General features: G+C 36.4%; 2 long non-coding RNA genes across 2 annotated transcripts; both read right to left on the reverse strand.

The window, feature by feature from the left end:
* Window positions 1–13,859: 13,859 nt before the first annotated feature.
* On the reverse strand, window positions 13,860–14,407 carry LOC144345859 (uncharacterized). The gene is made up of 2 exons (XR_013419408.1): window positions 14,333–14,407; window positions 13,860–14,227 (listed from the first exon to the last, which is right to left on the reverse strand). It is a non-coding gene; the product is annotated as an uncharacterized LOC144345859 (long non-coding RNA).
* A 7,905-nt stretch (window positions 14,408–22,312) lies between these two features.
* On the reverse strand, window positions 22,313–34,985 carry LOC144345855 (uncharacterized). Its single transcript, XR_014927459.1, has 6 exons — window positions 34,858–34,985; window positions 34,109–34,190; window positions 33,855–33,947; window positions 33,704–33,745; window positions 32,066–32,139; window positions 22,313–23,072 (listed from the first exon to the last, which is right to left on the reverse strand). It is a non-coding gene; the product is annotated as an uncharacterized LOC144345855 (long non-coding RNA).
* Window positions 34,986–72,089: the final 37,104 nt, after the last annotated feature.

Below are 72,089 nucleotides of genomic sequence, written 5' to 3' on the forward strand. Positions count from 1 at the left end.
TGTCCTATCACAACATGTTGGCTCTACAATTTGTTTCTTTGCACATGACCTTTGCCCCTTTTTCTGATTGCTCGCTACAGCACAATTTTCTCTTTTTCTTATTAATTTGCTTTTCCATATCCCTACTTTACAACTTTTATGGTTTACTTCAATAGACATTTCAGCCTTGTCATTGTTGCTCTCACTATTTGGTTGGTAGGATGGGTCGCAAACACTGCCGTCAATATCTTCTGATGTGTCTCTATCATCACTTCTTGAATCCAACTGTGTAGATGACCTTCAGAACATTTTTTATTTAAATCACTTGAGGTTTTGACCTGTCTTCAGCACTACCGTTAAAGTTCTATTACAAGCCGCGGCTTCTACTACAATTATGCAAATTAGGCAGTTGAGTGAGAATTGCAAGTTTGTGGTGCAGCTTCTATTACACTTTTGGGAAATCTCAAATCGGCGTGGTCATATTATCAGCGGTAAAAGTTTCGAGTAAGACCGTTGATGCACTACCATCAAACAGAATGGCAATAAAAGAGAAAAAACACTCATTCACCCACTCGAACACAGACGTGCATGTTTATTATAACAGAATATCTCTTTTTGGAGGATGTGTGTGGCTCTGACAAGGACCGTTTGTTACCGGTATTCAGTCTGTTGTCACTGTCATCGAATATATTGGCAATTTCTTCAGCAATAGCTTCAATGACGTAGTCATCGTTGTCGTCGTCGGACTGGAGGTCATCACAAAGAAGGTCATCTTCCGTGCCATCAAGATTGTTTGTTATTCCAGGCCTCAGAAATGATCGCTGAATAGTGGTTTCAGACAATTTTTCCCAAGCCTTTGATACCCACTGAACCACCATTTCTCTTGATGGGCACTTTCTTTTGTCAGCTGGGGTAAATTCAATTTCCCCTCCTTTCATCTATTGGTCCCATAAATCGTGCATGCTTTCTTTCATTGGCTTATTTATGCCGATATCAAGAGGCTGTAGAATGGACGCAAGACGTCCGGGAATTACAACCACATCGATGTTCCGCTCCCCGAGTGCAGGCTTCACATTGTCCATAAGGTGAACTGTGCACGAGTCCCAAACTAATAACCTTCTGCTATGGTCTTCCCGGTGAGGAAACGTTCGTCTGATATAATCCAAACATCCTACATGTAAACACAATAAAAATAACGAAACTATCAAAAGAAAGCGTTACACATGCGCATTGAACCTTGACGTATGATCAACATTATCAACAATAATGAATATTCATATACTGGTTTCATAGCACCCCTTTTATATGCATTATTTATTTTTCGTGCGTTTATAGAAATTTAACATTGAAACCGTCTTGAATGAAACATTTTCCTGACAGGCCCCAAAGCAGGGGCGGCAAACGACACCATAAATCGAATCATGGAGGTAAAATGATAAAATAGTATTTACCTTGTAAGTCGATAAAGCCTTTCTGATGTACCCTGACTTGAACTGCATTAGTCATTATTCGATATTGATCAGCTTGTAGAACTGGTCTCCCTCTCTCTCTTTTGTCTTGGCATTTTTATAGATGCTTCCACATAGTCATCCTTAAGAGTAATAATTCTTCCAGCATGACCATTATTAATAAAGCTGCCATTGTCATCTACAAGCCAATCTTCGACATGGTTTAATTTTCTTGTGTCAATGACAAATACACTTGTGCATTACCTGATGTTTGGACGAAACTTTCTGAGGTGCTCACTGATGATTCAACATGGTGATTCAACATGGTGATTCAACACTGATGATTCAACTCATAGGTGGTACCAAACTCTTCTTCTGACCAGGGTGTTGTTGTGCTGAATACTGATAATTTGGGCAGCTAAATTAACTGATATACAAATGTATGGTGGTGGTCGAAATTGTTATTATTATTATTATTATTGCCAAGTCAATCACATAAAGCATACCGGTAATATCTTCAGCAAAATTAAACCTGAGTGAGTGCAATCTTTCACTAAATAATTTTGTAGGACAAGCTAAATCACCATTTAACTTTGGATAATATTTATATGTAATTTAAATCTGCAGATTGTTTCATCGTATCAAAGTTTTTGAATGGAATAAGAAATTGAAGACTTGATTTATTGAGAGTTCTTATGCCCAACATTCAAGCTCACTTTGATGTTAATGGTGGATTGCACGAAGTAGGTCGATATGGTATCTCTAGAAATTAGGCAGAATTGGGAAAAGTTATGGAGTGATAAAATATCCATGGAAATGAAAGATAACGTTTTTACTATAAAGTTCCTTCTAAACATTTCTAGGTTAATGTTTTTGCACTAGTTTTGTGGGCTCCCGGGGTATTGTTTGTAAACACATGCTGATTGATAGGATATGTGAGCAAGATCAGAGCAAATTTCCACCAATTGGTATACAAACAGATAATTTATGTGACAGTCTCCACAAATTGAAACGCTGCTCTGTTGCATGCAGTCAAACCATGGATATAAGTGTTCAGAATTTATAACTCTTCATTATAAACCAATATGTGCACATGCTGCACTTTTTCTCATTATCAGTTATGTGCAGGAAGATGTTACTGATGACACACTGTAAGGGATGATCATGAAATAATGGTTAGTGAAGACTCCAACAACAAAAATCCAATAGCCGGTAGAAAAAAAGATGTCATTGATAGGCTGGAAATACTCAGTCGGAATATTCAGTCTTTATCATCTGTTCCAGATGAGGTGATAGGTGATAACTATATTAACATCACTTGAAGAAGTAGTGTCCAATATTCATGCAGCAGGTATCAGCTAACCATGTACTGAATTTCCAGTTAAGCAGACAAATCGAACAAGGAAAATCGATTCTTTGCACCCCGAAAGAAGGTGAGAAAGGATGAAACACAAAAATTGCTGATGTAGATCAGTCTGAATGTGCACCAGAACAACAATGTGATAACACAGGAAATAATTCTCCTACTGAGCATGCCTATGCAACTTTAATTGACACTAAAAGAATGTTACAGGAATTGCTTACCTTGTGAATTCATTTTCTAGACAAAAACACAAAAGAAGAATATCAACAAATGAAGAAAAACAGTGATTTTCATGGGATTGTCATTTCAAAGGCTGCTTTTAATCATATTGAAACTGTGAAATTTCCAAATATTTTACGAGATATGCCTGTTCTGAATTTAATTCAGTGAATTGGTTAATGCTGTTAAACTGCTCACTGCACAGGTTATAAACAATAGTAATGATGACATTGTATAAACAGTTTTGTGTACAAGAAGTTTAATCATTTGTTGCAACATAATTTTGGGGATAGGAAAATCAGATTTCACTCTGCTATACATCATGTTTAGCTCCCGTGTGCGAAGCACAACAGGGCTTATAGGTTACCGGTGTCTGTTCCACTGATAACTCAAGAGCTACTGTTTTAAATCGAATGAAATTTAGTACATAGCTAATATAATGAGTTGGTTTTCCTAATATTTTGTACTGAAACAAATCTAATGCCCGATGATGAAAGACAAGTGGCGTTCGTCAATTAGAAGGTATTGTTCGATGACCAGTGGCACATACATGTTCATTCATTTGCTTGTATTGCCTTTTTCATACAATTACCCAGAATAACGTGCTGAATTTAACAACGTCTTACATAGTGGTATTTAGGTAATGGTCATTATTTAAGCTATTAAGAAGATCTACATTATATCGGTATACCTTTGACACTAGTAAAAACAGCAATGCGTCTGAACTACTGTGTGATTACACCATTATTTTTTGAGAGGCAAAACCTTTCTTTGAAGTCCAAGTGATATTATATTATCTTTGGTCACTCAGAATATTTTGATATAAATCAAAATAAGTGTTCATACAACTGTAGCTTGAAAACATCTCATGTTTTTCCTATTTTTAGTAATTGCGTATTGTTGATCAAAATCCCAAAAAATAATAAATTGAAATAATAGGTTACTTTATTAGTTATCAATAATTCATATGAATGCTGAAGCATGGACCTAGTCTCTAATAGGTTCATTGAAAAAATAGGTTTCCAGTAATCAGATTATGCAAACATTTCCTCCTGTTTAGATCTTATTTGTGCTAATGTTAGTATACATTTGCTATTAGTTATTGATTTTTTGTATTATTTCTAACAGTGTTAATTTCACATTGATCACTGTTTTATTGATCACACATTTATTCAGTAAACTCCTTGACAGAATGAAATTTAGTTGAATGGTACAGTCAAAAAGTAAATGTCAAAACATGGAAACATAGGGTTCACTTGTACTTGCAAGTACTGGTGGTGATTTACTAAGTTGATGATGATCAAGGATTTTTTCCTGACTTACGGTATACAAGTTCATGAAACTTATAACATTGTTTTAGGGATTCAAGCTTCAAAAGCTGGAAGCCCTGTCGATTTTCTAGGGGTTCCAGCTTATTGGCAGCCATGTTGGTTTTTTTGAATTAAAAAAATACCAAAATCGTAATTTCAATAAGTACATGTAATAATGCAATCTAACTGACATTTGGTGTGTAGGAAACTTCTTAGCTGAACTTTACATGCATACCTCTGTGTCTGAATGGTTATTACTGCACATGTTCTGTTTACAACTGGAATACCTCAAACACTGCCATCAGCTTTAATCTATAGTTATATTCTTTAAAAATTGCTCCTGCACTTTTTACAGTAGCATTAGTTTATTTGTGATGTGCTACATAGGTGTATGACCTGGAACAATACCGCATTTCAACTGTTCTGAACTTCAAAATAATAGTGTGTAGATATCCAGATGATCGAATATACAGGAAAATATAGCTGCTGTATTTTTAGATTTATTACAGAAGGTATGGTGAACAGCAGTTTAAAATGGATGTTAGATTGTCTTACATGGCTGTACTTTCCTATCACAAGATAATGCACTAGCAAACAATGCATCCTTTTTCTGTTTGTACAACACATGTCAGGAATTCAGGCAGCTGCAATAAGTGATATATAGACACTGCATGTGAATGTGATGGATTGTACAACACACGTCATGAATTTGTAATTTACATTACGCAAAACATCCAATACAGACGGGCAGTCACCATAATGCTGGTACTTCCCACAAATCAGTATCATTGCTTACACCAGTTCCAAAGACAAAATTACAAAAATGTTTGAAAGCAACATACTTCATAACAGTCCTGTAATCAGTCAGCATTCCACATTCATTGACGTCTGACAAGTTATTCTCAATGTATCTTTGTAACTGCTAACGATTTGGCAATTTGATTAAGTAGTTACCAGTAGTAATTAATATGCACAGATTACAGTTCTAAGTTTGTCATGCCTGTAGTGATCCAGACTCCCTATAAACCAGTTTCATTTTGAAATTTAATTTTAAGTACCACAGGTATATACAAGTAGAATGTTGTTTCTAAAAGTCAGCAAACTGTCGAAACTTAATCATGAATGTGACTTCTAACATGCAGAAAGCTTCAGATATCAAATCTGACCTAAACTATATCACTTCCGGTTTATGAACTTGGATATCACCACTGACTTGTATATATCACAACTGACTTGCAGATTTCATGACTAATAGAGATATGTAAATGTATGGAAAAACGGGCATTGCGAACGTCGCAATGGCAGAAAGAAAAGAAAGATGTAAAGGCGTTATCTGATCAAAGTGACGATGCACCACACAATCAAGAACCCTGTAATTATATTAGATCTTTTTCTAGTATATCATACAAGAAAATACCATACAGGCTTCCTGAGGAACTAAAAAAGGAAACATGATTTGCAGCTGAGTGGTCAGAAGTCTTTGCCTCGTGATCTGATACCTGTTATTCCTTGCACAGGCGAGTTTTGTCATTGCTCACATGGCTTTGAATGGAATGATGATGACCCAGTATCTAAACAATCTTGAAACATGTACTCGATGTTATTCAAGATGTTTTTATAAAAGGTATGTTAGGTATAGTCTGTTTACAATCAAGTTGTCAAGTACTTCAACCCCAATTTGAAATTATTCATTTAATTGCCACTGCTACTACTGTATTTACATTTCCCTAAGACATACAAGGTGATGATTTGTCTTGTTTTAATGTGAGGGAATGCATGTTGTCATAATCAATTGTTCTATTGTTCTTTTATCAGTATATTACAGGCCCAGCAAAGGATCATGCAACTGCAAGTTATTTTATGATGGTTTGGAAGATTTGTTGTGTAATTTAAACAATAAAGATCTGATTCATAACAGTTTTCTGCAAAACTATCTCTGTCTAATGACAGAGTAGAAACCCACTTGCTTCTTTTCATAGGTATGATATAAATCTCATTCATATTCACTGTTTACATCTGACCATTATCAGTTCTAATGGTAATTTAGCAGTCAGAGAAACGATAATAAATTTTATCTACACTAATTTAACAGAAATTGTCAGATAATTATGTTGATTACTGGCTATTATATTTAGTAGGAGTGCCTCCCCCTGCAGTTCCACTATGAAATGGTGTCAACAATTCGTCATGGTGTTGATGAACAATTAATTACCTGTTAGCCTAAAAAGAAAGAACATTTTAAGTGAATAATTTAATATTTCTCTTTCTTGTATTTCCAGGTCTTATACAGCTAAACATAATGCTCTTTTCAGGTCAACACTATTACGGCTTGCATGGAATGCCTATTCAACCCTGCTGGATATTAACTGGGACGATGCATTTAGTTGTAAAAAATGTGGTGATAACCCATTGGTGGTCATATGTGATGGGACATCTGTTGGCCTCAACAAAAAACTACTTCATGCATTTTCTAATGATCAATCAAATGATTCTGATTAACCACTACTATATGGTATCAAGCACAGTATCAGAACAGAGTGTATATACCCAATCCTAAAGCAAGGCAGTTGTTGGCAGTTTGCTGGTTCAAATAAAGAAACAATATTAACACAAGAACATTTCAAGACACTGATAAAACTTCTCAAGAATTATACACATTTGAACTCGTTGATACAGATGTTGCTACATGTCAGTGAACAGTGTACAGTTTTTCTGGCTCCACTGAAGTATGGAAAATTTCTATTAGACCTGTCCAGAAACGCCCCGCCCCCCTTATGTGCCTTGATTCAGTTTCCAGTCATCTAATGTGAGACATATTGTTATCCATGGACTGTGCATACTTAATACAGTCAACTCTTCAAAACTGAAAGTTATGCAACAAGATGCTCCCTTCATCTTTAATTTAATAACGACTACTGCTGAGCATGGACTGGTACCTAAGTATACACAAGTCCTTCTCAGAGTCGTCCTTGTCAGAGTAAAATCATCATATACAGATATTTCCACAACCAATAATTAATTATCCAGCACCAGCTCAAGACACTTTGGCATTTTTTCCAAAGTTACCAGCACTATGTGGTTGAGTTTAATATTGGTAAAATGTTTTTGTTTGTTTTTTTAGTCGAAACACTTTAGAGGCAGCAGTGAACATTTGTTTAAAGTATTGTCATCAAATTATTTGTTGAAAAATGACCGTTCTGTGGAATGTTTTACAACAGTGGGATTTAATTTTCGCTGGGGCATTTTTCCACTTTACCATTGTGCCATGATAAATCAGTGGAAATAATGCCTGAAAACTGTTTTCAGCGAAAATAGATTCTAGTGAAAATAAAGTACATGTATACTGTAATCATTATAAAATCAATTTTTAATAGGATGCCTCATTAAACTTTTCAAATACATGTACAGGCAACTGTGAACTAATAACTTAATGTTATTCAACTTTAATGAACTGAAAATATTTTTTTTCTTTCAGTAAAGGTAGATATCAACAGAATATTTCCAATAAGCAGGACAGAACCACTACTTGCACAAAGATCTCCACCAAGCACCCAACCTTATCACCGGGGATCTTCACCGTATGCTGCCAGCACAGAATATGCTATGGATTTCAGGTGATGGAACAATGAGAGTCTCCAGAGGTTCCATTCAATATAATGAAGACACGATTCTCTTGTGCAGCAGATGTCATAATTTATGATAACTGCTGTAAATTACATCAGTATTGTTTAAATAGGTATGTAAGCCAAGTGACCCACGTTCAATTATTATTGGCCCCTCCCCATTTTGAGCTGTATTGTCTTTTATAAAAAATTGTTATTTCCTCCTTTCAAAAAAGTATTTTTCTAAGGTCTGAAAACGGTCGATTTTAAAAGATCGAGTTTTTAGCAGCTTAGGGAGTCCCAAATCAATAATTCCAAATACAGGACAATGTGAGCTGTTGTACTTGACTCCCTAGGCCAATATTTGTATGTTACCCACTGTTGCACTATGGAATTTATAGTCTGTCGACTAAAGATAACTTGGTCATTTTTCAGGCAAAACCAATACATGTTATCATGGATTGCTCATATTTGGTGCAATTTTTAGATTCAGAAAGGGCTTTCAGCTAAATGTTTTTGTGGATATACACTAACAGTATTCACAGATTGTTCCCTTGCGCATTTTTATTAAGTACATCATTGCTGTTTTTACTATAATGAAATTTGGTCTTACTGTTTTCTTTAAAAATACAATGTTCCTCATAGATCCGGCTTCATTGGAAGAACCACACTGGGTAAGTGTAGTTGGTCATGAGAACATTTCCTAATTATATAGCACTGATGTTTATTTTCTTTGCACCTGTTCCTGACTCCCTTGTTGGGGGATGGGGTACTTTTGTTATTTTTTTATAACAACTTGGAATGAATTCATCACAGAAATATTGCTATGGTAACACCACGTGGTTTAGCATTTGTATATTTAATTTGCAGGTGCAGTTCTGGGTACAATATGGAATTATATAAGAACAATCCTTTCATCAGTCAACTTAATTCACAGGCTTGTGAACAAGGAAATGCAGATGTGTTGTTAGAAGTCAAGTGGCACATATGCTTCCAGATAACTTTATTTTTCATGTTTCCTTGTTTCTTGCTGTTGGCAACATGAAAGTATTTAGTATTTAGTTAGGGAGTAAAACCCCACCACTGTAACAAATAGATTGTTTGTACATTTACTTAGCATTTGAATTTTCATAAGGATTCAAATTGCCCAGTCATTCTCATACAAAACAACTAAACTCATCATATGTATTATTTAAAGTAGATGCATTCTAAACTTGGTGTATAGCCTTAGTTTGTTGTTGTCAGTGAAATGACAATTTAATTCAAACTTAGTCTTTATACCCGTTTCATGCACACTTGTAGTAAAACGGCTAAATACTAATCCCAAGCTGTGAATTACTCAACATAACAATAGACCGTTAAAGTCTCGGACATCATCTGTTGTCTAGACTAATTTTACACGTAGTTATAGTCACCGCCTGGAATATACAGGAAATTGTCCAGTAATGGGTGGACAAGATGGCCGACTCACGCCCTTGGCCAATGCTCCCAGTCAAATAAAAATCACATGATTTGCCATAGAGGAATGCATAATTCTGAATTTGTATTTTTAATTTTTTTCACTTGTGTGCTTCATAATAGACATTTGACGTTTCAAGCATTCGATATGTTATAGGTGTTCCCATTTATTAAATTCAGATTATGTTACTTCGTGTGAAACATTCAACTTTTCGAATGCGAATCACTATACTGCTTTCGGTGTTAAGGTCAGATCAACATATGGTATCGCTGTAATAATCAGTCGTTTTCCCTCTAATTCAAAAGAGGGGTTTCATCACGACGTCTGTTCGTGAGTTGTGTATTGTTCTTCGACAGTCTTGACTTGTCATGTATTGCGTCAGACAAACGTAATTTGCTTATCAATCGCCTTCGACAACAATGATATTCACAAGGTTAGTCTGTCTGGACAGACTAATTTTCAGACCAAACTTTATTTATAACTACACCCGCGTACCAGCCCGAGTACAAACGTTAACTAGTCCACATGAGCTCATTTCAGCTACATGAATGTCACTTGAGTGTGTGCTGTAAGATAAAACACTCACACGATTTTAACAATGCCGAATATGCATTTGAGCATTTGTAAAAACATGTTCAAGCAGCCATTTTATAGCTCAGTAGAGATAATATAACCCTAATCCGACAAGCAGTGGAAGAAATTTGACCAGCTTACCTAGAGAGTATCTAATCCGTATATTTTAACTTTTATCTTAAAAAGTTACTGCCATGGCAGTAGACTACATCGTTCTCTAATTTAGAAGACCATGTTTAAATGTGTGACAATTCTGTGGCAATGACTAGTCAAAATGTATCAATTATTAAGAAAATTCCTGTCACACGCAACGTAATATTACCGTAATTGGTATAGTACAGGTGTGATGGTTCAAATGGCAACAGTAACAGAAAGACTTCCCTGGCGGCGATGATAAAATACGAACACGGAGCCAACAGATGAGGTTTCAACTGGTACTGGTATTATTATACTCTGCAAACATCAGGTACAATAACGCGGTAAAACTCCACTACTCCAATAACTAGATACTTAAACTCCAATACAATTCAACGAGATCTCCGATCTGAACTCAGTGCTGAACAACTCCCCTATATATACCCACACTGTCTATAAATAGACCATTACATCAGCATACATAATGAGCCTGGCACTTACTACAAATTTCTAGAATGTTCCTTTACCTTCCATTGCCTCCTACAATGTTCTATTACCTATTCAACCAGTTTCTAAAAAAAATCGAGAATATTCCACCCAGACACAGTACGGTTCTAGAACATTCTCAGTAACACGGAAGTGGTATTAAGTCGTATGCGACAATGCCATTGTTTATGTTGCACCAAATAGAAACTTTATTCCCTGGCTTACTTATTTTAACGTCACCCATGATGCAAGCTAAAAGAAAAGGGGCTGTAAACAATATAGAAAATAAAATCACTTCTGTAAATATTACGCAACTGGTGTAACAAATTTAGCCGAGTAGCGGCTCGCTAATAAAGAGGTCAGGCAGGTCCTCAAACTGAATTATTGAATACACGCAGAGTAGACCACGTCACTCTAGATGGCACTGTGAATATACCCGACTTGAATTTGGATTCTCACAAGTTGCCTCGTTGCCAGAAATTAATTGTTTATTTTACTTTACACAGTTTAGATCAGTTAACTAAACACAAACAATTAGCGCGCATGCTGACTACTAGTATCTGTGTACAATGAACGTTTGACCAAATGTCTTTGGTTTGAAATTTTCTTATTGTTTACTGTAGCGAACACGCCATCGCCCTCAGCGTGCGTGGATATATAACTGTAGCTGTGGAATCGTTGCCGACCGCATTATTTACGCGACTGATTCTGGCCGGCCCATAGGGCTATGGGGCCTTGTGCGACTGAATACCGGTTAAAATCCACATGCCAAATTTGGTCGTCGCGAAAATCACATTTTAAGACCTTCGAAAGTACTCACTATGTTTATTTACTTCCAAACAATGACCAGAACCTATTTGCGCTGTGAAATGATGACGGTGGTCATAAAAAAATTGACTTTATTTACCGTACACCGAGTCGCAGAAAAATAACAAGACGAAAGACGCCATTTTGGACTACAGAGTTACGCGAGACCTATAGCAAATTACGCGAGACCTATAATTTTGTACCACGTGACCGAAATCAGTAGATAAATTGCGTTTATGCAACTAGTTTCTATTATTAAACAAAAATCATACAATTATAAATACTGTATGTGATTGCTTTGTTGGAACAATTAGAATAACGGGAAGAGTGAGTTTTATTCTTCCACCACTGTATCACATGACCGCCAAACGAGATTACATTTATTCTGCGCGAGGGAGTGTGGGATGTCAATGGCTGTCGTTTTCTCGTAATTTGCTTGGTTTCCGCGGTAAATTGCTTATTATTGCTTATTTATAAACACAAATTGCAAACAAAAGTTTGTATGTTATTCATCCAGCTATGAATTCACAATAAAGGTATGTCACACCATCGTAATCGAAAGCAAAAGCGATTTAATTTACGTATGCCAGATTTCTGTTTTTAAACAGTGATAGATCCCGTAGCTCTATGTTCGACGTACAACAACAAAATTAAAAAAAAGACGTCCAAATGAAATTGTTAGGGCGAAATTCGATTGTAGGTCGCACCAAAGAGCTACGGAACCGCAGCTAATATAACTGGTCATCGCCATGGCATTGTAGTTTAACGATACGAGGATGGCAAATATATATGATACGTAACAGATTACGTATTAGCACCATTATTAGTTCTGTCGTTACGGAGTGCCCGTGTAGCTCTGATCAATATTTTATGGAAGCAGGCCTGACTGTACCGCTATACACATTGACGCTTCTGGCGATCAGTGTTAGCTTGTAAATAAACTACGAGGGTTTCTGTGGAACGTTGTGAATTACACTCAGTCACAACGTTTTTTCCTCAAATAATTCACCAAATGAAACGTCCTTGCGAGAGAGTTTGACTTTTATCATGCTGTGAAAATCCCCCCCCCCTTGCCATCATGTTTGGTACAATGTAACAGCAGGGTTGCGTGAATCCACATCTACCGTTGGTTGACCGTCGACATGCCTTTGATGGTTCACACAACGTTTCAAAACTGTTTTCTATTTGCAGCAACGCTCCTCAATATAAATAAGCCTTTTGTTTTGTGCTACTGCGAACTCTCAATCGTCAGTTTTTTTGCCATTGCGAACTCTCAATCGTCAGTTTTTCTGCCATTGCGAACTCGCAGCGACGTTCACAATGCCCGTTTTTTTCGTACATTTACATACCTCCTCATAATGTGTGCGACTATTAGAGTGCAGATCATGGATAAATGTGCATAGTTGGTATGTAAATTAGTCATCTGATCTGGATATCACTATCACAGCTGACCTGGATATAAAGTGACTTCATATACAGATACCACAGCTGACCTAGATATCACAAGTGGATTACATTTTAGTTATCACTATGAATGTAATTTATGGGTGATAAACTCAAAAGAAAAATGTACACAATACTAAAAAACTGGTTTGCAAATGCTAAAAAATGTACATTTGTTTGATTGCTAACATTTCAGTCTCAATAGTTGCTCTTGGCAACATCAATCTATTGATACACGTATTAGCTGTGGGTAGGAACGATGTCATATCAGATACAGGAATACATTGTAGTGAATGTTTAACTGCAAATCCCAGTACCTGTTCTTCGTCCAGTGACAAACTTTAATATATCACCAAGACTAATTTTGTCTCTGTTGTTACCTGAAAATTTAAATTGTATAAGAATGATTTGTATATGTAGTATATGTAGCGCTGCAAAAGATAAACTGACATTGCCTATCAGATATTGGATTTGTTAAATTTCTGGAAAGAGGGTTATCATTTATAGACATTTATAAACATTTAATGATTACAACTCAGAACTCGCCTGACATCTCCCGGAGATATTTCATAAATACTTAAGTGATTTGAGAAAGATGTGTATTACTATTAGACCAACTGAACATTGGTTCTAACAGTCAATAGACTTGATGATGATGATCGAGGTAGCTCTTTACAAATCTAAAACAAATGAAATTATTAAAGAATCGTTCATTATGCTTTTGTTTATTAATATGAATTATATAGTGCAACATAAATTCTATTGATCACTAGAATGAATGAATTATTTGGACAATATGCCATTATATTACAGTTGTGTTATCACACCCTGGGGGGTCCAGACTCATGTGGCTTTAGGTCTCAAAATCATGGTCAAAAATCAGCTTACTGAGTAATGCGGTACATATTAACATTTAATAATGTTTGCAAATAACTGATATGCACCTAACATGCTCAGGCCTCTCCTAAGCTGACGAAGACACGGCGCTGTACTGTCATCGATAAATAACTCTTTCAGAAAATCGTTTTCAATAAATTTTGGAAGGTTCAGTAAGTTGTGGCACTGGAACAGCATTTCGCCTTGGGAAGCAATCATTCCACACATATACCAATTCCGTTGTATCAAAATCTGCCCATGGCATGTTAAATTTGCTATTCTTACCAATATAATGCTTGCCATTTGGTAATTGTAATTTGGATTGCGAATCGAATGATTAATACAGGAATATATACTAGCTATATAGACAAAACTAATATGTGAATATTTATCAAAATACGGTTACACATACCTAAAATCACTCTAACAGTAAAATAGTCATAGCTCAGTAAAAATATTTGTTCTTATTTTCTCATTGAATTAATGCAAAAAAACTCCCTTCGTGGTCCACCATAATCTCTTGCTTTCTTCAATGAAAAAAAAACAATGTCTACTCTTAATGAAGATAAGCAATCATGCACAACATTAATAACATATTTGAATCAAGCGAAAAATGTACAATATAGAATCACCTTCACCAGATTTAGGATATCTGCACGTGCGCTAAAAATCATCGTCCGCCTGTACGGTGTTGTTTTGTTCGGACATTTCTCCCTCTACAACACAGTGCGGCGGTAACTCCGTTATGTCACGTTGTTGCGCGATAGAACGTTTACCGACCAATAGAAAGCTTTGTTACAATGACTGCCAAAAAGCGCTTGGAGCTTTGCATTTCTGATGTCTTCATCTTCGGTTGTTGCATATGTTACAGTGACATGAGCTTTGTGGTAAAACACCTACTCTTCTATAATAATAGATAGAGGGCGTTTCTGAGCAAGTACTGGTTTCACATCGCTCCTGTAATTACTCTATTTTCTCACAACTGTCTCGTCTATTTCACTACCACAATGAGATGCATTGATTGCAAAACTACCAGGAAAGTTAATCTATGCCAAGGAGACAATTATGCCGAAAATGCGAAGAAAAGCGGTTTCAAACGCCAGCACCTAATACGCCAACAACGACAACAGCGCAAACAATAGTGGACAACATGGCGAGTATGCAAATCTTGTCACCTTCCCGGCAAAGTCAAACACAGCCATCACAGCTACTGAGTGCTGTATATGCAATACAGAAAGATAACCATGACATGAAGACGAATCAGCAAGATATGGACACTTCTATGAAGTTTATTAATAACCAATTTGAAGAAAAGAGAAAAAGAATGGAGAAACTTGAATTGAGTAACAAACCTGGCGCGAGAGAACATCCAATTACGTGACAGAGTTGGTGTATTAGAAAAGGAGCTTCGCGATCAAGATCAATACACCCGTCGAATTAACCTAGAAATCAATGGAATTCCAGAAAGTGAGAATGGTGAGGATACGGAGAAAATTGCGTTATCTGTATTTCGCAAAATAGATCCGACCATAAACACCAGCCGACATTGATGTCACACACCGCATTGGTAAAAAAAAACACCTCAACCAACCAACCTACGCGTCCGAGATCAATTAATGTTCGCTTTGCAGCCAGGAAAAAACGGAATGTCATTTATGAAAATCGTCGCAAACTACGAGACATTACAACAAAAGATATCGGATACCGTCGTTCAAACTACATATTTGTGAATGGAAACTTAACACCATCGTCACGTCAACTGATATCAAGAGTCAACCGCGCAAGAAAGGAATCACACTATCAGTATCTCTGGACTTATAATGGGCGCATATATGTAAAAAGAAAGGATAACACTGCAATGTCCATCATAACCCACACTGAGCGGGATGTTGAAAAAAAATCACTAATTGAACATCATGAGAAATAACTCCAGGAACGTGAACTGTAATAATGGGTATGTCACAATGCTATGTTCTAATGTTTATTTCATTCCAATTTCTATATTGTAATTGCATACTGTATGGTAATTCGTTATTACTACTACATTTATTATCAATTCAATTATCAAGCTGTAAACATCAATGATAATGGATTCAAATAGTGAGGAATTTGACACACATTTTGACAGCTGCAACACTTATTCCTACAATGCATTTCTTGAACTCACTGGAAACATTCCGAAAGGTGCGTTTTCCATCACTCATGTCAATATAAGATCGCTAACTAAAATTATTTTATGATACAATTCCCTTCAAATTTAAAGTCATTGCACTTTCTGAAATATGGCAAGTCAAAAATAAAGATATGTTCAATCTATATAATTACTCATTAGAAACAAAAGGCAGAAAAAATCAAAGGGGTGGTGGAGTAGGGGCCTATATCCACACCTCTTTAAATTACAGTTTGATTGATGTCGATGTACAACACGCTGAAACATTGTGGGTAAATGTTAATGTTGGTAGGAATAAGTCGCTGGTAATTGTCATAATCTACAGAAAACCAAACACAAATGTTGTTGAATTTTTAGACAGTTTAGAGCATACAGTATTACATAATTTACCAATTAATTCCGAATGTGTCTTAGTTGGTGACTTGAATATAAATTTATTTAAATCTGTCACACATTATCATGCTACAACTTTAAACAAATTATTAATGTACCCACACGCATAACAACTAACTCTCATAGTGTAATTGACCATTTATTCACAAATATTCATTCAAACTTTGTCAGTACAGGGACAATAGAGGTGGAAATATCCGATCACCTACCAATATTTGGAATTTTCCAAGACTTAGAAACGTATTTTCCGGAAACTGGTAAAATATCATTTCGTGACTACTCCAAACTTGATATAATCAAATTTAAAAATGAACTTGAAAGACATAACTGGTCCGATGTGTATAATAGTAACGATGTTGATAATGTATATGACGCATTCTCTGGCACTTTTTTGAATATTTGTAACAAACATGCCCCTCTCATTACCAAAAAAATTGGTTCCCACACTATCGCCCAAAATCCCTGGTTAACTATAGAGTTAAAAAAGGCAATAAATAAAAAACGACGTAATTATAATGCGGACAGCGTGGCTAAATATAAACGCTATAGAAATTATGTGACAAATGCTTTAAGAGATGCGAAACGTAATTTCTATTCACAACAGTTTGTTGAATATAATGAAAAAACGGATAAAACCTGGAAAATAATAAATGAAATATTAGGAAGAGGACATTCAAAAACAAAATTAACGGACCACATTGATGTCCATTACCCCGGTAGCAACGTTACGACTACACTGAATGACCAAGATGCAATTGTGAACGGGTTCAATAACTTTTTTACCAGAGTTGGGGTGAACCTTGCAAACAAAATCTCACCACGTACATTCGACACTTATAATGCACATGTGACAAATTCATTTTTCTTGTGTGGTACCACAGCTCATGAAGTGTCAGATATATTGAGAGGGTTAGATAAAAAGAAGGCAGTTGGTTATGATCAAATAAGTGCTAAGCTACTCATACATGCAGCGGAGTATATTTCTGAGCCCCTCTCTCACATTATAAATCTTTCATTCTCTTCTGGTTCGTTTCCAAATGCTCTTAAATAGCAAAGCTACCCCTATCTTTAAAAAGGAAACTCCTTTCGACCCTGGTAATTATAGACCTGTCTCAGTACTGCCCCAATTAAGTAAATTATTCGAGAAAATAATTAACTGTTTATTTGAATAAATTCAATATATTTTATTCCAAACAATACGGTTTGAGAAAAAAAAATAGTATAAAACTCTCTGTTATAGACCTAACACAAAAGATATTAGATGAAATTGATAAAGGGAATGTAGTTCTTGGAGTTTTCTTAGATCTTAGAAAGGCATTCGACACTGTTAATCACTCAATTTTACTCAGAAAAGTATCTGTATATGGTATTCGAGTCCTACCTTTGGACTTGATCGAGAGTTATTAACAAAAAAGGGAACAACATGTGTGAATGGTGTAACATCAGACTCGCTTCCAATAATATGCGGTGTTCCGCAAGGTACTTGGTCCTACTTTGTTTCTTCTTTATGTTAATGATATAGCATTATCATCCACGTACTTTGACATCAGTCTGTTTGCAGACGACACCAGTCTATTTCATGCATTTCAATCTGGAAACAGTATTAATCTACACTATGTTAATGAAAAGTTAAATCAAATAGTTGACTGGTGCGACTGCAATAAACTGACAATAAATACTAACAAAACTGAATATATACTATTCAGAGGTAAAAATACAAATGTAGCGACTTTTGGGAGTTTGACAATTAGAAACCAAAGCATTAGTGAGGTAAAGTGTACTAAATATGTTGGTGTGCTGCTGGACCACAAGTTAAATTGGAAAAAACATTGATCATGTGATGAGCAAAATAAGTGTCAAAGCAGGTATCATATATAAATTAAGAAAAATTGTTCCAAGGTGAACTCTATTATTATTATTGTATAACTCTATTTCACTCATATTTCATATACGTTAGAAACCTTGGGAAATGCCTATAAAACTCATTTACATTCAATACTAATTATTCACATTGTACGTACTATTTCTGGTTCACCTACTTTTTCACATACTCTCCAACAGCTGTAATATACTTGATGTATACAAACAACACCAGTTCCAATTAGCCCTTTTCGTTTTTGATAGTGTTCATGGACATTTTCCTAATTCTATATCCCAACTCTTTCACTATGTACCCAAAACTTATCATACTAGGTTTCAAACCAAAGGAAATTTAATAATTCCAAAGTACCGTATTAATGTAGGTCAACGTTCTATTAAAAATACTGGCCCAAGCTATGGAACCAGCTACCACAGAATATAAGACATTACCTCAAGGAAATTATTTAAGTTAAAAATGAAAGAAAAAATAATTGAATAATAATTATCATTATTATTATCATTGTTATTATTATTATTGTTATTTTTATTTATTATTATAAATCACCCTCAAAGATAGTGTAATTCATTTGTTTTTTGAGGAATCGGACTAGATTAGCCAATGGCTATTTCTGGTTCCTATTTTGTAAACTACAAGTGTACATTATTGGGTAAAATAAAATTGTTGATTATTCAATCAATCATTCAAATGTGTTGACAACAATTTTGCCTCGCTCGATGGCCGCAAGGTCTATAAAGCATAATAACATAATGATTTACTATTTCCAGTGCGACTAAAACGAATCAGACTCGGCACTAAGTATAGTTAGAATAGCTTTGGTATGAATGGCATAATGTATGGATATTGTCGCTGTATTGCTTCGACACCCAAGCCAACACAGCTTCCTCTGTGCGCAGCGACATTTATTCTCGGGCCAGGCATTTTCACTGCCTGGCAACCATCATGGTGAAAAAAAAGCCAAAAACTCTCAGAAAACGGTACTTTGGGATAGTTGTTGACACTTCCTTGAACAGTGTAACAAGATTACTTACTCTACATATGCAACATAATTGATAATCATCTAAGCCAATCACAACAACCCGAAGTTCCTAGACCCTCAGAAAGTGGTGCAATTGAGCACTTCCGATTTGTGTTCTAAGATGGCGGGCAGGTCATGTGACCTACATAGCTGGTTTTGGGGTATGCACCACAAATTCCAAATCAGTCGCAGCATTATTTTTCAAGTTAGTGATTTAAAAAACGGCGGAAAAATAATAATAAACATGGCAATTACAATTGGGTTTTGCCCGGTAGGGCTAGAAACCCTTATAATAAACATAGCAATTACAATAGGGTTTTGCCCGAAAGGACTCGAAACCCTAATAAACTTTCACAAATTATCTACAATACAAAAGTTTATTTATATTGTCTCCTTTAGAAACACAGTGGTAACATTACTAGAAAAACAGGAGGATTTCTGCAAGAACCACAGAAGAACAGATATTGTATTAATTTTGCAAGATCAAAAGCGCTTGAAAGTCCATTCCATTGAACTGTAATTGTTTTCGGATGTGTTTGCTACACAGTTTAACAAGGTGGAGTAGAAATCGCGAAAATGATGAACCTAAGCAGCATATTGAAATAGATTGCCCTTTCCACCATTACTGGTGGTTCTAGTCATCACATATATGTATAATGGTAATATTCCATTAGCATTAGACAATTCAGATGACCTATTAATAATTGCAGATTTTTACAACATACAAGATGTCTTACCTATTTATCTTCACACACTCGACCACTCACTCACAGCAATGTCTTAAGGGACCTTCCTATAGCAGATAAACACAAGTTTGGCGAGCTTAAGGAACAGTGTTTACTGTTTCTTGATAGAATGGTGTCTATTATCCTTTACAATGATTCGAACATTGTCCAGTTCTGTGAATTGCCAAAACATCTTGTCATAGAAATAATTGAGCGGGATACGTTGGCAATTCATGAAGACATCATACTCTATCTGCTTGACAAATGGGTGCAACATGCTTCAATAGTACACGAGGAAGACAATTTGGACATTCCATTTGCGTGGGAAGAGTTTGTTCCTCACATAAGATTTACTGAATGTTCACTTAAAACATTCACTAGAACATTAGTGAGTGAGCCAGCAAATCATGGATGCTAGCCTTACGAGTTTAATACAGCAATTCATTGTTTGTAAGACGCCAGTACCACGAACAGTGCATTTTAATACACGTCCACGAAGCATAATTTCAGAAAACGCCATATGTGTACAAAGATTTCAAAATATTTGCCATGAACTGAATTGGAGTGGCAATAAGTTTGAAGGCGATAGGATCTCTTTCATGGTGAATACGCCGACCGGGTCATCCGCACGATTGCATGGAGCGCAGTTATTTGGGGACCCAAAAACCATGCCATAACTGTCCGTGTTTCAGTATTAGATAGGCATAACATCACACTTGTTTCGTCCGAAACACATAGAAAAGGAACAGAGTTTGTAGTGAACTTCAAATATCTCGTAAGAGTGCAAAACAATTCAGTATACACAGTTATTGTTCAAACAACTGCCGATTTGAAGACATGTTATGGTGATGATGGAATAGAAAACAAGATCCAGTATACAAAAGATCGGACGAAACTGGCTGTACGATTTCTCGATTTGAAAATGGGTGAAGGAATGTCAAACGGCACCACATCGTCAAGAGGGCAGATTTCAGGTTTATTTTTCCTATGATGCAGTTGAATTTTACGGCAGGAATTACGACGTATATTACAATACATGAAATAAACTGTGCAGCCATGTATAGTGTTACAAAATGACTTTCATAATAAATTATTATCAATCGTTTTTGTTTCTAACCAGTATTTAACCAATTTATTTTACGTGAACAAAGCTGGACATCGAGTTTGATATGTTAAGTTATGATATTGTATGTGTTGTTACGTGTTCGACATTAAAAGTTATGTTTAATGAAATCTAATTGTTTGATAAACGGAATGCTAATTATTATTCAAGTCTAAAAACAAAGGCAAATCTTCCCAAAAAGCATTGCATCACTAAACTTACTACAATTCCGCGTTGAGCAAATCATTCATCTGCTGTTACTAAATGTTTCATAACAGGGATTAAGGACTGCAATAGAACCAATGCCTCTTCCGCATTCGATGGGATTGAATTCAATCTCAAACTCTCACAGACTTCCTCGGCGATCTTCTTAAAATCGTTATCAACATCATTATAATAGTCGCACTTTGATTTACAAAATTTAAAAATATCTTCACGGATATTTACTGCCGACAGTCGTCTTTTTCTGTGAAAGGTTATTATATGAACGTACATGTACAGGTATTCAAACTAAATAAATCGAATGCCTGATACTTTATGATACTTGTATATATTATTTATGTAAATAGTGGATACAGGGTCACCAGATCATTAAAGTCAATAATAGTCTTAATGTTCATTTGATATACACAGAGAAATATTCGCATCCCCAGTTCAAATGTCCTAGAGTTTTACATTTGTATTAGAATACGTGTTGATTTACTACTCTGTGAGACAACGCCTGCACGACAGCTGGTTCCGGGAATTCTTGTTTGAACTATATCTATCTCTTGCCTTTGTTTTTGTGCAGCTGCAGTACAAGTCTACTCGACAGAATAGCATAAATATGCATGTGGTACTATATTTTACATAATGCTTTGATATAATTCATTACAATGGAACTCACATTTATCTTGACTATTTATCTTGTACAATAGTTTCATTGTATCATAATGGTACAACTTAATTCTCGTCGTTGATTTATATATACTCATATAACAGTAATGTGTTAAACACATAGACAACTCACCTAACAATTTTGGAAAATTGTATAAAATATCGGCTATTCCTGATATTATATCGCCATTTCGTTATATGCATTTTGTTGCCAAATTATGTGAAAACCTGTCAGAGAGTTGGAAATGCTGCAAATAATGAGGCTAGTGCATAGTTACTCAATGACTGAATATCAATTCCAGTTATACCATATGTGTGCCTCTGAAACAAATCAATGGGAAAGTTTTGTGATAGCTTACACGTACGTTAAGGCAATAGACCAATAACAATGCATATACATAGATTGTATATGAAATAAACATAGTAAACACTGGAAATAAAATCATCAGTTTCAAATTTAAAACACAACAAATTACCCCCTCATCTCTAGTGAAGAACATGGATGCATTGCACCAAATTGGTGTTTAAGGGCATTGAAATAACATGGACTACTTTGGTAATTCTCGGCAGGTATCAGTGGTGAATCATTTTGAGCATCGACTGGTGAAATGCTAATGATATTATAACCAGAAGCTTGAAATTCCTGCTCTTCAGCATCAAGTAAGATCTTTTCTGTTCTTTTTAAGTCATGTTGAGGACACAGCTTTTGCAGGATGAATTCAGATGCAGTGAGTTTATGCATCTTGCCAGAGTCTGATGTGATGTTTATGTATGCTTTAATACTTGGTAAGAGATGGCTTGTTTTTGTTCGTTGAGAGCAGTATGGACACTTGATAGTTGACATCTCTGAAGCATAATCTATCAGTTACTTTTTACAGTGACAGTAATATTTTGCTGTACACTCAGCAGATATGATTGTTCCTCTGATGGTATTCATTTGCATGCCAGGTGTATTATCAATACTCGCATCTGTTAGTGGAGTGGTTTCTGTTACAGTGGTATCCGGTGTGGAAGCCAGTTGAGTGGTACTTTGAAATTCACGTACACTTACATTGTTGAACTTGTAGGTGGAATTAAGTTTGATGTTGTCAAACTGTTCTCCCCATATAGCTATGAGCATCGATGATGTACTGTCTGCATTTGCATGATCAATCCTGATTGTTTTGGTCCACCATTTCCATGATTAATCACCTTTGCAACTGTGTTTACCTGTAATACCAAGGAAACAGTTCGCTCATGTGCCTAATAATGTATCCATTAGTACAAAATTTAATAACACTTTAAAATACTGATTGTATGCAATTATTAAAACAAACCAATATCAGGTATGCACCAAATGCATTAAAAAAGTTTCATTAAGAAAACACATTGAGATAGAACCAAAACAGTTCAAATTTGCCTGATTATTATGCAAATTAGATCACCTTTGCCATAGATTTAAAGCTAATCAATATGACCCAGTTCCACAGTTGCATTGAAATATGTAGTTGTTTGTAAGATATCACAAACTATGTCTTTAAAATCATCATGCTCTACATCTGCAGAATAAATCAAGAAAACTCCACAAATTGACTCCATTTATGAACAATTAAGGTACACGCCCAGCGATCAGCCGCCCCAGGCAACATCAACACGCATCGTTGACTTTCATTAGCTTTAACAACAAAATTAAATATCTGATCGAAATGAAATTTCTACCACAAGTCCGTGAGCCACAACTAAATCGATGTATGGAAAAAAAATATAAACCAACGCAAATAATTTCGTAAATATACTATATTATGTTGGAAATTAGGTGGAAATGGGTGAAAATAAACTCTCCGATCTTTTTACCCCATGTACTTCCGTAGATCAGCCGAACCCTGGCACCAACACAGACACTAGAACATGGTCCATCGATGTTTGGAAGTGAATCAGCAAAAATATTTCTTAAATAACTCTAAAAACACCATAAATGGTCAACATTTGGGCGAAAATTGCCATTTTCACGCATCAGGAGAAACGCCGCAAGTCAAGAACGAGTTAATCGATCGAAAATCGGAAACCAAACATCGCTAGGCCAGACTCTGTGCTACCGCCATAGGAACACATTATCGTCCGGGTACCTATAGTTTAGTGAATAAATCAGGCTGAAGTTTGAACATGTCACCGAGATAAAGCACTCCGAGAGACTCCGAAGATGACGTATAGGTAATGAACATTCATGAAAGGCCAAGTTAATCTCAATGCGGAAGTACCGCACAAGGGACCGCCGCGTTTGATTTTACCACAGGGACTGTGATTTTACGTTGTCGCGACTGTTCTTTTGGTTCTATAAATGACAGAATAGTCACCTTTATGAGTATATAGTATTGGTTAGTTCAAGCTGGTTTGTAAATTTCAGCACTGAACTCGCACGCTAGTTGGAATGAACTGACCCGGTTTATAATGCATTTTACAATACCAGTATGGCAGTATTCAACTGTTACAAATTAGAAAATTTTGCAAATGTAACATTTAAATTGTTTCTGCAGCTCGTTGACAAATTATTTAAAGCGTTGACATTGTGAGAAACATGAAATAAAAGTTTGTTTTATGAACGTTTTTACAATATAAACATGGGCTGGAAACCTTGGTTGAGCTTGGATACCAGTTCATAGATTTGGCAAAAATAAATCCAGCTCAACATGCAAGTTACTGAACTGAACACCAGTCACAACAGGGCATCACTGTGCATGAAAACAAATATACTATATTTTAACATTTATTTTGATTTGTTCTTATTTTGCATTATGAAGAATATCCAACTATCAGTTCTTGGTGTACAGCGTCTACTTACAATATACCAAAATCGTATTTGATGGCACATTGGGAAAATTCTTTCATATTATTTATATTGGGTGTATGGGATCTATGTAGATAGATTTTTTTATTTCGAAATTTACCCACAACAAAATTTGTCAGCCACTTGCGGGATATTATATAGGCCACATCACATCAGATAGTATTATCGTAGTAGTTGTTTCAACTATGCTATACAATTGCCATGATATTCACAGGGTAACTACTGTAGTGTGAAAATAGCATTAACCATATTTGCTCTATAGGACATTGCAAATAGAGAAAGCACATCTGGACCAAATCATACAACTATTTGTTTGTATGCTGCAATATTATTTACATAAACACTTCTAGCAAAGCAAATATATATGCTCTACCAGAAGTGAGTGGGCTTGCGTACCTTGTATTTCTTGACCATTCAGGAATTTTGTGCTTAAAATGTGCTTCGAGTAGAGCAAACTGTATTATTTATTTATTTATCATTGTTAAATTTTGTATTACGATAGTTCTCTTTCTGGAGGATGTGGTGGCCCTGAAAAGGGCCGCTTTGTTTGTGTGGGAAATTCCACATATTGGATTAGATATCTGGGCTTCAGTGGACTGGACTGGACTTTACTCATCTGTGAAAAAAATAAGAAAAAATTATAAGTCATTAACATTTAATTTTGTTTTGCTTGAAATCTCAGGCTAACAAGAAAACAATATTGGTCACAAGCTCAAGAATTTACTTGCCAGTTCCAAATATCTACTTGCCATGATGTTTTGCATATTACAAATGAGGACAAAAACAATACTACCATATTTGCTCTATTGGTTAGTAAGCATAATACAAAACGCAATGTTTTGAGTTACGCATACATTTTTTCAGTTAGTAATCAATAAACTGGATGTTTTGATATACATGTCTTGACCTGACATTTGTAAGATATGTTACCTGTCACTTTACTGTTTCGTTTATCTCGACATTTGTCACTGAAAGGAGGCTGTCTCTTGTGTATTTGTTTTTTGGAATTGTTTTTTTCTTTTTCCTTTTTAGCCTCTAAAAACTCAATTGGCTCTCTTATTGGTTGGGAAGGATGTCTTGGTTTAGCTAGCTCAGGAAGAAGACAGTTGAAGTAAAACCAATGTAATTTTGGATACATGTTTTCTTCCCAGTATTTGTTGTCTTTTTTTATGGTTTCAATGTATGCCCCCTTAGGAGTCCACACAATAAAATCACACCTCTGAAATCCTGTTATATGCAGCTGTCCCTGTACTTGCTTATAGTATTTGTGTTTTCTGTCCAGTTGAATTGTGCCATCTGTTTGTTTTTTAAGCATGAAACTTTTAATATTTCCAACAGCCTCTTCAGGTGTGAATGCCCTTTGTTCAGCTGTTTTGGGACATTTCACTTCAAGTAGGTACTCTTCATTTGTAGTTAGATCAGTGGCAACCCTGTCAGGTGATGCTGCTAACCAGCCATGCTGTGTATCAATATAGAGCCCAGAATATCTTGCTGTGACAGTGTTTAGCTTGATTTTAAGATAGTAATGAAGCAACTGCAATGAAATCCTGATTCCCCATTGTGTAGCTTCAGTTCCACTAAATGTAGAATAGAGAAGTCGAAGAATCATAGGCGAGCAAGGTTTAGATTTTCTTCTTCTTATTATTTCTCCAAAATTGGAAGCAGTAAGCCGATCTTTTCTCATTTCCCTGTACACATCATTATCATGTTGGCCTATAGTTTCTTGTTCAATTCTATTTTGTTGTTTTTTGGTCACATCCAGTCTTGTCACAAACTGTTGACAAAGTTCGTTAAGATCATGCTCACTAATATCAGGACTTGATGCATCTGGACCATAATTTTAGTCTAGTTTCGCAGCAGGGACAGCATATTTCCTTTTCTTCGCTTTTGTTTAGCTTCATCACTGGTTGCCCTCTTTTTAGCACCAATATAAGCAGTTTCTTTTTGTTGACAATACTGAGCTAAGACATCAGATGGAGACTCTTGAAATATACTATGCCAACTATCCATCAACCAGTTTGTTCCACACTGAAGTCTCAATCCACCACCATAACACCGGAAACCATATGATCCAGAATTGGAGCGATTAATAACTTCAATTTGATTGACATATAATTTTCAGCTCTGTTGCTCGTTGCCACACCTGACTTAGCATTATAGGAGTGCTTATGTGACCGTTTACTCCACCCACTATCAACAATGACAGTAATATAAGGCCTATAAGGCACTCATTCGTTGAAATGACCTTTAACTTCAGCTATTGCTTTTTCTTCCTGCCCTGCTTGCACCATCTCCTCTTTCAGCTTGTCATACCATTTCTCCCCTACAAAACCTTCAATTTCAATAAAAGAACTTTTATTGAGGCCAGGTATGCCAGTCACAGCCAGAAATTCATTGAGACGTGATGAACCACTACCAGTGCTCATGGTTCCCAAAACTGCAGCTATGTTGACAGCATAACGTTTCTTGCCTTTTGGTCCCTTCAATTTAGGCTGAGTGTTTAATTTAAACTCCATTTCACACGCTGAGCATTTGAACAAAATTATGCATCCCAATCCCATACGACTATATTCATATTGTAGGCTCATTGCATCTTGACACTGTGCACTGTGTGCAGTCAATTTAACAACATCTTGACAAAATGTTTTGACAAACACTATTCTATTTCCCTTCAGGTTCAGTCTGGGTCTTTTTATCAGGCGTTTCTTTTTTGTCACAAAAGTGTTCTTTTTTTGTGATGGCATATTATTACGCGAAAAAGACTGATATGATGTTGAGGGTAAACTAGAGAGGGTACTTGCATCTTCTGCATTGAGGGGTGGAGATTGAGATACATCATTATGGAGCAATTCTGCAGCTAAAACTGGAGTGAGATCAGTTTGTTTTACCTTGGTTTGCTTATCGCTATCCACATCCACCAGGATACTGGCAATTTTGTTACCTTTCCAAATACCATGTTCATCTTTAGCACTGCTTGCAGTTATAAATTTGGAAGTACCATTTACATGATCACTTCTTAGAGGAACGCTTGGCTGGTTGATATCACGTTCACGAAGTTCTTGGTGTTTAGAAGGCATTCCCAACACGTCTAAATGCAATGCAGTTTCCTGTCTCCTTTTTTATTGACAGCAATCACTTTCAATCCCTGACGTCCGCGACGTGATTTTTTGGAAGTACGATATCCATATTTTGCCCCCATTTCAAAAAAAAAGCTAACGAAGCAATCAATTTTAACAAAATCGAAATAGGCCAAAAACACAAGATACACAGAGAGACACCTTGATCGAATGATACTACAGGTTGAGGAAACATAGAATGTTAAAATGTAAAATTCAAACTTACCCGCCAAATTTGTTGCATTCTAGCATTACACTGCGTCACTTTCGCCACCGATGATAATTAAATGTGGATAATTTATGGTAAAACATGAGTAATCACGAGTAAAACACTGGAATTACACGCAAACAGCGCAACTCGGCAGCTTCCCGTGACGCACAGACACATTGAATATGTTAATGAGCTAGGTCAAACCCGAGGTATGCTAATGAAATTGTGGTTCGTTCGGATTCGTAAACGCATGGCTGGACGTGTACCTTAACGGATGGCCCAAACGCACTGTACAGATATAGGTTAAATATAGGCAAGTCTTTGGCGAAATTTGAAAAAGCAACTAATATTCTTCTACCTGGTATTTTTTTATAGATTTTATTTTTCATTCTGTATGTCTGTTTTTTCTAGTTTAAAAAATATGGAGCCTTCGTCCCTTGTCTATTTCTTACACTAGTTACCAGCCGATACCCCCCCCCCGCTCGTAGGGTTGATCATAGTTCCTGGGCTCCCTGTGAATGAATAGGAAATAAAGTAGGTGCAAAGAGACTATATGAAATGTAATTGTACTTCATGAAATGTCTTTAATGATATCAACCCCCATCAGACTGATAGAATCCATAAAAGTAATGAATTTATCGCATGACCAGAGTGAATTTACCATGTGCAAAGCCAGCATTGTTGATTTGCATAAGGAGTAAAATCCTTGTATCACCAATGATAGGGCTGTAAATGAGTCCACATCAAACCAGAAACGTAGAATGTACAGAATACCAGTTCATCCCTCATTATTTATGTTGACCATGTTAAAAAAACCTCAAACCATTGGGCCAGACTTTTATTATCCTTTGTTTCGCGAACCCGCCGAATGAACAGGAGCCGAAAATGAAATAAACAAAAATTCTCGCGCCCGCCGACTTGTAAGCGCAAAAAAATGCAAAACAAATATAATTTTTATTTTCATTTTTTTACCGCCCGCCGCATAACAAATCCAAGTTGCATTTTCGTGGGAGTAACATGATCAAAGTACCAAAGTTTCGCGCAGATGAAGGTTATACATGGAATAAAATTTTATTTCATTTCTTCTCTCTGTTCAATGATCTCACTTACAATTCTTTGAGAATCACACAAATCTAATGGAAAAAAAGAATTTTATTTTTTTCCTCCCTCAACAAAATTGCTTCATAAAAACTCGCGAAGCAAGGAATGAAAAACCAATGTGGTGTTTCCAGTATTAGGGTGAAAAATAGTGGGTAAATAGGCAGGGATTTTATCATTTTAGATTTATTTTTTCCCAACATGTTCAGTCTATATCATTATATTAATATATACTTTTGTTCATTTGAGGAAACTCGGTCTTAATAACAAATGACAACACATGTCCTTGTTTAAGGTTGAGGCGAGTGGCAAGAACTGTTGATCGGTGGCACTATTTCAAGAATGGCAGCTGGTGACAGCAAAACTTTCACTGATGTACATGCGTATGTAGACGTTTCTGTCTAATAAATGACAGTAATGTACATTCCTGTTGTGGTCATTTACCTACATCACAAGCTTGACACATTGCAGCTGTTTCTGGCATGTGACAAAAAGCTGCCTAAATCCCAAGAAAATGGTAGTGGGCCAAACAATGGTCATGAAAAAGTAAGAGTACAGCCAGCCATGCCAATGTGGTGAATGAAATGTAATTTCTTGCATGACTTTCTGCTCAATATTATACAGTGTGTGGTAGCCTATGCCGAATAATCAATGGCGTGGTCACAAATCATGAAGATTAATCATGATCACATACTTCATAGACACTATAACATTACATTATTGGGCAAAGACTATAAATCATATCCATGCCCTAGACATGGCTACATCCGAGGTCATAATTTTGTCAATGCAATTCTTGCGATTTCATTATTGCTGGCTGCATAGACCAGCCGATTAATGTACAAGTATTTACACATATCGGCCTTATTTTGGTTTTAGATGCTATTTTGTGGAGATGCATCGTGACAACTGTGGTAATTGTAACTTGTTGCACCGTGCATGTGCACATCACACAAATCATGAGTTCACAGGCCATAGGCCGAGTAAATCGCTGTCATCATTTATGTACGATGCAATATTTGGCTATTTATATTGGGCCATTTAGATTCCCTGATTCATGACATCATGTGCCAATAATGAGTCGTTTAGTTCAAAACACTGAATGATCATATCATGGTATGCAGAGTTTTAGAGGTAAAGCAATTGTTAAGAATATATATTAAAATTTGTGGAAAAGGGCAAGAGCTCGTACCTTTAGTACAATGTCTGTACGGGTCCTCGGCCGGCTGGCAAAATAACTAGTTATCGAAAGATACATGTACTGCAGACAATTGATGCTGCATTGCATGCGTAGAGTCTACGTCAACAAATAATTCACCTTTTTCTCCTGGGAAAACGTTGTCAATCTTATTTTATTAACCTGAACTTTGTCTTGACAGCGCAAATTATACCCAAATAAGCGTCTTTGGTTGATTTCTGGCACCCAGAATTGATTCTCGGCTCAGTCCTAATTACGTGTTTAGAAATGACCTGGGATACGTTTGATTTGTCAATCATGATTATGATTAACCAAACGCCCAATAACGCTCATGATTGACAATCGCAGCAGTAGATTTTACAGATTGAGGATTGTCACAGGGTCATCTTCGCGATGTTGTTCCTGGGTCAACTTCGACAACCACCAAGCAGCATATGCCTTACATTTATTAAGCATTTCCCTTGATATGTCATTGTTTTCCGCGTTCCTCTCACCAGCAGACGCCGCCACAACACAGCCACCATTATTCTTTCCTCTTCGCCATCTAGTTATTTAACGAAGGTGAGTAATTATATGTTGAATAGTTGTGGCATCATTTTTACGTGTAGCATTACTTGTTAATTACCACCCCCATCGCTACGATCCATAGGATTTTCACGTTCCCCCGGTCGAGGGGAATTAGGTGGCAAATATGAATATACTACATCCTTATGAAACCCCTCTTGGTTGCCGCCCGACTTTGTTCTTGCTCAATGATACTGACCGGCGACTGGCAACATACACAAGTGAAAGACGGCTCCAAATATAAATAAAAACGTAACAATCAGCTGTCAGTCATAACAACCACATGTTCGTTGGTTAACATTATTCCATTCATTGACATATTCTGAAAATGTTGTCTCAGGAATTAAACATCTTGATTTAGATCAATAATCATGGGTCAACATCATACTTTATATTAAACTAACTAATGCATTGTTGTTCCTGTGACAACTTTAATTCATGTTGTTCCTGTGACAACATCAGTCTTAGTACTATACAAACCAATGCATTGTTGTTTCTGGGACAACATCAGTCCTTGTATTATACTAATCAATGCATGTTGTTCCTGGGACATCATCAGTCCTTGTATTATACCAACTAATGCTTTGTTGTTCCTGGGACAACATCAGTCTTTTACTATACTGATCAATGCAATGTTGTTCCTGGGACAACTTTATAACACAAGTTTTTCCTGGGACATCATCAGTCCCTGTATTATACCAACTAATGCTTTGTTGTTCCTCGGACGACATCAGTCCTTGTAATATACCAACTAATGCATTGTTGCTCCTGGGACAACATGTTGTTCCTGGGACAGCATCAGTCTTTTACTATACTAACTAATGCAATGTTGTTCCTGGGACAACATCAGTCTTTTATTATACTAAATAATGCATTGTTGTTTCTGGGACAACTTTATCATGCAGTGTTCTCCTATGGATAATATCTTGACATTATTTAGAAGTAATCTTTGAACAATTTGGTAATATGAATACCATCTGTTTATCCGCTGGTTTGCCAAATTTATGTCATTTTACAAATATTTTCACAGATTTAAACATAATTTCTTTGTAATTGTTTTATATTATGGAGGCTTTCATTTGTAATTCAATTTTGAAGAATGAGAGGACAGAGAAAGACTCTTTGCTGAAAGTACATGTGATTAAAAAGAAGCAAGATGCTGTTGAATTCATTAAAAGGAGACTTGAATACCTCAAAATGAATGTTCTTACTGGCCAGTTCAGGACTTGGTCTGACACTTCCTCAAGCTCTTACAGTCATTTCTCCTGTGTTCGTAGTGGTAGAAAGCGAGAACGAAGTTATTAAGTTGTTGGTTATAGTGCATATGTGTCATTCAAAATAGAAATTAAAGGACAATATGTAGCTACAATAGAGCGTGTCAAAGATACCCACAATGAACATGAATCAACTGAAGTATCAGACAAACACTTCTCCAAAATAAATAAAGAAGTCATAAAGCAGATAGAAGAGTGGGTAGAAATAGGTGTGAAGCCAGATGTAATTCTTCTATTGGCACATACTTATGCACAGAAGAAAGGTTCTGTCATTCAAATCACTATGACCTATTTCGTTACACCACAATAGTTTCTTTTCTATTTTCATTAATATATGACCTATGTGTTATTAATGTATGCCTGTCAAAACTAAAGTAACTGAATGGATCTGAATAAAGTGCTTGCATATCGTAAGTAACAAATTATAAAATGTAATGGAGGAACCACCACCAATGTTATGATAAATCAATGTGCTTAAAATCAAATGTGTTAGGCATTTATACAATTGTGTGTGAAGTGTTTGAGCCAGAGGAAACAGAGCTATGAAGCTGTGCTTGGGTTTGAGTTAACATCTACAGGAAACCAGCTTAGAAAGATGTGCTTGAGCTATCTTTATTACAGGGAAAAAAGCTATGAACCTGTGCTTAAACTAGCATCTCTACAGGAAACAAAGCTAGTTCTTGAACTATCTCCATTACAGGGTAAGAAGCTGTACTTGAACAAGCATCTCTACAGGAAACCAGCTAGGAAGCTATGCTTGAAAAGCTTAAACAATCAAATCTATGCTTGACGAGTTAGAGAAGCAAATCTATGAAGCTGTGCTATGAAGCTATGCTTGGAGAGTTAGAGAAGCGAATCTTTGAAGCTATGCTTGAAGAGTTAGAGAAGCAAAGCCATGAAGCTAAGCTTGAAGAAACAAATCTATGAAGCTATGCTTGGAAAGTTAAACAAGCAAAGCTATGGAGCTATGAAGAGTTGGAGAAATTAAAGCGACCGCAAGTATGTGTGCATAGTTTAAAGAATAATATTTATAGGAAAGAAAGCTATGAAGCTGTACTTGGATAGTTTGAGCTACCACGTCTAGAGAAAACAAATTTATATTTAACCACTTATTCACTATGCATCAAACGGAAATTAAAAAAAAAACGCAAATGTTAAATGTTAAACAGTCAAGGATGGGCAAATCAAGGGCAAAATATGCCTGTCATCAATCATAAGAGACAGGGACTAATTATCTATCACATACACCATGTTTATTTAAAATTCCAATCGGAAATAATTAAATGCAAATTGTAATGCATACCAAAGGTTGCAATTTCATCCTTTAGAAATTTGAGAATAGTTCTTCTTTTCTGTTGAATTGCTTCGATGTTATAATGAAGAATATGGCATGGAGATAATACATAAAATATATAAAATATACTATGTAACCGGAGACCTCCCCCAGCTTGAGGGTCGTACAAGCCATGAGTAATTTGGTTGTCACTGCACACTATTACACCTACTCAATATATCAAATATACTGGTAATGCATAGTGAACAAACAGAAACTTACTTGTTTCCAATGTTTTGGAGAATTATTAAATACCAATGGTCACTGCAAAGAAAGAACATATTCAGTTATGGCATATGTAAATAAACAATGTGTTCACGACTTCACTGTACGACATTTTAGCATAACCATGAATAATACAAAATTATCTTACCTATCATTACCTCTTTTATTTATTGGTATTATTACATAATCTTTGGTGAATATATCAACATTTTTAGTGAACTTCTTCACAGCCAGACAGCGCCTGCAATGAACAGTTATGCTAATGAAACTTCGACCTTATTTTAAATATCGCTTGAATACATGAAGGAACACTTTCAAATGTAAGATATAAAACAAGGGCCTTTTGCCACGAGTGAATAAAAACATGTGAACTTAGAATAAACACACTCTATGTACATTTACCTCCGTTCACTTCTTGACGCCAATAATGAACTAAAAAAAGGAGTCCATCAGATGTAGATGGTTCATGTCTTTAGTTATGTGCCTAGAAACAAAAAAAAACGTAAGTTAAATACCAAAGAGCTATTGAATTGAACAGTACTGAGGTCACATTGACATCCAATTTCCATTGGTCGATAAAGCAGCTGGTTTTTTTCATTGCACACATTTAGGTATTCTTGTATAAAAAATTCATAATATAAAATATAAAAAAATATGTAACTCGCATCAAAGTCAAATTTATTAGATTATCTCCAATCTCCTTGGATTCTTCCAGCCTTCTCAGATCATCATTAATGATTGTAAATCCATACATGGTTTTAACTTTTTTGTACAAATGTCTCGCTAAAAAAAAAAAGGTACTTGTACATGAACATGTGTATGTAAATAATGTTTATTCAACCTTTGTATCGGCACCATGAAAAACAGTAATACATTCATCATTTCTTTTCTATATTGCCATAAATCAGTTACACATTTCCTAATTAAAGCTGATGAGGTATTTCCCACATTCTCATTTATATTCCATAATGCATCACCGAAAAGGAAATTGAACCTATAATTCAACCCCTTGAATTGGCTTGCTATTTACAAATACATGAATATACCCAGACACGTATACATGTACATGTATGTGTGGGGGTTAAGGACTGGATTGGTTCGCTCTTACACTTGTCAGATGGATAATAAAGTGCACAGAATACATGTTGTACCTTTCACACATTGTAGACAGTTGTATACCCGGGACTGCTCCATTGCATGTCTTGACGTCCCAACACATCTTGGATGAAAATATTCCCCACAAATACATATTTTAGGCATTTTCAACTGATCAGACAAACAGAAAAAAATCTACATGAGAAAAATATTATGCTGTTCTTGAGCATTGTACATGAATGTGTTGGAAGTAACGTTGCTCCAGAAATAACATGTAACAAGATGTTAGGAACAACAATGCATTAGTATAGTACAGAAACTGATGTTGTCCCAGGAACAACATGCATTAGTTAGTTTAATATAAAGTATGATGTCGACCCATGATTATTGATATAAATCAAGATGTTTAATCCCTGAGACAACAACAATTTCAGAATATGTCAATGAATGGAATAATGTTAATTAACGAACATGTGGTCGTTATGACTGACAGCTGATTTTTACGTTTTCATTTATATTTGGAGCCGTCTTTCACTTGTGTATGTTGCCAGTCGCCGGTCAGTATCGTCGAGCAAGAAAAAAGTCGGGCGGCAACCAAGAAGGGTTTCATAAGGATGTAGTATTATTCATATTCGCCACCTAATTCCCTTCGGCCGGGGGAACGTGAAAATCCTTTGGATCGTAGCGATGGGGTGGTAATTAACAAGTAATGCTACACGTAAAAATGGTGCCACAACTATTGAACATATAATTACTCACCTTCGTTAACAGGCAGGCTAGCATAAAAAATAATGGTGACTGCGTTGTGGCGGCGTCTGCTGGTGAGAGGAAGGCAGAAAACAATGACGTATCAAGTGAAATGCCTAATAAATGAAAGGCACACGCTGATAGGTGGTTGTCAAAGTTGACCCAGGAACAACATCGCGAAGTTGACCCTGGGACAATCCTTAATCTGTAAAATCTACCGCTGCCACAGCGATCGTGATTACAACATGGCCGACAATAATATTTCCGGGTTGGAAGCACCGAAGAAAACAAGTTTTACGTATTTCAGAGATAGATTTTGATTTTTACAGTGAACTTTTCATTAAACAAATCGTAACTTATATTTTTATTTTACAAAGCAACCGACTTTTGCAATTTGTTTTGCGCGTCGTTGGACCGACACTACATCTCACTGCTACCGCGATAAAAATGCCCGATCGGCTGCAGTCGACGTTGCCTGTATAAAATTAAAATATATCTGTTATGTTATAAATGCGACTTATTGCTAGTGTTAATAGCGTACTCGATTAGTAGTTTTGTTTGTGTAAAAACAAATTCACAATAATGCAACGCATACAACTGCGTTCCTGGCAGTTCAACACGACGATAAAAATACCTGACGTTCCTTGAAAATATACATTTTCAATTCATTTTAGAAAAATAGCATTTGTTACGAATATTTCAAGTACATGTCATGTTCGTTAATTTGTATTCAGTGGTGATATTTATCGACAGTACCAGCGACACAACTTGGAACTTATGCGGTGAAAACATCCTACTAGCCGACGAAGCTTTTTTTTTTTTATCTACATTTAAAAATTATGCACACCAAATACTAATTGCTCAAAGCATTATATTATGTTTTTATTTCATCGTAATGTGTATGAAATGTGTGGCGAAATAAATAAATCAAAACAACTCTGCACCTTAAATTTCTTGGTGATTTTTATTTATTACTTAAAGAAAAACTAGAATTTAGACTGGTCCACTGGCATCAAGACTATTTAATAACCGCACTGATATTTACATATTTTTATTTGATTAAATATTTGCATTATTTTGTTATTGTGTTCAATGTTGGCCACTACAGGGTCAAATAGTTGATACTGTACATGGTCTGTGATTTTAAAAGTTATAAGACCTGCTTGAATGTTACTTATCTAAAGTAAAAACAAAATATTTTAAATTCTGTTAAATATTATTTTTGAAAATGAGAAACATATACCATCTTCCATTATAATATGTATATTTTGATGATTCAAAGCGGAATATTTTTCATCTTGAATAGTATATTATTTCACTACAAAGAAGCAAACCTAGTCAGCAGAATATTCCTGAACTGTTCAGCTGTAAATTTGTAGGCTTAGCCAGCCCTTTAAATTGCGATCATTTTGGTCACTGTGAAAATTAAATTTTAAATGAAGGTTGCCATCTGAAACAAAGTTGGACAAGTGGTTAGCCAATTTTGCAAGTCTTAAACAGTGCGCAAAATTAGCAAAGTTGCCAAACTACATACATCTGAACGACGTTTTTTTCTTTGAGGCGCCGCAAAATTGACTACTTTGTTATATAAACATAGATACGCATACGCGCGTTAACAACGCTTTGTCGCCACTTGCATATACCTGACACAGAGCTAATCAAGGACAAGACAGCATGTTTTATGTGGTTATAGATTTATTACACAAATTTGAACATGAAAGTAGTACTGCAACACTGAACTCTCAGATAATTGGTGTGTCTGTTATGGTGGAAAGTGCATCGTACACCGCCACAGGCACACTATCATGTAAAATAGTACGGCAATGCTCTCTCTGTAGAACAGTTTTCAATTTGTTGAAACATTCTTCAACAGGGTTTAACTCAGGGGAGTACACTGGCAAAAATACAAGTTCCATTCCCATATCTCCCAACCAGTTTGACAAAAGACGTTCTCCCTCGTGTCTGTGAATCGGTGCATTGTCGACTACTATAGTATCACCTGGTAGCAATATTGGTTGACCATCATTATCATGTGCCTCGGTTGCGTCAACAAAAAATCTCAAATATTCATTTGTATTTGAAGGTCCAGCAATGACGTCACTGTACTTCACTCCATTTACACCTATGAGAAGACTAAGGGAATAGTTGACACTGTTTGCGTATTTACTAATCTCAATACATCTCTCCCCGGGGGGAATGCCCATAGCGCGACACTGTTTATTTTTACCCCTGATTCATCCATGAACTTGACTGTGTAAGGATTTTTTGTTTGGATGTACTGAATAAAGGCGTTGTAATATCGTATATTTTCTGGAGTAAACTTTTTCTGTGGTATTGGTGCTAACCGTTTATGTGTCCAATTACCACCATTTAGTTTTTCCCGAACTGTTCTTCCGATTGTACTTCTGGAAACATTTTCTACAGGCGCGTAACGAAGAAGCTGCTCTTTGATTTCAGCATACGTTATTGAAGGCCTCTCTCTTTTCAGTCCCTCAATTAGGTCTACATCCGGATCAGAAAGTTTTCCTGATCCATGCCTTCTGCCGTGTTTACGTGGTAGTACATCTCTAGTCTCACAATAAATATTCCATATGTGTCTGACTGTTTTAATATCTACGGACAACTTGACAGCAACTTTGCTCAAACTTCCATATGGGAAATGTCCTGTGCACTTTTGAGCTCCTAGCGATTCAAGTTCATGAACAATCAGTCCTCTGAGATCTGTGCCTATACTCTTGCCACGGATAAAATACCGCCCTTTTTGAGATCGTTCCATCTTGTCTGGAAGTAATAACGCGATGTGCCATGTTCACCTGCCCATCACTCTTGGTACTTCCCATGTCACAGTCTCCCCGCGACGCCATGGAATTACACATCGCTGAGACAACCAGCACAGTGCCGAACCGTGAATGTTCTAATATTTCCACAGCACCATATGAGTATTCAAAGTCCAAGTATCCCGCACACCGTCCCGAGTGTTGACAATAATACAACACAGCAATACTGGTATCCATATACAAGTCTGATGCAGTCTCCATACTATGGGTCAACATTCCCGCCGTATACAAAAAACCCTCCAGCAACCCAGCCACCGTTGCCGAAATCGCCACCGCCGACAATCACCCGCCAGGGTGACAGCAAATACAACAGAATTCGATCAAGCTGCCTCACCGACAAACCTAGATCAGTATCTTATCCAATTGCAACAATGCTCACTAGCTACATAGAGCACTTTAAATGCTGTTGAAATAGATACAAATTAACAACAGAATTAGTTGCTCTACAATGGAGTCTGTGGCTTGACAAACCCGATGAAAATGTCTTGAAAAATAAATAAAAATTGCCTAAACGAGGGGATGAACGCGAAAGTCATGTGACCGCGAAATCCCAATTGAATATTTAAAAACTATATTTAATATAAACAAATCTCGATCAGTAATACACCGTCAATGTAATATAAAGAATAACTCACTATTATCTATAGATAAACGTTCGCAACTAGTTTAAACGAAGTTTAGACTTTAGTTTACTATTGTTCAGTGGATGGCAATGGTGGCAACTGGGGTGCAACACTCGGGGCAATTGGTTTGGTCACCGGCTGGATTTCAGTTGCAAGTTATGGTGATGGAGATGTGTGGGCAACATTGGGCATTGGTGAACCCATCGGTTATGATGTGCCAGGCAACAATGGAAACGGTACTTGTGGATAAGCGAATTGTGATGCGTCAAAAATATTTCCGTATCCCGGTGAATATTGAATATAGTCAGTGACAGGTTGATAATAAGGAGCAGCAAAGTAGCTGTGTGGAAAGTTTATATGTGAAGGCGCAAAGCAATGTCAGTCGGACACGTGTTTGGGAGTCATGGCTCAAGATACCACAGGTATTGGTAATGTACTGCATTCACCGGTGGTCACTGTGGCGGTTGGATGTCGAGTAGCTTTTATCGCTGGCGTCACATTGACATGTTCGAGTGGACGATCATCTCGGTGTGCGGTTTCAGGAAATACCACATTACGTTGTTTTACCGTCTATCCGACTGGGTTGGAAACTTTTGCACCAGGACGGTATTTGTCAGCTCGGTTTTGTTTACGATTGAAATTGTCTATAATATTCACAAATGCCTTGCTCAATGACATGACACTCTATTATTTTACCGTTCGTATTAAGTATTTACTCCGGTTTGCATTCACCAGCAAAGCGCAGCGTTTCTGTGTATCTTTCGCCATGATCGCAAGCTGATTGTTGAGAACGGAAAAGTCTTTTCGCGATGCTACCATTTCGTTGTTTGATGGCACTATGATCATCACTAACGGATGGACGACTTGGCGACTGCGTTGATAACCATTCGTCTGTGCACTGAGCTTGTTCTGGTTTCAAATTTGTCGAAATCGCGTAGTTTGAAGAATTTGAGTGATGTCTCTCATGTAAAATCAAGCCTTTTAAATTCCGCATAATATTTCATGAGAGATGCATCTATAGATCTCCAAAAACATTCCAATGACTTTCATTAAGGTGTCCCAATAACGTCGATTTTGATTGAACTGGGGAAACGCCGAGGGGTCACCAAACTTGTGCGTCACGTCACGCATTGGCGGACGTTCACATAATTTACAACGCACCTTGGAGACAGACCTCATATGGGGTACATGTAGGTTTGAGCAGTCTCGAATAAAAACAATGGTTATATTCTGCTGCAATGCATTATAATCGTTCTGAACAATGACATTTCTGGGAAAAGACAAAAACAAAAATGCACGATTGCGTTTCACATGATAGGATTCGTCGTTTTGAAATCAGTTGGACACGGAGCTAAATGTGTGAATGTGGGATAATATCGTGTGTTCTCTATACATTATTGTGTCGACTTCGATGCCCACTAAGCTTTAATGTAACTAAATTAAGGTTGTTACAATTTAATAACATAATGTCGCAGCTACTTGGATGAGGCAGCTTGATCGAATTCTGTTGTATGTACTAGCTTTTCTTTCAGCCTTAGCATGACCTCGTAGATGCAGATTAAGTGTTAACTACTATAATGTTTTTATGTATTTGAAAGTAGTGTTTAATGGAAAAAGAATAATGAAAGAAATACTGATTTTAAAACGAGTGAAAAGTTTGCTTTCACCGTCTATTTCGTTTGCCAGTTGTATCTTATCCTTTGTTATGTACTTGGATTTCATTTGAAAATTTCATTGCTTACAACATTTCGCGATTGTCTGTCCGTCGGTTAATGCCTTTACATAGAATTATTGTTAACTGTTGAATGCATTTTTGTTAATAAATGAATATACCTTATTTTTCTTGCACGCCGTTTTATTTTACTTTAAATTAAAAAAAAAAAAAACTAGCGAACTACCGATATTAATAATTGTTTACTCTGGCGTCTGACAGTGGCGTCAGCAACGCTTGTTTGTATCAGTTTAAATGTAACAATATTGTCTGTCATGTCGGCGCCTCAAATGAAAAAAACGTTCTCTAGCCCAACGTAGTTTGGCAACTTTGGTAATTTTGGTTGTTATTAAGAGTTGACCATTTGAAATCTATTCATGTACCGTGGTAGTTATGTATTTTTTTTACACTTGCTTTTTTTTCAATATAGTGGTTTATACATTTCAATTTCTAAGATAAAATTTGCTCATTGTTTACGACAAAGATTTCTTTCTTTAATTTGGTAAGCAAAATGTTGCCAACTTGAAACAGATAAGAGCCTACAATTTGAACTGTAGGGCCAGGTAGAATATTCACCTACCCCCGAATGACATGGATTCAATCAATAAAGAGTATAAATAAATTTGAAATTAATAATGAATTATTAATACTTCTACACTGAGTGCAAGTAAACTGCCAGCATCAGTTATTAATGAAAATTAAATATTGAGATTGCAAGGTAAATTTAAACATGATTTCAATAATTACAAAATCCTTAAAACATTTTTTTTTTTATTTTAATTACAGACAAGGATAATGCCATTGACATTTTTAAATTGCGGCATCCTGAAGTAACTGGTATGGATGTGATCCAGTTATCTGTTGAAAAAATATCATCATCAACCACAACCAGTCAACAAGAAACCTCGGAGATGCTGCTATTCCAACTATAGCCCATGATGCTATATCCCAGCCATCAGCATCTGCAAGTGACCCGGGATTGTTAACTGCAGGTCGCAATGTGTGGTACAGGGAAGCAATTATATTACTTCTATCTTTATACAAAGACAACATCAGCAAAATGAAAGATCCAAAAATCAAGAATAAATCTGTATGGCGGGAAATTTCTTTTGCTTTGCAACAGAAAGACCACCATTATGTCACGGTAGCTGATTCATGTGAGAGAAACAAAGGGCGACAGTCGTCACGCCGCGTCCTATTCGATATGGGACTCATAGCGACGTATACAACGCGTGTAAAATACATTGTTTATTTACATGAAATTCGAACATACACTGTGCGACGACCACCGCACTTTAAGGCAGCATTCACAACTACAATAGATCACAACAACACCACTGGCAATGATTGAAAGACTTGCCCTTATTATGGTAAGTTTGCCAAGTTTTATGGCACGAGTCACAGCGCCCATACTCTAGTGACATACTCCAACCGTCAAGGTTTCAGACACCGTGAGGATGGAAACACTGACCATGAGTCATTAGCAAACTCCCATAATGTAGATGTGTTCCAGACTCTCCGACAAAAAACAGCAAAAAAAAAAGAAGACGAAATTCAACATCAGAGTCTCTGGTTGCTGCTTTTGAAGAATACAGAAATGAAAGACAGGCAAAAGATGAGAAGAAGGAGGCCATGGAAGGTGGCATGCTGACAACATGCTCACAATGAACAGATTTCTCGATATATTTGAGAAGGTTGCAAATAAAAATAATTAATTATTTAGTGTGATGTAAATAGATATTTAAGCTTCAATTGTTTTCATGTTCCTATTGTAAACTATATATGAAATTGACTTGTGAAGTGAAGGCATAAAACCAAATGCAGATTAAAAAGTTATATCAGACATGAACATGTAAGAAATCAACTACTATTATTATGACCTTCACTTTGAATTGTTTGTGATTTGATTGTTTGTTTCATAATTCTTTAATTATTTTATTACATTCTAAAGTTACTGTAGTCATCAAACACAGATTTAAAAAGTTGCAGAGACCCCTTTTGCAGTTTAGATAACAATCAGCTGTGGATATTTCATTGAAATATAGAGGGAATCCTTGTTTGCTAAAAATTGTTTATCCTGAACCAAGAGCACAAATACAAGAGATGTTATTCCCAGGTATCAAACATGGAAGGAGTGGAGTTCAGGTAACAGTATTTTAATAAGTGAAATATAAAACAAAGACAATTAATAATTCTACCAACCTACTGTCATATTCCTAAAAATCGGGTTATGCTAAGTGTTATCTGTATATAATACCATATTCTTTTCTTCATAATTACAGACAACGAAAAGACGAGAGAGAGTTCTTGATACAGGAAGAAAATAAAGTCTGGAAATATGTGAGAAATGTCAGATGAAGAGGAAGGAGCTGGAGATGAGGCTATAATTAAATCACCAGCATGGAGGGCACCAGAATTGAATGAACTAATCAAAATTCGGGATAACAGATTAAAAAAGAGTGGTGTGACCAAAATGTTGTATATTCTGACAGGCCATGTCCTGTATACATCTAACCAACTAATATTGTAATTCCCCAGTAAGATACTCGTGTCATAATATACATATATTATTCCACATTATTTTTACAATTACCGTATTTTCTCTATTAGAATTGCAATGGTAGCGCATGTAAACCCAAAAAGTAGTTATTTCTGTCGTAAGGACAAAAATACTTTTGCCAAATTTCATATTAAGTGCATGTGCTTCTAATACAGGAAATATGCAATGAGCAACTGTGTATGTACTATTGCAATTATTCACACAGTCACTTATTTGGGATCCCCCTGTTTGTACTTGTACATACACACATACTTGGCCTTCATAACATTGTGTGAAAAATGACTCATCTTTGGAGCAAAATGATTAATTAGGCTGAGATACTCTTCTATTGCAGAAGTTTGCCCATTCACTCAACATGAATATCAAACAGTATTTCAGTGCATATCAAAGAACAAGGATATGTTTAAGTCTATGCTAGTTGGAAATAATCTGCATTAATGTATTTTTGAGGTAGCATAACATCTGAACCAAAGGAGCTTCGTGACAGAGGTTGAAAGAAGGTTTCTCACTCCCAAGATTCAGATTTTTTTACATAACCATCTGGTGATACGAGACTGCTTTCAGAGCATACAAATTCAAACAAACTCTTGGGTATCAATGAAATATTTCATATGTTTGAAAGATTTGGGGTAATTACACTATATGGTCAGGCTGAAACCTGATCTATTTATCACACACTGAACAACAGATAAACTAGACAAATTATCAATTGATGAACTTTGATTCAATCAATACAACATTGTAACCATTGGAAATGAATTACAGTATTGTAAGATAGCATTGTATAATTTAAAAAATGTCAAATACTTATTTCAACCAAATTTGTTTTTAGATAGATCAATTGGACAACAATCATATTTTATAGACGACAGATTATCATGTAAATTTGTCACAAGGGATATAATATTCACCTTTGCTTGCTTTAGATATCTTATATTGTGAACTTAGTCCAAAAATACTCTGATCCTTCTTCATTACCCACGATTAAAAAGCTTGCAAAAATTCTTCGATTTTTGGACCTATATTAATTTTCATTGAATTGTCCAAATGTTCAGTTTTCAACCTATTACGTTTTGATTAGATTATATTGACTAACCTCTCTCTCACAATCCACAGTAGCCATGGGAATCAGGAGACAGAATTCAGCCAAACAACATAATTGTTTATATTCCTTGTGACGTCTGCTTATAATTATGCGCCAGGTTTGCTGTAAATTAAGATGCATGTATGTACTTAACTCATACTTGCGCACTTCCCATTCATCTCTGTTGGCATTAATAATGCTTGGGTGCACGTTTCCATCGGAATCTACTGCATCGTTCCCATAATGGTCAATTAATATTGTGAGCACATCATCCCCATAACCATACATGTCAACGTTGGTTGAAGGTAAGTTTTTTTGGATCTAAAATTCCAAATCCCTGAAGAATGCCTTTATCTGGAAATCTATTTTCAATATTTGTACTAGTTGGCTAATACACTCTTGTTTGGCTTTTCCAAATCTATTTCTACTTGGAATAATACCATCTTGAATATTATCACATGAGTGATTTTGAAATTTATGATTTTCAGTTTGTATAGTGGGCACTTCATCCAGAATTTTTTTGAGATGAGATCCAGGAACATCATATATTTCTTGCAGTGCACTAACTGTACTGTACATTTGAAAAATCAATATATGATTACTGAAAACACAAAGAAAGTCAATTGATAATGCATTCCTCAAAAATGCAGTAATGCCAATGAACAATGTTTTAATTTTCTTCAACAATCCCCTGGCTTTATTATATAATTCAAAGTCAGACTCCAAACAAGTTATCAGGCTCTCAGTTGAAGCGCCCATGGCATCTACAGCTTCGCCAAATGACAACCAACTTGTTTCAAACACAGGTTTGTAGGATTTATTTGATTCCTGTAACGCATTTGATTTTATTGAGAGAGCACAAATGTTTTGGGGAATTGTGAAAATAGTAGTAAATGGAGTTGACAGTCTCTTGGTATTCCACTAAATACTGTACTTTATTTGCTGCCTGTGAACTGCATAAATTAAGACGGCGAGCAATGCAGTGAGTGTTGATAAGATATGGGTGCTTGGCTTTCATCCTTGTTGATATATCTGTCTTGGAACCTATCCTGACAGATGCACCATCAGTAGTTAAACAGACAGTGTTCTGAAGGGATAGTCTTTGGGCAGTTAGTGTCAACGATACAGTTATAAATGTTCTCAGTATTAGCATTCTCAGTCATTAACACTAAAAAATGCAAAATTAGGTATTGTTCTACGGATATATCAGTACCTTCATCAACCATCAAAGAGTAAGGCTTGCCAGGGTTTTTCAGTATGTCATTTTCAATGTGATCAGAAACTGTTTTATGGAAGTCTGTCACAGACTCATGATGATTGTATGTTGTAATTAATTTAAATTAGGAAGCAAATGTTTCAGTGAACTTACATGAATTCCTCCACAAAGGTGATTTAAACTCAGTCTCAGTCTTCCTGTTAGCAATGTTTTCTTTGGCCAATCAGTAAACATTACACATAGCGTGAATTATTGCGTTTTTCGTCTTATTGTACGACTCGACGAATGCACGTTTCATATCACTGGACTGTTTGGGGCGTCGACGGCAGCTTTGTGATACGAACCAGACTGGTGTTTCATGAAGTTGTCTCGCTTGGGAACGGTTGCATCTCTCCCCAGTGTGAAAATATTTTGGCTTTCCGGCACACCGTACAATAAAACACGCCCCCCCCCCTATCGTGCTGTAGCCAGGTAAAGTCAGTAATCCATTCCGATTTAATTTTCCGATTTTTCCTGTATACCCGAGGCTCTTGACGACGTGGTTGACTCTGCGTCGATGTCTCTTTGCTTCGGGGTCGGTTGCACTGCTGTCGCGTTTTTGTCATACTTCAATCCTGTCCGACTCAAACTGTCAATTTCTTCCGCATTCTGTGATCGGGGCTCTTCGTGCACTCTTTTAATAAACAGTTCAAGGAAAGAAAGCAGAGTTCGAGTTTTCGCGGGCCGAGGTTCATGCATTATTGTAATGACGCAGCAGAAATGAAAGTGACACTCTAGCTTACTATTTGTAAATCAGCGCACGCGCAGTAAAACTGGTTTGCATCCCTAGCTTTGTGTCATTCTATTTATAACTTTGGACACCTGGCGAGCGGCAACGCGATCTCTGCTGACATGGCTGGGCCCACCTGTGCAATTTAATTCAAAAATGAAAAGTCGGCCATGTGGAATCAAAACAAATCCACTATGTGATATGGTGTATAATTTGTGTAAAATATGATTGCAATTGGTAAATGCATGGCTGAGATAAGGTCTCAGAACAGCATTCTTTGAAACAAAATCTGCATAAATCTAGTCTAATCTAGTCTGCATAAACAATTATATACATCAAGTTTCAATGAAATTTGTTTATCCAAACTAAGATAAGGTTATAAAAAAAATTACAGAAATGCTTGTTTTTATGTATTTTTAGCATTACAATTATAACAACCATTTAGCCATGCTAAATGTAAGTGTATGAAGTTTGAACATAATGTACAGCCATATCGGAATTTTTTTTTAATCTACAATCTTTATTTCTTCTTATTTCTTCAAAACTGCTACTAAAAGGTTGTAAATTGCTTGGTAAAATTCAAAACTTGATGTTAATTGCTCATGAAACAGTGCAGGCCCATGCGACTAAAACTTGGAAAAAAAATTAAAAAGATTTTAACACTACCTGGTTCAAACCATTCTTCTTGTTCCAACGGAGATAGGGAAGCATGAACGCATTCTTGGAATATGTCACCATGTCCTGTGTGAACATTCTGTATATGGTTGACAATTGATTCCCACTTAACTAGTACTAAATCGCCTACACCATCACTCGAGTTTGCACTCTAATATAGATGGTTAACGATGCTTCAGCTCCATTTTCTCAGAAAAACGAAAGACTTTTTTTTGCCAGTGTTTTGATCTTTTTTGTAATTCCTGCCACATATCAGATAGAATACGCTAATACAGACATTTGTGATCGTATAAAAATATGTGTGTAAATTTATTTAAACAAAATTGAAAGAGAAGGTTGTTGATTTGTTTCCTATTGAAACACATGTGTACATGTCACTTTTCACATGAAATGTGTACATCTAGATTCATTAGTAGCAATTAATATTTTACTGATTCAGCATACAAATTTTGGTTTATATGTGAATTTAGCCCAGAAATGTGATGTGCTGAAGTATATAACTATACTCAATGATAAAATGCAGAACAAACCTTTTGCTAAATACATCCCAAGCCTTACAATCACTTTCGAATTTGCATTTGTCCGTAATAATTGCAGTGACATTTATCCTCCAGTTAGCAAGTGTTGCTAAGCATCGCTTCAACCCCTCCAACTTCATGTGGTATGAACCCACCTACTTCATTACTCTGAAATATAATCTATGTTATCAATTGTTCATTCAATTATAAAAAATCAACATCAAGTGAATTTGTGTTCAATCTATAGATTGACACTACATTACATTTTAAATTAAATATTCAAAAATTTATTAATCCAAATTAATTTTCGGGATATTTTTCTTGTATACAATCAAGTGCTAGTCATTTTACTACACAGAAGTAAATGAAATCAAAAACATTGGTGTAATTATAGCTTTTTTGCGTGGAAATTTATTAATTTAGGTGTATTTGCAAAAAACAACATTTTATTTATTCCTAAAAATGTGGGTAGGTTAGACACTGGAAACAAAGAATTTATTTAATTAGTCCCAACTGTGTTGCCTATCTGGACTAATTCCATTGCAATTTGATTGTTTTCTTTCAAATCCATCAGTGTATAGCTAGCATATTTAACAGAATACCCCATACTATAACATATGGCATCACCACCAATAATAACATTCTCTGTTGATGTTTCTTTGATTGTTTGGAGATAAGAAAGATGATTCTGCCAAACATTACTGTTTTCTCGGCTTCAATTTCGGTGGCATCATCAAAATTGATCATTATATCATAAAGAACACTGACTGTTTTTGAAACTCTCAAGATGTATTTCTTTAACTGCTGACTTGAAGAAATTGTTGTACATTTTGTTTCTTAGATCTTAAATTGTTACCAACTCATCCTCTGTGATTTACTGGGCGACCCCACAACACTCATTGAGCCATTCGTTCTTATAACAGTGCTTAAATTTGAACTATTTTAGTTACAGCTTCTATAGCATAATTAGAATGATGATCCTGCTTTGACATAAAATACATCAGCATGTACTTCCAGTTGATGAGATCTCGGCCACCATCACCTTCCTTCTGTGCATCATCAATTTGAATAAACAAGAGACCAAGTTCCAGAAGCTGTCTGCATACATTGTTGTATACAACTTGTGTGTTTCCCACAGGATCATCAGTTGTGCAATTGAGGTCTTGCATTTTAATTGATACTTGCTGTTCTGGAGTTTGATCAACGTGGGATAGATGATGCAATAATGAATAAGCATGGTCAATATATTTTGCTTGATGATTCGGTACTGCATTTCCCATTCCAGGTGTAATTGGAATGACCATCTCATCAACAAACTTACCAAGAACTGTGTTTATGTATTGTTGGTGCTGACTATGATGGTTTCATGTGAAAGAACTTTAATGACAAAATATCTCACAATCAACAGGAAGAATTGTTCAATGGCATCATAATTCTTGGTCATGTCAGCAGGCACGTTGTTTCTCTGTAATATTTCAATGTTCCAATGTCTCTGGATGAATCGTGTCTGCAGAGATCTTGCCAAATGACTGCTAAAAATGCTCGTTTGAAATGCCAGTTCTCAATTACCACTGGGTTTACATATACTAATCTGTTCATTGGAGTATGTGCATCAGCTTTGATGTGCTTGCTCCTTTCAGCCCGAATGCGTGTTAGCTCATTCCTTCAAACAGAACTTGGCCTTTCTGCTACCTGGCCTTTTCAAAGACGTTTGTAAAAAAAAAATCTTCAACAAAAATTGGAATATCAATCATGTCACTATATTTCTTTTCATTTTCATTTTTAAATTGGACAGGTAAGTTGTAAACATTGGACTTGATATTAATTTCTTCCGTTTATGTGGCCTGGTGGAAATTTAGAACAATTAAATTGGATCGAAATACCTTGTTTTCGTCTTTAGATGGTGAGAACTGATGGAGGAATATTCGTTACATTTGCTTTTGGTACTTCATTGGGTAGTAAGGACAAATCTATTCTATCAAAAACTAAAACCAGTGATCATCTTTGTTTCTGTTGTTAACAAGCATTTGTCTCACACATTCTTTAAGATCTAAGTTATCGCTTGTGATTTTGAATTTTTGACTCTTTAGATATCCTGTATATAATATCATCTTGGTAACTTCCTTTTATTTCATCAAGTATATTCAATTGTTGTTGGTGACACCCTCTTGCCAAATCGATCATACATTTGAAATTAAATAAAATTTATTTTCTTTGGAGGATGACTGAAAAGAATAATATAGTTTTTACTTCTAATTTTACTTCTGTTACTTTAATACACATAAGAAAAATACATATCAATGTTCAATTACCATGGACGAGATTTCTGGAAATTAATTACATATGATGGTACTGACAAGGCGAAATAATCACATACCCTATCTTCATCAGGTAAGTCAGGGTCACTTGCATCAGATAAGATGTTAACTAAAAAACAAACGCATTTAGGAAATAAGTGTGCATTAATCAATATCAGAAAATATGTCCTCAACTGAATGATAAATTGACTTAGGGTTAATACAAAAACCTACCAGTTTCTTTCCATGATGTGGTTTTCTTGATTGGTTCTTCATGCAATCATTTTTCTTCTTCTTCTCAGACATATTATCCATTTGATATTGGTAATGTTTATTCTCTAAGGTGCCTTGAGGATTCTGTACAGTATTATCGTCATTAGGTGAGTGAGATTCACTTGATTCATCTTCTTTGGAGGATGGCTGAAAAGGCTAATACAGTCTATAAATTAGTAAGAAAAATTAATAATTTTACTTCCGTTACTTTAATACACACAAGAAAAGAATACATTTTCAATTACCAGGGACGAGATTGTCTTTTGGTTATTTCTAGAAATTAACTTTAATTACCTATCATGGTTAAGTTCATTTTGTTTTATGAACTAGATTATTGACAAGGCGAAACAATCATAAAAATACATACCATATCCGCAGCAGGTAAATCAGACTCGCTTGCTTCAGATTCCTCAGCTCCATATTTTATTGTACACTAGAAATAATATATGTCAAAATTCCATTACTGCGAAGATATTGGGCTCCAATCATAATGGCTTCCAATCCGCAAGTGGCTGAGGATTTTCTGGAATCTGTAATTTGGGCATTTCCCGAATCGCACAACACCCAATGACTTTGTTGCAACCACGCTCCTCGGAAATGACACACTTCATCAAAACAAATCCTACACACACGCTTCTCATTCACGGTGGAGTGATCACTACCCTGACGAACTCTGCAAAAAAAACATAAATAGGCATACCTTACTATTTGATTTAAGACGAAATTGTTGATCCACATCATGGTGTTTATTTTATAAACACGGTATCACAGAGTTTTCACATATGGGATAAATTCTTGCATCCCCACACCTATTTGTATTTACGCTTCCTCTATGACCAGGGACTGCCACAAGTATGTCACTTTGTTCTTCAGTTATAATCTCACTCCATTTGAGGTTCTTCCTGCGGAAAATTGAAAATACAGTGAGAAAATATACACGATTTTGGTCAAGAAGGCGTCGTCAAACTGTGTCCTGTATAGCCCTGGGTCTACAAGTTTCCCAAATTGAGTATGCAACCTAATGGATTTTGCTCACAAATCTTTATTCCCTTCTACAAATGCATATATTTCACAGAACTCGTGAAAATTATTACAAAAACTTTTCAACATACATGTAAAATGTTTCTTGCTCAAGTTATCACAATCAGCATTCAATTGAAGTATTATGTGCTTTCTAATTGCTACATTTAGTGGTTGGGTTTTCAGAACTCTTGATGCTGAAGTGAAGGCAGAGTCTTACCTTTATTGTGGATTTCGCTTGGTAAATACTTCACACGTATGAGATAGCAATCTGAGCTGAATCATACACGGTAATCTTCAGGTTCAGATCAGACTGCCAGATGTTTGAAAGTGGGAACTGTAGGGAGCCTTCGACTATACATCAATCACATTGGCCATTTATACTAAACTCTCCTTAGTCATCTTTTTCGGTGTTGCACTCCCCTGTAGCTCATGTGATTTAGGCAGGTATCAGGTTGGTGGCTGTTCTTAAATTGTTCCCTCTGACTATGCGTCAACTGTTTCAACAGAACAATGATGACTCTCCAGGGAATCGGTACTGCAGGGCTGCTAGGAAGGAGAAAAGTATATCTTGGTGGAATCGGCCAAAGTTGCAAGTTGCAAATTTTTCGCACATATGTGGGAGTGATATACGAATTCTCACCAAATTCTCTAGAGATATAATAAGTCACCCAGATGTATATTCTCTCCCACCTTGCTTCCCTTCTCTTCCCAATGCTTGGGAGCCCAATGTAGTTATGGCGAAGGTGACCTTTCCTTCTGGGCATTCGTATTTCTCCCAAAGTACAACTGGTATATGCTCTTTGAAACACTGCACTTTGACGGAACCCGTCCATACACCACATCCAGGAAACTGGCATAAGGAAGTCTTCCCATATTCCTCCCTGGCTGTGATGGTGCAGGCGACTTTTCCACACACTTCATCTTCGACTTCAGCTTCTGCTCACCTGGATGAGTTAGTGACACAGTTTAAAGCCAGAAGCTTCACCTGCTGGTAGTGCTGGCAGCGATGACGGGTCTTTCTCATCCACCATTACCTTCATATTACCATCCAGCAAATGAGCTCTTATTCTTCTTTCCCTGATGTTCACTTTTATATAATCCCCAATATTCTACTCTACTATCCCTCTTCTGCTGAACAATTGTAGACCTTCCTTGTGCATCTTACGCACCCATCCCCATTTGTTATACCTCACCGCCACCCGGTATTGGTCCACCAGTGCCACTTTCAGCTTTTCCTCGCTCACTCCTTTGCACAGTGCCAGGTTTGGGATTACCCTGCAGGGATCTACCCTGACAACTAGCTTTGCTTACCTCTTTGGAGACGTTCTCATCCATATAAGGGACTCTTGAACTACCACTACTTTTGCCGCCCTTCTCAACCCCAAGGGGGCCTCTTGGAATCCCGCCTCCAGCAGCTTCATCCTCAACCACATAGGGGTGTCTTGGCCCCTCACTGCTTCTCTTCCAGCTTCTTTTTTCTTCGTCACTCATCCTGTAAAATACAATATGGTTACTCTGAATGGTTTAACTCTTCACGTGAAATACCTTCAACACAATCTCCATGAAACCACTCATAACATTGGATCATGAGCTTACCATCATCAGGTTTTCTACACAGACAAAATAGTTTATCTGACCATTTGCTTTGATCACCGAACCATCTATGTTGTAATATCCCTTCTAATCTTGACCCTAAAAAGATAGGGTGTAAATTTTTCAATAATAATTCCTGGACCCTTCCAGGGACTCAAAAGCTTACGGCTTTTTCCTTTAACCAAAGCTGTATCCAGAACATATACCTTATCACAAACATTATAAGAATGTTCATGTGTTCTCAGGTCATAATCCCTTTTCATTCTTAACTGATTTGCCTTCAGAGTTTACGTGCTATCACATGTGTCATCTGAATTGCTTCAATTAAGTCCACTACATGCTCCTCGTATGTCTCCATTTTTTGTCCCTGGAAGCCATATACCAAATCTGCTGGTTGATTTTATTTCTCTCCCATTCATCATTTTAATTGGGGTGAAGCCAGTCCTCCTGTTTACTGATGAAAGAAGAGCCCCTGCTATCTAAGGGAGGTGTTTATCCCATTTATTCTGTTTGTGTTCCATAAAACATCTAACTGCATCCATCAGAATGAGATTGTATCGTTCTACTTGACCATTCGCAGATGGACGATAGGCAGTGGGGTTTTTTTATGGATATACTTCACAAATAGATTTGAAAAGATTACTTTCAAAATTTCTGTGAACATCTCAAAGAGATAACCAAAGCGAGAGAAAGACTTGTTGATCGCTTATTGTGAAGTCACCTCAGCTGTTTGAGATGGCAAGGGAACAACACACACTACCCATTTTGTAAATTGATCAACCATCATAAAAATATACTCATTCCCCAAGGTTGTTTTGGGTAATGGTCCCAAAAAATCGATGTGTACTCTTTCCATTGGAGAACCAGCATGATATCTGGTTAATGGGTTTTTGAGTGTTTATTTCCTTTTTTTACTTTTATTGTATACAAAGAAAATATTCTGTGCAAAACTTCATCCAAAAAACTTATGTGTAAACATTGATTTGTCATTATGAGTAGCAGTTATCCCTTTCTATACTGACTTACTTCAGCACAGACATTTATGCTGAAAACACTGCTTGTACGATGCTATTTAGCATAACAGTTTGCAATTATGCCATTTTACAGACATTGAAACGCCGTAGTTGTGTGCTCAGTTGTGATGAAGAAAGAGAAGTGTGGAGAAATGTAACTCCGGAACTCATATCAGATGAGGAAGGTGATGCTGACACCACAATTGTACTGTGGGCACCAGCATGGAGAAGTCAACGACTCAACAATCTAATCCGCCAGCGTGATGAAAGATTGAAAAACAATCGTTTTTTTACGAAACATTTAAAAACTCTCCTAAGGGGAGAATTGTCAAAAAGAGCCAAACCAGTCACAAAATATTCTAAAGATTTACTTGTTCGAAATAATGTTTCAACCTGTTTTGTGCATTTATATTGTTATTTTTTCAATCAAAGTAAACATTACAGTTTAATTGTAATAATTGTATATATAAATGATGCATTTGGTCAATGTTAGTAGAATTGGGTCATGATACATACACCCTGTGCATCATCGTTGCAACATGTCTAAATGGCTATTAATTTACTCCCGTCGTCATCCATTATATATATGCACCTACCACACACCCCATAAATGGAAATGTTCATACTGCAAATGCATATTATTTTCACAGTTTAATTTGCTGATACATGCAGTCAGTTAAATTTAATCCACTTTGAAATTATAATATAAGCTCAAAAAATGATTTTCCATGAAGTGTAAAAGCTGTATTACACCATATTTATATAAAATACATAAAAAAATACTGGGTTAACCTGTATTTAAAAAAAAGAAAATATTCAGCCTGTAAATGTATTCATAACGAATACTGGCAAATACTTTTGCCTGTATTCAGGAAAAATACAGTTTGATTACTGATTTTTCTTTTAATATATTATAATGAATACTAGTAAATACATAGTTGTATTCAGGGAAAATACCAGGTAAATACACAGCTACCCAGTAATATATTTATAATGAATACTGGACAATACTGAATTAACCAGTACTGTATTTGTAACGAATACTCGTAAATACAACAGATGTATTTAGCTTGTATTACAGTGCATATACATGTGAATACATGATGTATTTCTTTGTAATTGTTATGAATACGCAGCTGTATTTACATGTATATCCCTGAATGTTATGCAAATAAGTGCAAAAATACAGGCTGATAAATGTAGTATTATAGCCGTCTTCTTGTAAATCTATGGCAATCATACCAGCAACCTTTCTCTGAAACAGGGCATCAGTGAGTCGGTGAAAAGCTAGTTTGAGTAGAGAATTTCTTTCGAAACCCTGATTGAGCTTGTGATAAAATATTGTTGGTACTGCGAAATCCATATAGCTGTTTATGCACTACCGTTTCTATTAATTTTTAGACTATCTGGTTCGATAGGTACTTGCTGATGTGCAGAATTGGCATCTAATTTCGAAAACCATTTATTATCAGATAAGATGTTCAGACATTTGACTACTAATGGCAGGGGGAAAACATTTTTCACGGTGACATTATTCAAAGCTCTATAGTCAACACACCATCGCACTTTCTTATCAACACTGGAACAGATGCCTACTCGGACACTGATGGTTGAATGACACCAGACTCCAGCATGTTTTTGAGATGTGCTTCTTCTTCTTGTAAAGTGTGTGAAACTCATCCAAAATCTCCACTGGCCAATGGGCCAGTAAGTTTAAAAAGTCACTGGCCCAAAAGAATATGCCACCCTGCAACAGTGTATCAATAATAATCATATGTATATCACGGGTACTACTTTTTTGTCATTTTTTCTGACAATTTCAGCTTACTTTACACTCACTGTGACTCACACCCACATTAATAATCTTATAGTTTTTGCCAAGTGAAGCAAGCACTTATTTCACTCATCACTATTTGTCTGATAAAAAAATAAAACTTTTTCATCAACGGGCATGACATCCAACTCCCCTCTTCCATATCAGAACTAGAACCAGAACCATAGTCACTCATGTCAGAGTCTGAACAATCAGAGAACTTGTCTGCAACAACATCAGCTTCCATTTCATCTCCCTCACCCTCACACACCACATTTTGGGATTGGTCAATCTGGTAGTTTGCAGTTCCTTGCCGTTGACAAGACCTGTCCTCCGTGAAATTGTACCTCCTTGGTTTAGGACAACTATTCAAATAGTGGATGGCTGGGGTTGAATCATTCTTCTTTTCATTTTTAGAAGTACCACCACCATAACTACAGCTACATCTAACATAGCACTCAATCTAAAGTAGCAAGCTATTATACTGTCAATAGTTTACACCCACCCTTCTTTATATTTTGTGAATGTAAGGATCGTTGCCTGGATATGCTCATGAAAGTAGGATATACCTGCATCAACTGGAGTTGTTGTGAAAGAGACGAAACTGCAGTCAGTAAATCTGTCAGAAAATTAGCAAAGACTACAATCTCCTTTGAAGAAAGCAGCATTGTAAGATGTTTGGCTTATCTATTGCAACCTAAAAATTTAAAAGAAAAAAAAATATATGTAAACTATCAGATAAATAAATCGATGTGATAACTACTGTTGTGATTATGATAAAATGTATTACTTTATAATCTCAATCTATATTTACTTATACATTAATTTTTCAATGTAATTTTACATAATATAGTTACCTGTTCCAGATGCTGCACATATGATGCATATCCATTCCACACTTGAATCAATGCCCTAAAACATGAGAAACCCAACGAGTTCCTCCCGCTCAGTGTGGCAAAGCTGTAGATAATCCTAAAGCACGAAATGTTTCTTGCAGATTTTCTGTCTGAGGACTTAAACAGCTCAATGAGAAAGGTGTTTACTTTTGTGCACAGTATACCTTCGATGGCATCTTTGAATGCTAACTCTAAGGCAAAAAAACAAACTTATGTCCGAAAATTGGGTTGGTCGGTCGGATATATTTTTTTTAAAACTAAGGGTATCGTAAATAGCCGCGACCCGATATTTCATATTTTTCGGTCGGTCGCTGGGGGCAACAAAACATTTTTTTATTAGCATTACCTCCAGGTTGTCTAATGGCTCCAACATATACAAAACCATATCAGTATTGATTTGACATTTCATTTTTACTGCATGGTTAAGGGTATCTCAACCCTGGTAGTACCCTAGGGCTTGATTTGTTGACTGAAAATGTCATATGAATAGCCTTATTACCGAACTCCAATAGATTTTTATCCATCACCTTATTTGGTTGTAGAAAATCTAATCGGAGCCACATATACATTCATACCAATTTCAGTTCCACCTAAAGTTATAGTAGCTGGTCCCACGATTGCTGCATCCATCTTAAGCTCCCTGCCAGCTGTCTGCATTTTCACCTTCCGAATAGTGGATGGTTTATCCTGCAATCATTCAGTCTATCTGAAATAATGGTTACCTCAGCCGCTGTATCTACTACTGCCTGAGTTGAGTACCCCTGTATCTGATAGGTACAGAGTACATGGGTCCTGATCTCAAACGGTTCGTAACTACTTTTTGGGCTTCCAAAATCATTGCATCATCATTCACCACATCATTACATATCAATATTGGTAGATATATCATTCTCAGTGCTTATCGGAAGGTCACCTTTTGTGATAGGGTCAAGCTTAGACCTGATTCACTGACCCTTGTTCATTTAAATCAACAAACTGGACCGCTGACGGTTATTAAGCATACTAGTTACCCCTTTAAACTGAGTCACCATTGTCTCCATGGTAGATCTTAGTGCTGACATCGTGACAAATGTACTTCTACGCCATTAGGATCATCACGCTTATCACATGGCAAGTTGTTATTAAACTGTCGTCCTATAGCCTTTACGGACACTTCATCACCATTACCATCACTATCGTTGACTTCATATCCAGGAATAAAACCCTATCTGCCCAATCTTCCAGTGACTCCTCTAATTTCTGACCAAGTTGAGTTTCAGTAAACCCGAATCTCTGCTCCTATTTCTCCACCAATTCATTGTAGCGGATCTCTAGATCCTGGTCTACCAATAAGGTGTAGTGGTCACTAGACTTAGCTTCCAAAAACCAACACAGGAAGTCTTTACATACCAGATTAGACCACTGTTGAGCTTTCGCATACTAGCATTTGAATGAAGAAGGTGCGCCATTTAGAACTGCCATCATACATCAAGGATTTTGGGAAACTGAACGGTTTAGGAATGACCACTGATTTTTCCCTGTGTTTCATCGCAACTCTTTCATAAGGGGAAATAATTTGTACTGGTGATGCAGATCTATTCCCGACTGAACGACTACGATCATATTCTTTATACACAGGTGCCTGGTCGAATCTATTTCCACTGGCTTCACCCTTATAATGATATGAAGGGAGCTATCTTCCTTTTCTCTAAGGAATAATGATGTAGAAGTGAGATATTTGTGTTGGTATCTGATTTTGTCTCCTAATTACCTCTTTAATCCTTACTTGGAATTTGAAATTCTCATATCTCCTTCCTTTCTCTTCCTCTTCTCTACTGTTTGAAGGTTAACGGTAATCTTCTCTACCACGATACTCCCTATGATCAGTAAAATGACGCTGTTCAGATATCCTCCATTTGTTCCATGTTCATTTCTCTCAGTCATGGAATGATACACGGTCATACCAGTCATCAGAGATTTTAGAACGATTCTCTACACTGTTCCCAAAAGTAACCAACTCCCTGAGCTCACTTGATAATGTGGAATATCTTCCAACATTGCCATGGTCAATTTTCCATTCTCCTTTCTCAACTGCATTTCTCTGACCCACTATGGGCAGACGTAACAATGTATCATAACTACATTCATTGATATGAATCTTTCTTGACATTTTGAAACAAGAAATAAAGTTTAAAGATAACACAGTACAATTTTAAAATATAATACCCGTATAAAAGGGTAAACACTTAAATACAATTATATAATATTAATGATGAACCCTAAAAATCTAGGTTTAAAAATTCCGGAGTCGATATATAAACAACGTACGTTAAAAAGTACGTAAAAACAATGATTAAACACTAATAATGCTTCAGATAACTAACAGGAAGTTTTCACGCTAGAATGTGCGAAAACGCAATTCGTCTATCGCGTGACGATCGACTCTAACTCGCGACAACTTTCCACCAACCATTTTAGTTCGAATGGTTAAAAATTAAACGCAGACACAAAAGTAGCTCACAGCGCCAGTAAAGTGAAGGCAGTCTTACTTTTATTGTGGCTTTCGCTCGGTGAATACTTCACACGTATGAGATAGCAATCTGAGCCGATTCTTGAACACGGTTGCAATAGCACACACGATAATCTTCAGGTTCAGACTACCGAAGTTCCCGGATGTTCGAAAGTGGGAACTGACGGGAGCCTGTGGCGATACGTCAATTACATCGGCCATTTATACAATGCAAACAGCTGTGGAATTCTCGTTTTCACTACCTCACTTAATCCCATGGAGATTTAATAACATGTTTTGTTGATGAGGGTGGTAAATAAATAAATTTGAAAGAATAGGTGACTTTAGTATGATGACTGTAGATATTCAATTTATTGCATCAATCAAAAACCATATAATGAATATACAAATGAATGAAATATTATAGATAAAAATAGTACATAATGAATAATAATGTTGCAGTACATGTACAGAAATAATTATATTCAATAATATATACATAAATAAATAAATAAATAAAACTAAGACAGTAGAAGCAATTAAAGCCCCCCAAGTACATAATCGACCCAAAAACATACAAATGAAATTTGCACAGAAATACAGAAATAATTATATTCTTAAGGTACAATAATTCTTTCAGGTCAATAATAATAACAGAAAACATGATTAAAGATGTCCAAGTTCATGTTAGTGAATAATCTTAATGTCAAAAAGTTTACATCTGTTTAATGTTGATATATCAACTGTTTAACTTGATATATCAACTGTTTACTACGGTAACCTTATGCTTCCCTCTCTATATCAGTAGCTCAAAGGATGACAAACGTAAAGTTAGCTAGTTGCGTTCAAAAATGTTGCAGTCCAAATGACGTACACCCTACAGTGTTGATATAAACATAAACAAAAATGGCCGACACCAGATCTCGTGAAACTCTGAGATTTTGTGAGCTAATTGACAAAAGTTTATTTTTGGATCATGAAATTTTTTTTAAAAGATAAGAATATTAAAAATATGATTTATAATACAAGAATAAATTTAATTGACAAAAGAATAATTGCATAACCAAAACACGATAGCCAGATGTCCGAACAGTGCCCTCTTTGCAGTTGCTATGTCTGTCTGTATGCATGCATATTCCTACTATGACAATAACACGAGTTAAAATAACAGAAACTGTAAGAATTTTAAACAATCATTACAATATATGAAGAATTAATCAGATTCAGATTGTTCTAAACGTTGGTTCTAAACCATTGAGAAAATATTCTAAATATGCCCAAGCTTGCATAAAATGTATGTATGTATGCATGCATGCATGCATGCTCTCAAATTACAGTTATTTTATGTGATGCAGCTTTGATTTTGCTCATTACCATGTAAATGTATTCTAACCTCACCACAGCCACATTCCTGTATATATGAAATTAATTAGTTCATATCGCATGTGCAATGAACATATAACTGTCATCGAATTAGCATATTCAAATAAGTATCCTGCAATACAACCAATCAACATCACTGTCGCCCACTGAGCAAAATCTAGGCAAAATTTACAGTTTATTATGAAAGGACACATGAAATAATAGGGAGGTAAATGGGCTAAAGTAGAACTCACTAGTTTAAGTGGTGCAACTATTCCAGTTCCTGTAATGAATAAAGATGTATCATTGTTATTTTGATCTTGTCTTGGTTGTATTGGCTGATATAGCAATCTCAATGTAGGCACAGCAAGACTGGTCATCATTGCATCACAACCATGTACTAAAGTTTGGAGAGTTATAATAATCTCCATGAAAAGAACAAAAAGTAGTTGTTTGATTCTGCCGGGTGATGATACAGCCTATCAGCAATAGGATACGTGTAAACGAATCCTAATTTTCGTAACAATGGATTTGGAGAGACGTCTTGAACCGTAACCTTTCAGCTGGAGGTGAATAGACGGCGAATAGACGAATAGAAAAATGGTTAAAGAAAAAAATGAAAAGAAAGGTTTTACCGAAACAGGCAGAGTTTTTGCTATGTTAGTTGCATCTCGATGCACAGTTGGTTGCACTGTTGGTTCATACATACAAACTATGGTTAATATAATTGGTTGAACTAGATGTGCAATTGTAATTCTTCTCTAGGATCAATCATTGGTAATGTTGGTAATTCACTCCACATAATCTCACTTAGCTGTTCAAGGATATTCTCTGCTTCTCTAGTGATGTTCCACCAGCTGTATCTATATAGACAGAATGTCCATTTTTTTATTCATATTAAATTTGGTTTCAGTGGTTTGCTGGTACAGTGATTTTTCTGCAGTACTAAATACCTGGTACTGCTATACTTGCCCCTTCCATTGCCTGTTTCGCTGGTAATATCTGTACCAGCAGGGAGATGTGCTGATTGCCCTCAAGTTGTATGCTCGATAACATCTGTACCGATACAATAATTTAATGACGTCCCACAATTTCCCCCCCCCCCCCCATGTATACTACTTTCAATATTACTATCACGGGGGTAAATCTTCTCTCTCTGGGTTCTCCACACTTGCCAGGGGGGGAACTCGTCTCGTCTCTCTATCTCGTCCCCTTGAGGTACAGGATCGGGAAAGTCACTTTAACTTTACAGTCAAATAAGGCACACAACGAAATACGTTTCAGCTCTCGTCTTAGTCGGTCAATCGAGCACTCTATAAGACACAGCGCCCTGGGGAAAAGTCCCCAAGACTCTCACAAGGCTGAACCAAGACTCGCCCAAGACTGGACTGCCTCAAGACTCGCCCCCGGACTCGACTCTCCAGGACTGCACTCTCTCTCTACTGCGTCTATCGTGCTGTGCTCCCCAAGACCAACTCAAACTTTCTTTATTCATTTTCAAAACTCTAACCAATTACAAAGCAGTAAAAATACTCTAGGGCGTAACCTTCAATCATAAAGCCAATCACACTAAGTACTGAATACGTCATATCTTTTGATTAATCGTTCACTACATTAATAACTATGAATATAAACTGTCAGAATGGCGACGATTATCTCGTAATTAGTTCCAAATCACTGAGCCAAGTTCCGTCCAAAACTTCAAATAAGCCTGAACGATGACAGACATAACACAGCAATTTGCTAATAATCAGTTAATTAAGTCGGTTAACAGATACGCAAAAACAAATTCATGATATTACTATGAATAACGAGATTTTTTCGAAGCTGTAACTCAATGTCATAGATTTTTAACTGAAATTGTCCTTCATATCTCATTCATTTCTGTAGCTTCTTTGTCAGATGTTTTTTCAAGACAGTAGATGTCATTAAATAAAGTCTACATTTACTTGGAAACAACCCATAGGATTTTAGATATTCATAATTCCATTCCTCTAGATATGATGCCGAGTTTGTAGCGGTTCCTGTTCATCCAAGTTTTTGACATTTAGGCAATCAAAAAACTTGTCCATGTATCTAATAAATTCAACAATCTCACCAGCATTTACAAGACCAGTCAACAGAACACAAGCCACATTTAACGTTATTAACGCATCCCGGTTCGGACGACAGGTGCTAGGTGTAGATTGGCTACAAAACACAGTTACAAAGTTTCATTCAAGTTCCAAACGTGGGCACAATGAACAAAGACACTCTGACATTAGTGTGAAGAATTAGCATTATTCTCTATTAATTAATTTAAGTGGCAATAACAAATCAATTGATGAAAATCATGTTCATACATTGTAGATTTACAGTCATCAAGTAAATCTGACAATTAAAACATCAATGCGAGCAGCACTCTCGAATTCCTGTCAGTGTGATTTTAATGAAAATCACTTGACCCAAACTGTCCAATAAATGCCTAGAGCATATGACTTTCAGGCAGTTTGGTGGCGGATTTTTGACCATTTCTTAACTCCATGCTTAAATGCTACATCATCAATTTCACATGGCCGACTCCAGATCTCACAAAATGTTGTGTGGTATTATGAGACACCATGCAATTATGCTTTAGAGTGCACACATATTGTAAGTTTTTTTGGACATGTTTGAGACTGATGAACAGCAAAGTAAGACTAGTCTGAAACTACAAACTAGTTTCAGTCATATTACTTATCTCGGTAGGAGTGCACAATAATGTATGTCTCGACATTGAAACTTAAATGGGACAAGTTCCAATGACCATATTTTCGTATTTTCTTGAATGCATTGTCGAGTCAAATTGCAATAAAAAGATTTTCCTTCACTGTCAGAGATTGAGCTGACATTTTACACTCTGTTTTCCCCGTTCCGTGGTTATAAAAAGACACTTGTGTAAACAAACTTAGTAATGTAAATACGGCAATTGTTTACTGGTTAATGGTGATATACAGATTTTGAGGTATGAAATTATTAGTCAGAACCGAATAAAATAATGCTTTCAACGATCATAATATTGTTTTTATGACTTTGAAGAAATCAAATCAGTCACTTCTGAACCCGAAATCGGGTTACAGCAATTTAAGAAATAAAAATAATTTCTACTGCCTGAATTTTATAGGTCCTTATAAACTATCAATCTGTTTTTGTTGTACTTACTCTATTAGAAAAAATCATGAACTAATTAGTAGGTTAAAATATAAAACTAATCAAAGACTACCAGCTGGATACAACTATGTGTAGAGATTAGAGTAATTTCGACTGAAGGCTGTGGTCAAATTGTTAAATCACTATATGCGTTTTCAGGAATTATTGGATGAATTCAGATACTTCAAGAAAGGACAATAATAATACTATTTATGATGGCTTCTTTCTTAATTTGTCACCAAATAAGCAATTGTGTAAAACAGTAAAAACAAAAGCAATTGATGTGATATAGCCATCCCTTAATATTGAATAATGGCTTTATAGTAAAATCAAACGCGTTGGTTAAATTGTGATTTATAAGGTTCTATTCACACTTATGTACAGAACATTTATTCAACTAAATCAAAAATTGGGTAATTGTGATGTGAAATTTAATCCTGTGTTCTTCAGAGTTGGGGGTAGCAGACTGAAGAATCTGGTAGTTCTGCAATAGTTTTACTAATACAAGATCGCGAGTTCCTTTCCTATATATTTCGTCAGCCCATTAATTAGCCTCGTGAGTCAGGATGTTTATTTGCAAACTTTACTGTTAATCCGTTTTTAATTATGCAAAGAATTATGGATCACACAAATATGTTATTTCTGACAGTCAGGTTATTAGCATCTGCCAGTCCACAACATTATTACTGGCAGGTGTCAGAAACAAGCAATCATTTACCAACTTCTTAAGATTAGCTGTCAAATTCATCCTCTAACCTCTTTTGTGAAAACATTTGAATTTCCCTCTTGAACCAGCACATTCTTTCTGAAGCGTAGCTGGGATTTTTAGTGGCCGCTTTTTTTCATGACTTTGATTTTATTGTCTGTAACACACTATCAATTTGGTCTTCAGACTGCCAGAGCCCATAAATACCATTTCAGAAGTTCGCTGTTCAACATTCCAAAGGCGTTTTGCCTTCAATTCTTCTTGTTTTTTGAATTCTGTCTCTAACTTCTCTTTCCTGATTTCATGGACGATGGTATTCCGGGCATTTCTTCTTGTAACTGGCCACTGATGGTCCAGATAGGCAAACAGTCACTCAGGCTGCTTATTGTGTTTTTCAACACTCCGAGTAACCTGCTGCAGCTCCGGTGAAACATATCAGCCCCAGGTAAATGATCCCTGAGTTTCAGTATGAAACGTTTGGCTAGAGCTGGCAACAGGATACTCAGAATAACGTGGCAGTGAGTGTCATGCTCGGATGGTATGAGTAGCTTATCAGTCAAGACCAGATTTCACAAGGATGTCTTCAGCAAATAGGATTTTGCCTTCCATGAAGTTTCCCACATTACATGTTGCATCTTCTAAAAAGCTGTAGATAATACTTGTTCATCCCTGCGATGCTAACATCAGCACTTTCGATGATATTCCACAAAGGGGTTGTGATGATCTTGGATACCAACCCCAGTGCTTTACAACCAGCCAGAAAGAAAGAAGGGTGTCTGCATATCACTCAAAACAGATTTAAGAAGACGATTGGTGGAAGCTGAAACATATTTGTTGAGAAAAGAAGTAATCTGTGGTGCCAAAAAAAAGATTGAGCCAGTATTTACAAAAATAATGTTAAAACAATTTCCTTTAAATGGCAACAAAAAAGACTGTGCAAAATTGCCCATGGTATCCGCTCTTCTGGTCGCCGCTTCTAGCTTTACAGGCAGTTTGAATAAGTCGAATGGTTCCTGGCTCACTTGAATTTGCTTCTCTGTTCCAAGGACATTACCAGAAAAAAGTAGACTACTTCCACCAATATCTTCTGTGCTATCTCAGCGATATGCACCAGTGAGTCCTATCTTCATCTTCAAGTGTGAGATAGCCATTCTTAACTAATGGGAGGATCTTTTTGTTCCATCTTTTTGATAATCTTCAACAAGGGTATTAAACTTGATTTCTGCGGCTGCATGATCACTCATTGTATTACGGATGCTACATAACAAACTTGGTTGGTTGGCTGCTGACATCATAAATATCATGCAAGATTGCCTTAAAGATGTTCAATATGTGTTCGGCTGACTTGGTAGCTAGGTCCCGTAGACCTAGCACACAATGAACACCTTCTCCATTCCTGGCTGTGTATGCCCTATACTTCTCACCATATTTTGAAGTCTCATCGGTGTGGAGGAATGTAGCAGGCTTCTCGGCAAAGACATCGCCTAACTGCTTTTGGGATAAAATACCCCCTTTCCAAATTCCAATTGTCTAAAGTGGGCTGTGCAGGTAGTTTATTTGGAATTACGTCCACAAAGGATAAGCAGGTCTTGATTACTGTTGTAATATGGCTTGGTGTTACACGCTCTTCTAACAACTAGTGCAGTTTCCTTGGTGTATGTGAGCATTTCCTACGAATAAACTGGAAAAGTGGTGCCTTCATTTCCTGCAGCTGCAAGTTTCTGCTGTGTTTCTGGCAACGTCCATTGTTGGCTTCACCTCCATTATATGGGCTATTGCCCTTTTCATCAGAACTTTTCTGGAACATCCTACACCAACACCACCACAGATGAGACGATCAAAACGAACATACCATCGTTAAAATCACTTCCGAGTTTGAAAAACGAGACCGCACACATTGGCGTTCGCCATTACAGTCAATCGACTACCATGGACCTGTTCTCAGGTTGATATTATACACTGTTAATGCCGTGATACGCTATGACATGCCAAAACAAGAATAGCTCATTATATTTAAACCGTTTTTAAATCGCCGTTAAAATGCACAAGTTTACTCACTATTATTGGCAACTCGCAAGCCGTACATCTAAACTGTACAATGACGTGCAAGTTATCCCATAATACTTTCGATACTATGATCTCGCATAATTGTGCGAGATTTTAACCACCTTCAAGATGGCGATCAAGCAGTTTTTCAATATTTTTACGTGTGGCAGGGCGCCCCAACCGGGATTGAGATGTCTACTCTACAAACACGCTACCGAACGAGGAAATTCACCATGGTCTCTCAAACGAGTGAACAAAATATGCGAATTGTAAAAGATCACATCGAACAGCCCAAGTAACGTACAGGGAAAATTTAGGGAATTCACCAAGCGTGCTATGGGGAAATGACACAATCTCGGCGGCCACGTATAAAAAATCTACATATGATTGAAAAGGTGCTCTCCCTACCCACAAAAAAACTACAAGCGATATATAAATCATAACTTTGCAATAAAAATTCACGTGATAGTTATTCAACGTTCGATTGCAATCAGTGATGCCTCGGCCCCTTCCTGTTAACAACGGTTCACCTAAAGTATTCTGGCCCAGTCTGTCTCTGCTTCACAATCTGCCTCCGATATTCCCTTTTCTCTTCACAAGTTTACAGCTTTCCCGCAAATACCAGACTATGTTGACGGCAAGGTCCAAAAAACGACTGCCTCGTACCATGATACAGTGAACCACAGCACAACTAATGTTCATTAAATGTTACAAAAACTGCTCTCTGAATAAACCTGTCAATGATTACATGTCTAAAAAGCCAGCAGAAGTAATTGACACCACCAACAGTGAGGGCTCTAACCGATTACGGCTGCTTTATATTTTTCAGTTGACAAACTAAGCTCAATAAGCCTTTTAGCATATACCGGTTCAGTTTACGATATTCGTCGCAGGAAATGGGAAATGTATTGTAATTTATGAAAGATACCCAATAAAAATATCTTTAAAAACAAAAACATTGATATCGACTTATAAACTGTGAAACGGGGAGCTGTATTACAATTCTGTTGGTTGGGCTTCTTATTTTTCACAGTAAATATCACTTGACTTGTAATAATGATAACACATTGTATCAGGGAAATGACTACTTGCATTTTCCAGTTATAAGTCAAGTGCTCACTAGCGTTATATAAATTAATATAAACAGAATTTAACAATGTATGTATATTCGCTCAACTTTCCCCGTCAGACTCTTTTTAAACTAGTTTGAACTTCAGCTGTTGAATTCTGTTCGTTCGGCAGTGCTGGGGAGATTATGTGCCATATCACTATACGCAATATGCATATGTCACGCTGTAGTTCTGATTTGCCTTTCATAGTTATGAAACTATACCTTTCTGGAAAGACGGCCATCAATTTTGGTGTTGCCGCCAGTTCAAACTGATTTAGATTGACTTTGAAAATCCTTTAATTGTTTCAACTCATTTTGAGCATTTCCCATTTTCGATTCTCTGTCCTTTAGCCATTTTATATTTGCTCCGTGATCATCAATTCCCCCACATAAGACGTAGCCTTGGCACAATTCACCAAGTCAGGTCTCCATGTTTCTATTCGGTTCCGTGGCCACGACGATAACAAACGGCGCAAGTATTATTAGTTACCAACAGCGAGCGGTTCGTTTATGGGTCTCTCCAATTCGTTTTTTGGAGCAGTACTGTATTTGTTTCATAATTTCTATTGGACATAACATTTGGTTCCTCTTAATATAAAAGCAGTGTATCATATTCTTTCAAATCATTTGTCCTCTAGATAGATGTCTTGAAAATTGGAAAACTTTTAAAAAACGGAGACTAGTGATTGAACTTGAACACGTAAAAGATGTATAAAGTTGAATAAAAGTGATAAAGTTGAATTCAACAATATTGAGGTCGATACATACAATGAGGACATACATCTTCTCTAATGATATTGTTTCAACCTGCATTCAGGTCATTATATGCACCACACCCATTTAAATGATAACTCTTTTCGATTCTCTGTCCTTTAGCCATTTTATATTTGCTCCGTGATCATCAATTCCCCCACATAAGACGTAGCCTTGGCACAATTCACCAAGTCAGGTCTCCATGTTTCTATTCGGTTCCGTGGCCACGACGATAACAAACGGCGCAAGTATTATTAGTTACCAACAGCGAGCGGTTCGTTTATGGGTCTCTCCAATTCGTTTTTTGGAGCAGTACTGTATTTGTTTCATAATTTCTATTGGACATAACATTTGGTTCCTCTTAATATAAAAGCAGTGTATCATATTCTTTCAAATCATTTGTCCTCTAGATAGATGTCTTGAAAATTGGAAAACTTTTAAAAAACGGAGACTAGTGATTGAACTTGAACACGTAAAAGATGTATAAAGGTGAATAAAAGTGATAAAGTTGAATTCAACAATATTGAGGTCGATACATACAATGAGGACATACATCTTCTCTAATGATATTGTTTCAACCTGCATTCAGGTCATTATATGCACCACACCCATTTAAATGATAACTCTTTTATCTTACATTGAAAACAAAATCAATAATGTTAGATTCCGACAATGATTTTTTAGTGTGAGTGAAAAAGAAATTATATCAGATGTATTGCAATTATATAACTCGGTCATGCTAACAAAACGGTATTATGGAAAAGTCTGCATGAGCTGTGTATCTTAAACTCCAAGTACACGCTGTCCTAGCACATATAATGTATTGTATTGCTCTTTAACACATTACTGGTCAAAATCTATAAACTGACCCGATAAACGTTGAGTGGAAACCCCGGAAAACACTAAACCAGTTGAAAAACACTAAACCTAATGAAAAAGACTAAACCTGTTGAAAAAGACTAAACCTGTTGAAAAAACACTAAACCCTTCGTAAAATAAATAAATCATAGTTTTAATGACAAAGCATGTAATAAATGAATTCTATTAGAGATGCACTTTTAATCAAATATTCACTGGACGATTATGGTACACCCATAATACACCCTTTACCTCGGGTTTAGTGTTTTTTCAACAGGTTTAGTGTTTTCCGGGGTTTCCACTCAACGCCCAATAAACTGTAGTTAGTCTGGAATTTAACATTTAACGTGTATATATAGTATATACAGTTTGAAATTGATTGTATGGTTTGGCAATGTCGGATTTAAGAATATCGGGCAGTGCTGTATTGATCATACAAGGGAAGGGGATATGTAATCGTTCTGGTAGCTGCCACACAAACCCAGCCATCATGCATTTTCCATTTTTCTCAATTGTTTTAATAAATAAATTGCAAGCCATGGTGGAAAATCTGCGCTCAACTAAATTGGTTAATAATGGGAGATAGTGGTGGTGGTCATTTTGAAGCTGTTGAAGACCATGTAATGCTTATAAGTTACTGTACCTTCTTGATATTTGATTACATTAGTCTTTAAAATCAAGGGGAAAAACTGAAGAACAACTATTTCAAGTGAAAATACCATCATGCCTATTCGGGAATTCAAACCCAAAATCTTGAGTATGAAGACAACCCCTACAACACACAGACTACTCTGCTGACAATGAAATTACAATAAATGCAAACGCTTTAGAAGCCATTAAGAAGACAAAGCGACATTTCTCACATGGTATTCCTGCTACAGTGATAATATGCCTTGCAATTTCAAAGAATTTTGTGATTTTGCAAAAGCTTATCAATTCAAACACTTAAAGCGCGACAGTCGTCGCGCTGCGCATGTTCGACATTTGTGTTGATAAACATTGATTTTCCCACTATCCAATGTGCTCTTCAAATGAAAATCACAAGTATGATGATTGACTTTGGCGCGACTTGCACTGATTACCACGGTGACTCCTTCAATACCTTCCAATCACATGAAAATTAGCTTGGAAACGTGTCAGTTCGTACTCGTTGATCTGCGCAACAGTCAAAGTCGTCATCTTTGTTTATATGAGACCCATATATCTCGCACATGCGCAGCGCGACGACTACCGCTCTTTAACTAGTTCACCATACAATCTACAAAGTAATGGAAAAGTGGATGTCACACCAGAACCCGTTTTGCAATTAGATTAGTGAATGTAGAAACAGGTGTATGTTGTAGTTAATTTATTCAAAATTATGTTGTTGTTTTTGCGTGGTATGGTCGGAGGGCACGCCACTCTGACTCAGGATGCCACAGTAGCAGGACTGGTTTTTAGTGGTCCGTGTGCAAACTGAGAGACGAGCCAAAACGTTTACCACAGGGCGCTTGAGACACGCAAGTCGAGGTATAAGCTGGGGCCAGGTTATTTTAGGAAAATTAATTCCATTACTTCTGGCGGAAACCGTGCAGGGTTGTAAACTCGGTGTTGTTAGGAGCCAGTGTTTTACAGGAAGAAAACTTTACAGACTCAGCAAGCTGTGCTCAAGGGGCTCGTCTGTATAGAGTAACATTGACCATTTGCCACTTATTGGACATACGCACTACGAACAGTGAGGTTTAGAACCGTACTACCAAACTAGCGACATCTGACGAACGTCGCATCTACATTATCTACCGGAACTGACGACATCTGATGGACTTGGGCCTGTAATATCACGCACCGGAATCAGCTATGTTTGACTGTCGTCGTATGCCCATCCGGTGCTTAGCCACTATCACTCTCAAAGTCAAGATATTTGGGACACATCTTTACGTTATTTGAATTCTGTCTTCTTTAAGTATAATTTAATTTAAATAATCAACAGTACTGTATACCTTGTTTATTTTACGATCTGTGTATCATCAATGTGATTAGTATATTTATCCTTGCTTGACACTGTAGATGATTACATAATATATTTCCGATGGTGACGAGGTTAATAAAAATATATACTTAGTACTACTACTTGTACATGCTATTTGTGGAAGCGATAGCTAGACCAAACATTGGCAAATTGTTTCCGGTCTATGCCAGTGACAGTGGAGAAGGCGGTTAAAAGCGCCAAAATGTTGCTGAAGAACTCCAGAGAATCTGGCACTACTCAACTGAAGAAATACACCCAGTGAAGGGGTGGGGACATCACGTATACAATATCTATGTGCGAGACGCATGAAAACGCTACTATCAACAACACGCCAGTTACTGAAACCTCACAAACACCTGAGAAATGCCTACATGCTTGACAGAAATCAAATCCAATCTCATTAGTATAATCAAGGTGTGAAAAAAACTACCTGTAAGCTGTATGAATCCTAGAGCTCATGACAGGACAGAAAGATGGACACAAGCCAGAGTAGAAAATCAAGTTGATATTATATCATACACTGTCAGAAAATATACATATAAGAAATAGAAGACATCTCAGAAGTTCGCCAGAACATTTCAATTTCATATCAGCTGATACAACGCTAACACCACCAAGGCCAGTTGAATGTACAACAAAAATGTCACCTGGGGATATTCAGGCCATTCATGATTGGAGAAACCCATCAAACCTAAGTCGTTCACCTCCAACAGCTGTGAAGACTGCTGTACAATCCACAATCAGAACAATATGCAGTTGCCGTACATCCAAGCCATATCTGAGTGACTGTTCCTATCCGATAGATCTGAATTGTGTTTTGATTATATTACTCATTTATCGAATATTGTAGGCTTCTTCAACCAATTAGCAATAAATTCACATAATTAAAATATCTGAAATACTGTTTTTATGGTGCATAACGCATGGTCTCAGCCATGACGTGAATCCATTCTGACCATAATAATAATAACAGTAAACAGGGACCAGAAATCAATTCACCTATTAAATAAATCCATCAAATTGTGAGGTAAACAGACGTCATAGGACTATTTTGTTGCTACATTATACATCAGACTGTTGAATACCAACCAGTGAAAATGAGTAATAACGTCCTCAACGTCAAAAACAAAACAGAAGTAA

Source organism: Saccoglossus kowalevskii, chromosome 2 (genome assembly GCF_978046115.1).
Source record: "Saccoglossus kowalevskii chromosome 2, keSacKowa6.1, whole genome shotgun sequence".
NCBI lineage: Eukaryota > Metazoa > Hemichordata > Enteropneusta > Harrimaniidae > Saccoglossus > Saccoglossus kowalevskii.